At 39.5% G+C, this 72089-nt stretch overlaps 1 protein-coding gene across 1 annotated transcript; it reads left to right on the top strand.

Annotated features, from left to right (window-relative positions):
• The first annotated feature begins 15966 nt into the window (after positions 1-15966).
• LOC132491692 (serine/threonine-protein kinase MRCK alpha-like) lies at positions 15967-57295 on the top strand. The gene is given in 13 exon segments (XM_060100524.1): positions 15967-16037; positions 19171-19264; positions 27964-28069; positions 29655-29791; positions 30427-30546; positions 30548-30567; positions 39963-40044; positions 41660-41876; positions 42991-43053; positions 45835-46431; positions 53524-53621; positions 54987-55086; positions 57165-57295. Coding segments are annotated over 13 exon segments (1836 nt in total).
• Positions 57296-72089: the final 14794 nt, after the last annotated feature.

Below are 72089 nucleotides of genomic sequence, written 5' to 3'. Positions count from 1 at the left end.
TCAATGGATAAGTGGATAAAGAAGATGTGGCACATATATACAGTGGAATATTACTCAGCCATAAAAAGAAACGAAACTGAGTTATTTGTAGTGAGGTGGATGGACCTAGAGACTGTCATACAGAGTGAAGTAAGTCAGAAAGAGAAAAACAAATGCCATATGCTAACACATATATATGGAATCTAAAAAAAAAAAACTGGTTCTGAAGAACCTAGGGGCAGGACAGGAATAAAGACGCAGACACAGAGAATGGGCCTGAGGACACGGGGAGGGGAAAGGGTAAACTGGGACAAAGTGAGAGAGTGACATGGGCATATATACACTACCAACCATAAAATAGATAGCTAGTGGGAAGCAGCTTCATAGAACAGGGAGATCAGCTCGGTGTTTTGTGTCCACCTAGAGGGGTAGGGTAGGGAGGTGGGAGGGAGACGCAAGAGGGAGGAGATATGGGGATATATGTATATGTATGGCTGATTCACTTTGTTATACAGCAGAAGCTAACACACCACTGTAAAGCAATTATACTTCAATAAAGATGTTAAAAAAATACATTACAAAAAACCCCCCAAACAATTAGAGCACAGATCCCCCCATATTTGGAGGATAGAGTCCTTTTTCCTCATCCCATCTCCTACAAGCTCTATTCAAGTTGCTCATAGAACACGTGCACAGCTGCCTGCCACATGGCTGTAGTTGGGGGATGGGTAGCTGCTACTGTGGTAAGAGCTGAAATTGCCCCAAATTGACTGCAATTTACCATCCAAGACTTCCCTGGAAGTTGCAAGCCTTCAATAGGCTCCAGATTTCCAATATAGTTACATCAGACAGATTCTGTCAGTGCAATTTTTGTCTAGATGGAGAGACAGACTCCTGGCACATCCTACTTCACATGTTCCGTGAATTCCCTCCTGACAGACTTTATTCTCTAACAATTGCACCATTGCATATTCCCACCAGCATTGTATGAGGGTTCCAATTTCTTCACATCCTTGCAAAAACTTTTTATTATCTCTCTCAAATAGTGTCTTTTGATCAATGACCAAGTGACCGGGAGGGACTAGAGAAACAGAAAAGAACTGTTGAGAAGAAAAGGGATTGAGTGAAAATCCTGAAATAAGTGAGCAGGGGGGATGGGGAGAAGTGGTAGGGACTGGGTAGGAAAAGGCTGGAGGAAACAAGGGTATGAACAAGGGCAAATATGAAGTCAGGGGAAAGACAGAAGCAAATGTGTGGGCTGGGAAAAGGCCACAAAAGTGGTAACAATTAGACAGATGTGAGGGTCTGGGGTACCTGCTGGATGCTGGGGGACTATGAGGGCAGAGGCCAAAGCTGTAGCTGAGTTTGGCTGTAGCTGCACTGACAATAGTTTGGGACTTTATTAAGGAAACTCAAGCCTGCCTGGTGTTCAGTGGACCCTTGGAAAATACCACTTTGCAGGACAAGATTTTTGGCCATTTGTGCTGTAACAATTATTTTTCATTTCAGGAAAGATAGATATGCCAAGCTGTCACTTGAGAATACCATGAGGCGGGACCATTGTCTTCCCAAAAGACCATTTAAATAAGTTACAAGAGAGGAAATAAAAGCATGAGAGACCTGGTGAAGTCTGTGTGTCTGTTCTTTGCCAAGGGAAATTTTTGTTGTTGTTGTTTGTTTTTTTGTTTTGCGGCACGTGGGCCCCTCACTGCTGTGGCCTCTCCCGCCATGGAGCACAGGCTCCGGACGCACAGGCTCAGCGGCCATGGCTCATGGGTCCAGCCGCTCTGCGGCACATGGGATCATCTGGGACCGGGGCACGAACCCGTGTCCCCTGCATCGGCAGGCGGACTCTCAACCACTGTGCCACCAGGGAAGCCCGCCAAGGGAACTTTTATATGCTTCCTACTTGCTTATGTTTCTCTTAAAGGTGGCCCACTTCCCTGAGTCCCAAATGAGAAAGGAGTTAGAATCAGATATCATTGCTGTCAGTCATCTCAGACATGAGTGAGTGAGGAAGGGGTCTGACCTCCATGTCATGTTTATGGAGTTGTGTGTACACAAGTCTGTCTCTTTTTCTGCCTGATGGGTGGGTGATGGCTTTTTCCATAAACCACTCAAGGAGGGAAATATCACCCACAGAATATCAGATTATTACTAATGTTGAGTAGAAAATTAAAGAAAGTTTGCTGAAAAATTCTTCTGGCCGTACCTGTCCCTTGCTGTACTTCATCTTTCACTCGCTACTTTACCATGAGAATTAAACCTCTATTACATATAGTCAGTTCACCTCAAACCTTCTGGTGCAGTTGGGCCATAGCAGAAGGCTCTGGGAGACCTTAGCACCTTAGCTGTGGAATTGGCCCTCCTGTAGATTGATGATAGTTGTATAAAATATGCTAATTGCACAGGTTAATATGTTTCTCCTTTCTCCTTTTCCTTTCTTGTATTTAGTAATCTTTTAGTGTAGTCAAAATGTAGGATACTTGGACAAGGCTAAAGGGAAAGCCCAAATGAGAATTTTCCATTCTCAAGTGGCCAATTATGAGATTGGTTCATTGAACCACAAATGAGCCAAATGGGGAATAATTCCTAGCTCACCCACAACTGTAGGGAAATTTTGTTTTGCATTTTATTTTTTTAATACAGCAGCTTCTTATTAGTTATCTATTTTATACATATTAGTGTATACATGTCAATCCCAATCTCCCAATTCATCCCACCACCATCATCACCCCTCCCCTGCTTTCCCACCTTGGTGTCCATATGTTTGTTCTCTACATCTGTGTCTCTATTTCTGCCTGGCAAACTGGTTCATCTGTAGCATTTTTCTAGATTCCACATATATGTGTTAATATACGATATTTGTTTTTCTCTTTCTGACTTACTTCACTCTGTATGACAGACTCTAGGTGCATCCACCTCTCTACAAATGACCCAATTTCTTTCCTTTTATGGCTGAGTAATATTCCATTGTATATATGTACCACATCTTCTTTATCCATTCGTCTGTTGATGGGCATTTAGGTTGCTTCCATGTCCTGGCTATTGTAAATAGTACTGCAGTGAACATTGGAATACATGACTCTTTTTGAATTACGGTTTTCTCAGGGTATATGCCCAGTAGTGGGATTGCTGGGTGATACAGTAATTCTATTTTTAGTTTTTTAAGTAAACTCCATACTGTTCTCCATAGTGGCTGTATCAATTTACATTCCCACCAGCAGTGCAAGAGGGTTGCCTTTTCTCCATACCCTCTCCAGCATTTGCTGTTTGCAGATAGGAAAAATTTTTTTTTAAAGAATTTAGAGAAGCACCAGGACAAAACACACACTATCAACTAAAAAGTCTTTGAGGAATCCTGTGCTTCTTTTTACAACTTCATTTGCATTGTTTATTTATTTATTATTATTATTTTTTGAGGTACGCTGGCCTCTCACCGTTGTGGCCTCTCCTGTTGCAGAGCACAGGCTCTGGACGTGCAGGCTCAGCGGCCATGGCTCACGGGACCAGCCGCTCCGCGGCACGTGGGATCTTCCCGAACCGGGGCACAAACCCATGTCCCCTGCATCGGCAGGCGGACCCTCAACCACTGCACCACCAGGGAAGCCCTGAATTGTTTATTTTAATTTATATTATTTAAAAATTTTACATATGGTAAGTCGGCTTTCTTTTGTGTACAGTTGTATGAGTTTGAACACGTGTATAGAGTACTGTATAAATGGAATCATACAGTATATAATTTTTTGAGGTTGGATTTTTTCACTCAGTGTAATGTCCTTAAGTATTATCAAAGTTGTGTATTGTAATAGTTCAGGGTTTTTTATTGTTCAGTAATATTCCATTGTATGGATGTATCAGAATTTACTGAATAACCTATTTAAAGACATTTCTCTAGTTGGCAGCTTTTGATGATTTATAAAGAGTGCTGTTATAGACATTTGTGTATAGATTTTCTGTCAACATGTTTTTATTTATCAAGAATGAATACATAGGATTAGGATTGTTGGGTCATATAGTGTTTGTATATTTAACTTGAACTTACCAAGCTCTTTTCCACAGTGGTTGTATCATTTTGCATTCTTACTAACAATGTATGAGAATTCAAGTTACCCCGTGTTCTAGCCAGACATGGTATTGACATTTAAAAAAATTTAAGCTATTCTAATATGTGTGAAACTATAACTCATTATGATTTTAATTTGCATTTCCCAAATAGATAATGGCTAATTATACTGAGCATCTTCTGATGAGGCAACAATACATCTTCCCTGGTGAAATGTCTGTTCAAATGTTTTGCCATTTAAAAAAGTTGGTTTGTTTTATTACTGTTGAGATTTGGGAATTTAAAAAAATATATATATATTCTGGATATAAGTTCTTTGTCAGATAAGTGTTTTGTAAATGTTTTCTCCCAGTCTATACCTTGTTTCTTCATTCTCTTAATAATATATTTTACAGAGCAAGAGTTTTTAATTTTGATGAAGTCCAATTTATTATTTTTTTTTCTTTTAAAACATGCCAAGAACACTTTGCTCAACCAAGGTAATTAAAATTGTCTCCTATGTTTTCTTCTAAAAGTTTTATAGTTTTACATTTTACACTTAGATCTGTGATACATTTTTGAGTTACTATTTGTATAAGGTGTGAAGTTTAGTTTGAGGTATTTTTTCTTTTGTATACAAGTAACTAATTGTTCTGGCACCATTTATTTATGAAGATTTATTTCTTCATTAAAGATTTGATAGTATTTTCCAGTGAAACTATTGGGGGCTGTAGTCTTTTGTAAAGGGGTATTTTTAAATTATAAGTTTAATTTCCTTGTTAGATATAGTACTCTTTGGCTTGTCTAGTCTTTCTTGGGTGAGCTTTAGTATAGTTTATGGCTTTCAAGGAACTCATCTATTTTATCTAAGTCTAATTTATGTGCCTAGAATTGTTATATTGCTCTCTTATTATCTCTTATTATTATCTCTTATTATTATTTAATTATTATCTCTTATTACTATTTAATATCTGTGAGGTCTGGGGTGATACCTTTTTTTTTCACTCCTGATATTGATAATTTGTGTCTTCTCTTTCTTTTTCATTGTTATTCTGGCTAGAGGTTTATCAAAGTTATTAATTTTTTAAAAAGAATCAGTTTTAGGTTTTATTCATTTTCATTACTGTTTTTCTGTCTTCAATTTCACTGACCTTAGTTCTTATCTGTACTAATTCTTTTTTTTTCCCACTAGTTTTGCATTTTTCTTTTTCTAGTTTTTAAGTTGGAAATTTAAGATTACTGAGTTGAATTTTTTCTTCTTTTCTAAATAAACAGTTAAATGTATAAATTTCTCTCTAGTGCTTTAGCTACATTCCATGAATTTTGATGAGCTATATTTTCATTTTCATTCAGTTCAAAATATTTTCTAATTTCCCTTGAAACTTCCTCTTTGCACATAGGTTATTTAAAAGTGTGTTTTTTGTTTCTAAATATTTGGAGAATTTTCAGTTATCTTTTTATAATTGATTTCTAGATAGTTTAATTATGGTCAGAGAACACATTCTGTCTGATTGTTGAGGTTTGTTTTATGACCTAGGATATGATTTCTCTTGATGAAAATTCTGCTTCTGTTGGATGTAGTGTTCTATAAATATTAGATCAAGTTGTTAGATGATGTTGTTCAGTTCTTCTATATTCATGCTGATTTTCTCTCTGATTGTTGTGTTGCTTATTGAGAATGGAATATTGAAGTCCTCAACAGTAACTGTAGATCTGCCTATTCTTTCAGTTTTTGCTTCATGTGGTTTAAATCTCTGTTGTTTGATGCATACACATTAGGACTGTTATGTATTCTTTGTTATTTGACACTTTTGTCATTGTTTAATGTTTTTCTTTATTCACGCTGTTTTTCCTTGCTCAGAAATCTACTTTGTCTGATATTAGTGTAACCTCTCCTGCTTTCACCAGTGTTTGCATGGTTTATCCTTTTTACATCCTTTCCCATTTAACCTGTGTGTATCATTTATTTAAACTGCATTTCTTCCAAGCAGCATACAGTCAGTTCTAAATCCATTCTGACAATCTCTGCCTTTTAACTTGTGTGTTTATACCATTAACATATAACAAAATATTGATATGTGTGCATTTAGGTCTACTCTCCTATTACTTGTTTTCTGTTTATTCCCTCTGCTTTCTGTTCCTGGTTACTCTTTCTTGACTTCTTTTGAAGTATTTGAATTGTTTTTAGGTTTCCATTTAAAATTATCTATTGAATTTTAAAAATAATATTTCTCTAATTTCTATTGATTGCTCTAGGTATTAAAATATACATACTTAACATTTCTTATTATACTAAGTATTTTACATTTTACCACTTCAAGTTGAATATAGAAACTTTACCACCACATAAGTCCATTAACTTTCCCCCATTTATGTTGTAGAAATATATTCAAAATCCTATAAGACAATGTTATAATTTCTGATTTTATTTGTCACACATGTTTAAAAGAACTTAAGCAGAGAAAATTTTAAAGTATTTAAATAGATACTTACTATTTCTTTTTCTCTTTTCTTATTCCTGAATTTCTATATTTTCTTTGGGTGTTATTTCAGAAGAACTCTTTTAGCATTTCTTTTTTTTTGCGGTATGTGGGCCTCTCACTGTTGTGGCCTCTCCCATTGCGGAGCACAGGCTCCGGACGCGCAGGCTCAACGGCCATGGCTCACGGGCCCAACCGCTCCACGGCATGTGGGATCTTCCCAGACCGGGGCACGAACCCGTGTCCCCTGCATCGGCAGGCGGACTCTCAACCACTGCACCACCAGGGAAGCCCTTTTATCATTTCTTTTACAGCGGGTTTGCTGGTGACAAATTCTCTTAGTTTTCCTTCATCTGAGAATATCTTTTTATTGCCTTCATTCCTGAATAATATTTTACATGCACATGGATTTTTTTTTCCTCATAGCATAACATGTGTTCCACTGTCTTCTGACCATTATGTTTTTTAACGTCTTTATTGGAGTATAATTGCTTTACAATGGTGTGCTAGTTTCTGCTTCATAACAAAGTAAATCAGCTATACATACACATATCTCTTCATATCTCCTCCCACTTGCGTCTCCCTCCCACCCTCCCTATCCTACCCCTCTAGTTGGCCACAAAGCACCGAGCTGATCTCCATGTGCTATGCAGCTGCTTCCCACTAGCTATGTATTTTACATTTGGTAGTATTTATAAGTCCATGCCACTCTCTCACTTCCTCCTAGCTTACCCTTCCCCCTCCCTGTGTCCTCAAGTCCATTATCTACATCTGCGTCTTTATTCCTGTCCTGCCCCTATGTTCCTCAGAACCTTTTTTTTTTTTTGATTTTTAGATTCCATATATATGTGTTAGCATATGGTATTTGTTTTTCTCTTTCTGACTTACTTCACTCTGTATGACAGACTCTAGGTCCATCCACCTCACTACAAATAACTCAATTTCCTTTCTTTTTATGGCTGAGTAATATTCCATTGTATATATGTGCCACATCTTCTTTATCTATTCATCTGTCAATGGACACTTAGGTTGCTTCCATGTCCTGGCCATTGTAAAGAGCTGCAATGAACATTTTGGTACATGACTCTTTTTGAATTATGCCACTATGCTTTTTGATGAGAAACATGTCATCATTCAAATCACTGTTTGTCTCTGTGTTATGCATTATTTTCCTCTGTGTGTTTGTTTTTTTTTTAGCAGTTTGCTCATGATGTATCTGAGTATAGATTTATTTGGATTCACTGACTTTCTTCAATGTGAAAGTTTATGTCTTTTGCCAATCTTGGGAAGATTTTAGTCATGATTTCTTAAAATATTTTTTCTGCACACTTTCTCTTCTCTTCTAGGACTGCAGTGACACAAATATTAAGCCCTTTGATGTTGTCTAATAAGTCTGAGGCTCTGTTCCTTTTTTGTTTTCCAATCTATTTTTCTCTCTGTCGTTCAGTACATTTCATTCCACTATATTCAGTTTTCTATTGCTGCATAACAAATGGCCTTAAACTTAGTGGTTAAAATAGAACATACATTTATTATCTCAGAGGTTATGTGGGTCAGGAGAGTCCAGATAAAATTTAGATGAGTCTTCTGCTTAGTGTCTCATATGGCTTCAATCAAAGTGTTGGTCAGGCTGTATTCTCATCTGGAGGCTTAACTGGGGAAGCATTTACTTCTGGTTCATTCATATTGTTGGCAGAATGTATTTTCTTGCAGCTATATGACTTTTGCTGGCTATCAGCTGGGGGCTCCCTCAGATCTTATAAGCCATCTGCTTTTGTCATGTGAGCTTCTCCAGCATGGATACTTACTTCATCATGCTCTGAAGGAGAATTTATGCTAGCAAGATAGAATTTTATATAAGGCAATATAGTCACAGGTGTAACATGCTATCACTTTTGACATATTCTATAGGCTACAAGCAGATCACACGGCCCACCCACCTTCAGCAGAATGGAATTATACAAGGGCATGATAGCAGGCATAGGATAGAAGCTTTAGACCTTGTGATTCAAAATGAGATAAAATGGAAGGTAAAAAAGTAGTCACTTTACCATACATGTTCTGAAATCTAGCCAGGTAAATATTGGGGGTTCCTCAATTAGGTTTCAAGGTCTAGAAATAACTCTCCTTGGCCCTTGACTTCACCTCCTGATCTTGATTCTCCCCCACGAGTCACCCTTCTTTATTGTTAAAGGTAGATCAGAAAGAAAAGGCTTCTCTTGGAATTCATTCTCTCTACACCTTGTGTACAATTTCAGATTTCAAGCTGACTTTGAATTCAGGTCAAGAGATACAAAGGGGGTAGGAAATATCTAAGAATCTCACTGCTGGATTGTTCTTACTTGGATTCTGGTTTGTTTCTTCAGTCTACCTTTTATCATTTACATTTCAGAGTCCTCAGATAGCTGTTCCATTTATTCTGCCCTAGGATTTTATTTGCATTCAATAAGGTGGAGTGTGCTTGTTCCATCTTTACCAGCACTGGGAAACTTCCAGTGTTTACTTAAAAAAATTTAATAGACAGAATAGGTAATAAATTTACAAGATACAAAAGAGCATACAGTGAAAAATCTCCCTTATTCTGCTGTTTCCCACTTAATCAATTCCATTCCCTGCTGGCAAACAATATTATTAATTTCTAACATATTTGTTCAAAGAACACTTATGTGTACATTCAGGGAAGATACAAATACTCATATATACGTTTATACTCTCCTTTTCACAAAAGATAGTATACTGTGTGTTCTGTTATATATTTTGCTTTTTTCACTTAAGAATATAGTGGCGATCAATCTATCAATACATGATCATTTCCTTGATATGGCCACTTAGTATTCCATTGAGTCAAAGTATGAAAATTGATTTAACCATTTACCATCCTTAAACAAAAGCCATGGATAATAATGTTATCCATACATTCTTGCAAACATTTGAGGGTTTATTTGTAGTATAAATTCTTATATGTGGAATAGCTGAGTAAAAGAGTATGTGAATTTGTAATTGTTACAGATAGCATCCATCATCTCATATAGCTAAAAAATGTTTTTTTTCCCATGTGATGAGAGCTCTTAAGATTTACTCTCTTAAAAACTTTCAAATATGCCATACAGCCATGTAAACGATACTCATCATGTTGAATATTATATCTCCAGTATAACCACATGCTTTTTTGAAGTATATTCTTTACTGGGTATAGAATTGTAAGTTGGCAGTTATTTTCATTAAGCACTTAAAAAAGGTTGTTCCTTTATTGACTAAATAATGAGAGAGATACTCCCATAATTTTTATGAAAAATGTTATTGTTTTCCATTTGAAAGCAAAATGATTCTTTTCCCCCTCTTTGTCACTGATTATCAGCAATTTTAGTAAGATAGACTTAGATTTGGCTTAATTTTTGTTTGTCAGATTTGAGGTTTGTAGAGCTTTCTGAATTTGTCATTTGATATTAATTTTGGAAAACTCTTGGTCAGTACCTATTCTAATACTACTTTTGTCCAATTCTCCCTCTTCATTATTCTTGTACTATAAATACTTTTGTTATACATTTTCACTGCATTTCATGTACAGTCTTCAAACTTTCTGTATCTTCCTTCTCCCTTCCCATTAGTTTTCTATCGAAAAAAATTTTATTGACCCATTTTCCTGTTCACTAATATCCCATCTGTTGAATCTCTGTTTCAAGTTACATGTTTTGTGTTCTAGAATTACCATTTTTGGTGGCCATGAGAAGGCACCTCTCACCTCCCAAAGTAGGGACCATATTTAATTGGCCATTGGTCTCAGCTGCTGCATTCTAAATTCATCACAGTGTTTGTACTGGGGCTGTGATTCCCACAGGCTGATCCCAGCCAGTGAGCTTTGTAGGAATACCAAGGGCAGGATGGTCCTGAGAGATGGACTCATTTGCCAGGAGAGTTTGCCTTAAGGTGTCCCCGACATCCTTGTCAGGTATATCTTAGAAATGCACTTCAGTATAAGGTCCTTCCACACATGTTCCTTTCTTCTCTCTTTCCTTCTCCTGGGGTCATATCTGGGTTCTCCCAGGGTCCCTCTCCATTTCCTCTCTGTTTTGGTGGGTAGCTTGGATTTGGTTTAATTAGGTATGGTAAGATGATAGATATGGACTGATGACTGCCTTGAAGGAGGAGTTTATTACTTAAAATTCCCAAGGGGAGGGAGCATACTGTGCCCTGCAGGGCCACATAGGGAAGCACCAGGGTCAGTCAGGAGGGAGGAGATGGGAGAGCATGGGCCAGAGAATTTATTGTGGTTTCATGGGGGAGAAAGGTAAGACAGGCTAAGCATCTGAGCAGGTCTAAGATTGGATAGTTTGAATGATTTTGGTGGACTCTGGGCTATAGAAGTCATCCCTAGTTGTCTGATACCTGGCACGGATGTGATGTAGGGCAGGAGGAGTACTGGCTTGGTGTGTGTGAGAATTAGATAAAGGAAGTTGTTGGGGGTATAGGCTCTGGGTTAGTTGGTTTGCATATCAAAGGCATGCTTTCAGGCAAGTTGTTTGCTGTCTCTAGGAGTTAGCTAACCCTGCAAGGGTCAATCTCTCTCTGGGACCATAAGGCATCAAGATATCAAAGCATCATAAAATATAGAAAATAATAAACATGATTAATACACTCTTACAAGTGTTTCTCCTAATAAATATCTTGCACATTGAATCTTGTCTTGGCTTCTGTTTTTTTGTAGGTCCCAATAACAAGACATCTTTTTAAAATCCCAGTTTAGCTTTATCTATCTTTCATCTTTTATATATCCTCTTGAACATGTGATGTGTACCCACATTCCCTCTTCACTGAAACGTTTGTTGGCTCCACTGCTCGGAGTTCTGTCAGCAGACTACTTTCAGCTCTCAGTAACTCCAGGGATTGCCTCAGCTGTAGATGCAGAACCACTTTGCCAAGGTCTTACCACCCTAGGGGAGCCCACATCCATTGACTGATGAGGAACATAAATGCCTGCCTATCTTTGCTCAAGTTGACACAACTCAGAAAGCCCATTCTTGATCTAGAGTTCTCCATGGAGTCAGTTTAGATTATAATTGGGTCTTCATGATGACTCAGCTTCTCTCTCTTCCCTGTCCTGCCCCTGTACCCTCCCTTCCATAATTATTGCTCATGAGTGCATTTCTGAATAAACTCTGACTCACAGTTGGTCTTTGCGGGATTGGAGACATGACAAGATATGGTTTCCCTGTGGGTTTTCTCTATTGTCTGTTTTTACTTTTGTATTTTTGATTACCTGATCATGTTTCCTGAATTCTTAGTGCACTGCATTTTCTTTAAATAACAGAAATTTCATAAGCAATTATAGAGGCTCAGAATGAAGCTGTTTTTCCTTAGAGTGGATTTTCTGCTGGTAGGCAGATAGAGAGTGGTAGTTTACCTGAATCCAGTTCGGATGGTATTTCAGACATTGTTAAAGCTGGCATTTTCTAGGTTGTTCTGACTCCCATGGTGAAGATTTTCTGAGGTCTCAAATGAAAACCTCAAATGTTGACCAGGACTTGTACTCTTTGATAGGCTCTGAACTCCAACTTCCATTTCTCCAGCACTATTAAACAGCTGAAATTCTGCTTTCATTTTATAGTCTCTTAAAACTGCTTTTTTGCTTGTCTTCTTTGATCCATACGTACAGCCTAGAATTTATCAAATGCCCTGTGAAGAAGGAAGTTGCATGCAGAATGTCAAGTCCTCTTTGGTTCCCTTTCTTCTCAAATTTTGGTCATCAGCTCCTTCAGCCCAGTGAGATTGCTGTAAGCTCTGGGCTGCTATTTTTTGTTTTGTGCCTGTGCACAGAATGGCAAACTAACAAATGCTTTGAAGGAAAGGGTTGTGGTGAATATAAGGCCCACTCTATGTATTTCCCTTTACTCTGGTATCTTGGTGGCTTTGGCTGTCCTCAAATGGCTTCAAAGACCTGGATTTTTGTTTTATGCTATTTTAGTCTTATTTTATAGTCATTTTGGGGTAAACTTAGCTGATGGCTGAAGTTTTATCATTTTTCTTTTTGGCTTAAGATGGGGAGAAACTAGAGCTTGTTGGAAGAGGTTAGAGGAGTTTGTATATGATTTCTACACAGTTCCTCTTATCCAGATGTATTACTGAACACAGTATTCTGGAAAGAACCATCATTAAATTTTTTTCAATAATATTGTGTGTGGTTGTGTATGTGTGTAATCCCTCACTAACAAGCAAAACTTCATATCATGGCAGATAATCATTTATCTTCCTTGAATTAATTAATTTTCTTAAACAATTTGATGTATGTAGAACAGTTTCCAATTACGCTTTTCAGACCAACTAGTCCTTATTTACTCTTGTCTTGGAAACCATCATCTGGAGTGTCCCTGAGCTGACCCACACTGGATGGTCTCATTGATAACATACATCATTCAGCAAGCATTGATAAAGCATTCTTTCACACTGCCTTCCAGTCTTCTCTTAGCAGATTTCAGAAAGTCCACTAAAATGCTATGAGTGTATCAATCCTGCCCTCAAAGATTACATTATAAAAGAGATTTATAATATAGAATACTACCTATTAATTTAATATAGCTAAGATCATTGAATGAACTGCATTTAACTCTCATTTAAATGAGAATTTCCTGAGGGTCTAGAGTTGAGATTAAGGGACTAGATTGTGTCCCATGGAGTCTTGCCTTCCATTACTTGCCTCTTTGTGCATCACTCAGTATGAGCCCAACCAAATGAAGGCTCTGCACTAGCAAAGTCCCCAAGGAAAATAGGTATTCATCTCTATGCTTTACAGACTAAGAGTTGTTGTTATATAACCATATTTATTCCAACATTAAAATAAATGTGAATGACCTTTGTAACTATAGGAGTAGAGATTTTGAACACAGAACATTTAAGACTCAAGGTATTGCTAAGAGATACAGCTGCCACTCTGCTTAGCATGCTTCACAGCTGTTTCTCAGGTGAACAGGTGTGGTAAGTGTCAACAACTCCTGATTCTATGAGGTTTGTCCACAATGTTGTCTGGCTCCTATTCCATTTCCTAAGAGATATGTTTCTGTGATAGTGTCAGGTTCAGGAATCAGATTTAAAATGTCTATTTTGTGTTTCATTTTATTATTTTTACAAAGCTTATATACATGCATATATGTCTGTGCCTCTGTGTCTGTGTGTGTATATATAAGTCTGTACATGTATGGTATGTGTACAGGCATGTGTGTGTACATGGGTATGTGTATTTGAGTGGTACGTGTACGTGTATATGTATGTTTGTATACGTATATGTGTGTGCGCATATATGTATATGCATGTGCATATATCTGCATGTTCACCTAGTTCTTTCTGCTGAGAGGACCGAGAGCAGGGATAAGCCAGTAGCAATGAGCAATAAGCCAGTAGCAAACAGCACATATAGTGTGCTGTTTTCTAAATATCACTCCCCATAAAAAGAAACAGGGGTCCTCAGAAAATTCTTGATTCCATATCTAGGACAGTGAAAGAACTAGATGACCTTGGTACATCTTATGCCAGAAAACAATTAAGCCTTCAAATAATATTGGAGCTTGTGCAAAGGACTTGAGAGTCGGCTTGAAGTGTTTCCCTCTGACCAATAGGAGATAATTGTCCAGACGGGATCAATATATTTTCCCCTCCTAAATTCATATGTTGAAGTCCTAACCTCCAATGTGATGGGATTTGGAGGTGGGGGCTTTGGGAAGTGACTAGGTTTGATGAGGTCATGAGAGTGAGGCACTTATAAGAGACATCAAAACCGCTCTCTCTCTCTCCAAGCACACACGAAGAAGAGGCCATATGAGCACACAGTGAGATGGTGGCCACCTACAAGCCAAAATAAGAAGCCTCAGGGTGACACCTACTTTTATGATGCCTTGTTCTTGGGCTTGTAGCCTCCAGAACTGAGAGACAGACATTTCTGTTGTCTAAGCTACCCAGCCTATGGTATTTTGTTATAGTACACTGAGCTGACTAATACGGGAGACAATTGAGCATCAAAATAAATAAGGAATAAGATGAAATCGGAGCCCATTAGTATATTCAGGTATAAATAAATTAAAGAATACATAATAAGTGAGAGAAAAGGAAAAGCTGTTTCTTATAGTGAATGCCAATTAACAAATGTAGAAGGAATGATGACATTGGAAACGTGTCTTCAGAGCATATTAATAACATTCAGGTAAGAATGGTCAGTGGATGAAAGTTTGATGAGGAACAGGATAACTGCTTAGTTTTGAAATATTTTCCTATGGAACAGCTTATTAGTTAGAAATGGAGAACAGAAAATTTACAGTAAAGAAACAATCTGGTTACCCAAAGTTAATATCACCAACAAATGGACATCAAGTGTCCCTGGGGTGCATGGTGTTGGAGTTTGTGCCATCTTATTGGGTGCAATTGGTCAGGACGTCAGTTTTATGGAATTCCTCTCCAAGCTGCTAACATGGATCTAATCATGTGGAAACCAAACTGAAAATAATTGATCTGTACTTGTCAAAGTCTCCAAGTCATAAAAGACAAAGACAAACTGAGGAACGTCTCCAGATTAAAGATGTCACCTAAATGCAGCTAGCAGTCCTGGATTCCATCCTGAACCTGGAGAAAAATAAATACAAAGGACATTATTAGGACAATTAACAAAATTTGAATAGAGGCTATATTTTAGTTAATAGTGTTGTGTTGATGTTGAATTTCCAGTTTTTAATTTTGTACTGTGGTTATGTAAAGAGTGTCCTTATTCTTAAGTATTTCAGGGATAATAAAGCTTAATGTCTGTGACTTAACTTTCAAATGATTCAGAAACAAAACAAAACAAAGAAACAAATGGAGCGAGAGAGTAAGCAAGAGGTAAAGTAAATGGGGCAAAGTGTTTAAAATGGTAAATTTGATAAAGAATTTACAGGAGGTCTTTGTCTATTCTTAAGCTTTTCTGCAAGTTTGAAATTTTATCAAAATTACTGGTTACCAAAAGGAAATGTCTCAACAAAACAAAACAGAATAAAAAAATGATGAAATGACTTATAGCAATTTCTGCTTGTCCTATATATATATATATAAAATCATATATATTTTGTATATATATGTATGTATATGAAAGTTCAGAGTTCAAAGGCTATGTTGAATGATTCAGTATCACAATGTCATCACCAGAATGTCCTTTTGGATTTCCCCCACCCTATGATCCAGGGAAGGATTTCCTCCTTTGCCACAGGATGGGCCATTATATATGGATGCCCATCAAGCCTGTACAGTTATGTCTTCTCATTTAACTGCCACTGAGGCCAGTGCCTTCCTTGGAATCCTGAGGCAGGACCCTTCCAGCCTCAGGGAGCAGCAGTTGGCCTCACACCAGCAGCTCCTTTGGACAGTTGCAGGACTTGGAGCTAGACTTTCAGGCCTCCCTGCTCCACCAAGATCTCCAGGAGGGGAAACCCTGGGACTGTCTGTGTCACTATGAGCAAGGACAGAACTCCCTTATTCTGTAGGGTGAATAATTTTATGCCCCTACAGAATGCCTCGAAAAGGTACTTGAGGCCCACGTCTGCAGTTCTTTTCCTATTAATTTACCAGTAATAACTCAATTACACTTTTTTTTTTTTTTTTTTTGCGGTACGTGGGCTTCTCACTATTGTGGCCTCTCCCGTTGCAGAGCACAGGCTCCGGAAGCACAGGCTCAGCGGCCATGGCTCATGGGCCCAGCCGCTCTGTGGCATGTGGGATCTTCCCAGACCGGGGCACGAACCGGTGTCCCCTGCATCAGCAGGCGGACTCTCAACCACTGCGCCACCAGGGAAGCCCCAATTACACTTTTTAAAAATATATGCTAAATAGTGTTTATACTTTGAGCTGGGTTTCAGGGCTTCTGCTTTCAAAAGAATACTTATTTTTTTAGCTAAATTTTTATTTTTTTTTCTTACAAATTATAATAGGAAATGGTGCTTTGAAATACAGGTAGCACTATATTTAAATACATCATGAAATTAATGAATTAGGAAATTAAATGTGTTTATTACTCAAACATTCTTCAGCTCACTTTCTTGAATTATCAAGTTTTGACTGAGACTAAAAATTAAGACAATTTCTGTAAGCTAACTCTTTTTTGGTGTGTATTTAACAACAACAAAAAAGCTGTGTGTCCACAACGTGCTAATATATATATATACACACACATATATATAAAGAAAATTAATAATATTTAAATATAGGCTATATTTTAGTTAATAGTGTTGTGTTGATGTTGGATTTCCAGGTTTTTATTTTTGTTCTGTGAGTATGTAAGAAGTGTTCTTATACTTAAGTAGTTAAGGGGTAATAAAACGTAGTGTCTGTGACTTATTTTCAAATGATTCAGAAAGAGAAACATATGGAGAAAGAGAGTGAACAAGAGATAAAATAAATGGGGAAAAATGTTTATGTGTACATATGTATATCTATATATCTATATATCTATCTTCTGATGCATGTATACACACACACAATTTTTTGAATGTATATATTTCAGATGCTTTTAACTACTCTGCCAGTTAAATACATATTAACACTCCATTTTGTGTCTTAATTTAGAGATGCTTTTTAAAAATTTTATTTCTTATTTTTATTTATTTTTTGGCTGCGTTTGGTCTTCATTGTTGCATGTGGGCTTTCTCTAATTGTTGTGAGTGGGGGCCACTCCTCTTTGTGGAGTGCAGGCTTCTCACTGCTGTGGCTTCTTTCATTGTGGAGCACGGACTCCAGGTGCTCAACTTCAGTAGTTGCAGCACGTGGGCTCAGTAGTTGTGGCGCACGGGCTTAGCTGCCCCTCAGTATGTGGGATCCTCCTGGACCAGGGATCAAACCCGTGCCCTCTGCATTGGCAGGCGGATTCTTAACCACTGCCACTAGGGAAGTCCCCAGAGATGCTTTTAATATACTTAGGTTCACATAAATCCTAGCAGCTAGAACCAAATTTGTTCCCAGGAATATGTGACCCAATGCCTACACTAGTTTCACTGTTGTTTCTTCCCTGCACATATTTTGGTTTGTGTTTGTCTTGTGTCGTGCCTAAACTCTTTTAATTGTGATTTGTTCGTAGGCAGTTATTTCCTTTTAAATTCCATAAGAATTTGTTCAAGCACTGTGCTCAGTTTGCTTCTTTGATTATTAACATGCAGGAAAGCCACACAAGAAAATATTTTTGTTCTCCTGAAAGCCCTTCATATCATGTATCACATGTGAGATGCAGCTTTATTTCAAAAATTTCCACTATAGGGCTTCCCTGGTGGTGCAGTGGTTGAGAGTCCACCTGCCGATGCAGGGGATACGGGTTCGTGCCCCGGTCCGGGAGGATCTCACATGCTGCGGAGCGGCTGGGCCTGTGAGCCATGGCCGCTGAGCTTGCACGTCTGGAGCCTGTGCTCCACAACGGGAGAGGCCACAACAGTGAGAGGCCCGTGTACCACACACACAAAAAATTTCCACTATAATCACACTTAATACAAAAACATCATAATTGAGCCTAACAAAGTTTCTGGAGATCAGATTCGAAGAAATGTATTTTTCAAGTTCAGTTATATGAGAATCTGTGATATTACCTCTTACTGTAAAGATACAAGATGCTCTAAGTTTTCATTAACAATAAAAATATCCAAAATTGTGTAATTTGTTTCTATAGGGCACGTCTTTTCTAAGGTGCTCAAAGAATTTGCTTATTTACTGGTAGGCGTTGATTGTGATCCAGCAGAGTCATTATCCTATGACGACTGCTGTTCCACGAAGATTGAATGGCCAGTGGAGACAGTGAGAGTAGGGCTCTTGTGTTCTCCCTGTATTTGGCCCAGAACTCTGAGAGTACCACTCCAGATCTAACGCTGATATCATATGGGATTTTAGATCCAGATTATAATTTATTGACAGTATATTAGACTTAATCATAAGTTACAATTATAGTTGTTGTCACTGTTCTTGTATCCTGTTTCCCTCTCTCTTGAATTCGGCTTTTGTTTTGCACTAGAGAACATCCTGGAGGAGTTCTTTCAGAAAAGTCTGTGTGTTGTAAACTATCTACCTCTTTGTATGTCTAAAAGTTTCTTTCGTTCTTTTTTATACTTGAGTTTTCATTTGCCAGCACAGAACTTGCTGGGGAGTGGTGGGACTAACCATCTCATTAACTGAACGATCCTTCTGGGAATGGAGGTTTAAGGCTGTTACAGTAATAAGTGGTATAGACTGTACATAATGCTTACCAGTAAACTATTTTACAGATGGGTGTAGTGTAGATTTTCAATGCTTACATTAATATTTACATTAATCTCTAATTAAAAATAAACAGTTCAGAATAGTGACATTTCCTAATTAAGTCCATAAAACTGTCATTGCCTTGAATTAATGATTTCCCCAACTACATGGTCTGAACCTAGAAATTTGTCTACTCCTGTCCAATGTTTCTTAAATCCAGCCAGCTACTTCACATTTTCTAAGAGCATTGTGAAAATCCAGGGTTATATATTTTGGTAGCATCTCTAGATTTTTACTCTTTTCTGTTGGTCGTAAATTATTTATGACTCCTTAAATAGTCTTATGCTAAGATTTGCTGTCATGTATCTTTCTCATATCCTCATTTAGGTTGATTAATTTTTTTCCATGTTTGCATTTTATATGTCTTTTCTTTCTATATTGCAGCACCAAGGATGAAAAGGATGCCCAGGACTTGAGCTTAGAAAAAACCAAAGAAGTGGAGTCTTTACGAAATTCCAGCTTGGTTATAGGAGCAAGAGTGAGTGTCAGTCACATCCCAGGAAGACTCATAGAATGGAAAAAAGGCAAGCTAAAAATGATGATAATAAACTTGCTGAATAATGTCAATTTGTCTAGATGTCAACCTGAAAAATGTCTTTTCATAAGAGATGAGCCCTTCTTTTTTGGGAGGGGAGGCAGCTATCATAGTTATAAGCAGAAAAATGAGACTGTTCATATGAATCTTTAATAATATCCCCAAATTTAATGAAAATAATACAATTTAACAATCAGTTTTTCTATTTACTATTCAAGAAAACTAATGGTTCCCAGCACCTCCTAAGTTTTTCTAGAAGTGATTTAAAATTTTGTAAGTATAAGATGGAAATCAAAACCTACTTATGTGATTTAGTAGAAAATGCCAGGGGCAATGGAGCGATTTGATAAACTGGGTATGTCAGCTATGCTTAAGTTGGAGTCGGCTTTCGACAGGGAGCGAATTTCCAGAAAGATCCTCCCAGAGGCTGCTCCAGGCACTCTAAACTGGTGAGACCGACTGACACCATTTTTAAAATGACTTATTTACAATCTGGGTGCAAAGTACTTAAAGCATAGTTATGTGTTTAGTTTCTTCCTATGACATAAAGTTTAGTTTAGTTTTTTGTTTTTTGTTTTTTTTTGCGGTACGCGGACCTCTCACTGTTGTGGCCTCTCCCGTTGTGGAGCACAGGCTCCAGACGCGCAGGCTCAGTGGCTGTGGCTCACGGGCCCAGCCGCTCCACGGCATGTGGGATCTTCCTGGACCGGGGCACGAACCCGCGTCCCTTGCATCGGCAGGCGGACTCTCAACCGCTGCACCACCAGGGAAGCCCTAGTTTTTTTTTTAAAGAAAAGTTTTTTTTCTATGAAATGAAAAGTAATAAAAATTTGAAAGCAAATCATTACTTTTAACATATGTACTTTCAACAGGCTTTAGTTGATTCTGGCATCTCTACAAAATGGTCTCAACAATACTGAAAACTGAATCATCTGTGAATGACGTTTCTGTTGTTTTCTCCTTATTTGCAAAATTTCCTTGACTCGCAGGCACCCAAAATCCTCTAGTAAGAAATACCTCGTATATGTAGAAAAAAATTTTTGAATGAAAATAGAATGAGGTAATCTTAAAATGTGGCCTATTTCCCATAGACCTTTAACTTCTAAAGGGTCTACTGAGGTTGGTTTTCTCATATTTTTAATTATAGCTTGTAACTTGTATATTGCAACATGTGTATTTTTTAAAGGGCTCCTCTCTCCATTCTGTTTGCGGGTTAGTGAAGCAGTTTGTTTCATTCTTACCACAAAAATAGAGCAAATTAAACTCCAACACTGTGGAGGATAATATGATAATCATACAAATAGACAATAAACATAGCTAATGAATACATCAGTGTAGGTGAGGTGGTGTAATATTGGACAGTAAAAGGAAGAAAAGAAAGAAAATTCAAACCAGTGTGAAAGAATATATATGACATCCATTTCTTATGTAAACGTGCTCCAAAAGAGTCATTTTAGTGAGATGAGAAGAAACATAAGCCTCTGAGGGCCACTTTCATGCCTAAAGCCTTATTCACTTAACTGTAATCGTTAACATGTGGATCAACTTCAATGCAAGAAGTTGAATTATTTAAAGCCAAAATCTTTATATGCTGCAAATGGTCCAGTTATAAGACCAGTATACTTTATTAAAAATGAAAAGGAAAAGACATTTCTCATCGTGTGAATGATACAGTGTAAAGAGCTATCAAACAACATCCATGTAATTGTCCACAATAAACATGTTATTTCATCTTATGCTTAGGGCATCTCAGTTCACATATTCGCTCAAAAGTAGGCATGTAAATCAGATTGAAAGTTAAATAATACATATACACATTTATTTGCTCCATTGTTTTGGTTCCTTATGGAACAAACCTTAATGCAGTTGCCAAATCTCTTTCAGTGGAACTACTTTTTTTCAGCATCATGATATATTTCCTAAAAACATGTTTGTAATTGGTAAAATTTTTCAATTCATATCAGTCACTTCCCAGTTTTGGAATGCTCCCATGTGTTGCAGCATGAAGCAAACCACTCTGGCGATGCGGAAGTCGGCTATTGTTCAAATTGGACAGAGTCGAGGCAACATGGGTCCGTGTGTTCAGAGCTGTAAGAGGCAGAGTGGGATATGGCAAAGTGCAGCTGTGGAGACGTCATGGGAGACTCCCTCAGACTTACATCAGGATGCTCCTGATCCTCCTCCGCTTTTCTTTCTTTATTTTTTTAACATCTTTATTGGCGGATAATTGCTTTACAATGGTGTGTTAGTTTCTGCTTTATAACAAAGTGAATCAGTTATACATATACATATGTTCCCATATCTCTTCCCTCTTGCATCTCCCTCCCTCCCACCCTCCCTATCCCACCCCTCTAGGTGGTCACAAAGCACCGAGCTGATCTCCCTTTGTTATGCGGCTGCTTCCCACTAGCTATCTATTTTATGTTTGGTAGTGTATATATGTCCATGCCACTCTCTCACTTTGTCCCAGCTTACTCTTCCCCATTCCCATATCCTCAAGTCCATTCTCTAGTAGGTCTATGTCTTTATTCCCATCCTGCCCCTAGGTTCTTCATGACATTTTTTTTCTTAGATTCCATATATATGTGTTAGCATATGGTATTTGTCTTTCTCTTTCTGACTTACTTCACTCTGTATGACAGACTCTAGGTCCATCCACCTCACTACAAATAACTCAATTTCGTTTCTTTTTATGGCTGAGTAATATTCTATTGTATATATGTGCCACATCTTCTTTATCCATTCATCTGATGATGGACACTTAGGTTGCTTCCATCTCCTGGCTACTGTAAATAGAGCTGCAATGAACATTTTGGTACATGACTCTTTTTGTATTATGGTTTTCTCAGGGTCTGCGTGCCCACTTTAAGCCATTTTCAACTATCTGTTAAACTTTTTGCTCTCAACTAAGATTTCCTGACATTTGCCCATGACTCTGGAAGCTAAGAATGTGTCATCCTATTCAATACATGGGTTTCTTAAGTTTTTTTCATTATGAGGGTATTTATAATATGAGAATTTAATGAAAAACAACTGTGGATGTTACCTTTAACTGAAGGGATATTTTATTGTCTTAACAGAAGCCACTTCTTATGCAAATGAGTTAGTGGAACTTCTACCTGTCTGAGTTCCTCTTTCCTTTCATGCCACAGTTTTTTGGCTCACACTGGACTGGATTAGAGTCCAATGACTCTGGGCCTGTGCCAGCTGATGAATAATCTCGAGGGCAGGGAGTAGTCTCACAAGGAATTCAGGATAGGAAAACTCTGGAAGTAAATAAAATTGTCCTATAAATATTTGTGAGTGGACTTTTTTATGGACAATAGAAGAAACAATTAAAGAGAACTTGAGTACCCTTGCAAAGATGAGAACCAAGACAGGTTCTAATTCAAGAGCACTGAATGTAGGGTAAGTGATGTAGTGTGCTCAGGTGGTGGTGGTCACAGGGCTGAGGCTCCAGCAAAGAAGTCAAGGCCAGAATATTGCTCACTACACAGCACCAGCGGATGGGGTACTTTGGATAACAAAACATTGATAGGTGGGAAAGACTATATATATGTGTGTGTGTGTATATATATAATCACAATACTTTATCAAGTTAACATTTTTATCCTGGAATTTTATTTTTACCATTATTTTTTCTCTAAATGCTGCAGAGCAATACAATCCTTGTGCAGTATTATGTGGCATTTCTGAACACCCTTCCTTATTTGACTATTAAGCAATTGTGTTTAGTGATTTATAGCTGGAAAATTGTCAGTTGCTAAAGGTATGCTTGTTAGAGAAAGTCTGAATTCATGCTTTTTCTTCTCTCATATTTAAGTAAAATTATAATCTTACAATAAGACTTCCTTTTGAATATATTTAAAGTTAGTAACATTGCTAAATGATAATGCATGGAATTTCTTTAAAATTCCTTTAAGGAAAAAAACCTTGTAGTTGGCTACTTTATTCTGTCTAAATAAATAAAGCCTTGACAATATGATAAAATTTTAAGTATAATTAATATTTGTTTTATGTCTGCCTGTGTTCTTCTTATAGAAACTTAGGCAAAGAAATGCATACATTTGACTCTCCATATCTGCGGGTTTTGCATCTGTGGATTCAACCAACTCAGATCAAAAACATTAAATTAAAAAATTCCAGAAATTTCCAAAAAGGAAAACTTGAATTTGCCATGCACCAGCAACTATTTACATAGAATTTACGTTGAATGTGCCACCTGCCAGCAACAATTTACATAGCATTTACATTGTATTAGGTACTATGATTAATCTAGAGATGATTTAAAGTATACAGGAGGATATGGGTAGGTTATATGCAAATACTACATCATTTTATATAAAGAACTTGAGCATCAGAGGACTTTTTCCAGGATAAAAATGTTAACTTGATAAAGTATTGTGATCATATATATGTATATATATATATATATATATATATATATATATATATATATATATAGTCTTTCCCACCTATCAGTGTTTTGTTATCGAAAGTACCCCATCCGCTGGTGCTGTGTAGTGAGCAATACTCTGGCCTTGACTTCTTTGCTGGAGCCTCAGCCCTGTGACCACCATCACCTGAGCACACTACATCACTTATCCTACATTCAGTGCTCTTCCAAAATATAGTAGAGGGAGGAACACGCCCAAACTCCTTCTATGAGGCCACCATCACCGGATACCAAAACCAGACAAAGATGTCACAAAGAAAGAAAACTACAGGTCAATATCACTGATGAACATAGATGCAAAAACCCTCAACAAAATACTAGCAAACAGAATCCAACAGCACACTAAAAAGTTCATACACCATGATCAGGTGGGGTTTATTCCAGGAATACAAGGATTCTTCAATATACACAAATCAATCAATGTGATAAACCATATTAACAAATTGAACCAGAAAAACCATATGATCATCTCAATAGATGCAGAAAAGGTTTTTGATAAAATTCAACACCCATTTATGATAAAAACCCTCCAGAAAGTAGGCATACAGGGAATTTACCTCAACATAATTAAGGCCATATATGACATACTCACAGCTAACATCATTCTCAATGGTGAAAACCTGAAACCATTTCCACTAAGATCAGGAAAAAGACAAGGTTGTCCAGTCTCACCACTGTTATTCAACATAGCTTTGCAAGTTTTAGCCACAGCAATCAGAGAAGAAAAAGAAATAAAAGGAATCCAAATCAGAAAAGAAAAAGTAAATCTGTCCCTGTTTGCAGATGACATGATACTATACATAGAGAATCTTAAAGATGCTACCAGAAAACTACTAGAGCTAATCAATGAATGTGGTAAAGTAGCAGGATACAAAATTAATGTACAGAAATCTCTTGCATTCCAATAAACTAATGATGAAAAATCTGAAAGAGAAATTAATGAAACACTCTCATTTACCACTGCAACAAAAAGAATAAAATACCTAGGAATAAAGCTACCTAAGGAGACAAAAGACCTGTACACAGAAAACTATAAGACACTGATGAAAGAAATTAAAGATGATACAAACAGATGGAGAGGTATACCATGCTCTTGGATTGGAAAAATCAACATTGTGATAATGACGATACTACCCAAAGCAATCTACAGATTCAATGCAATCCTTATCAAGCTACCAATGGCATTTTTCACAGAACTAGAGCAAAAAATTCCACAATTTATATGGAAACACAAAAGTCTTCGAATAGGGCCTCCCTGGTGGCGCAGTGGTTGAGAGTCCGCCTGCCGATGCAGGGGATACGGGTTCGTGCCCCGGTCTGGGAGGATCCCATATGCCGCGGAGCGGCTGGGCCCGTGAGCCATGGCCGCTGGGCCTGTGCGTCTGGAGCCTGTGCTCCACAACGGGAGAGGCCACAGCAGTGAGAGGCCCGCGTACCACAAAAAAAAAAAAAAAAGTCTTCGAATAGCCAAAGCAATTTTGAGAAAGGAAAACGGAGCTGGAGGAATCAGGCTCCTTGACTTCAGACTATACTACAAAGCTACAGTAATTAAGACAGTATGGTACTGCCTATTATTTCTTATTCTGCCTGAATAGGAAAAGTGGTAGTGGACATCTTTGCCTTGTTTCCATTCTTAGGGGAAAGCATTTGGGTTTTCATCATTAGTGGTAGTGCTTGCCTTAATTTCTTGTAAATGCCCTTCATCAGGTTAAGGAAGTCTCTTCTATTCCTAGTGTGTTGAGAGTTATCATGAATGGATGTAGAATTTTGTCAAATACCTTTTTTGCATCAACTGATATGATAATTTTTCCACCCTTCAGACTGAAATAGTCTCTTTTTAAATAAAATAAAATTAAATTGGAGCTAAGGCATCAATAAATTGCCTCCTAGAAGGGATTCTTTATTATATTCATTCTATGAATCCATATGAAAAAGTCTATTTATTGGAATGCATAGTAAAGGGGCATTTTTTTCTTCATAACTTTGAAAATTTGGCAAATGTTCTGAATCTCCTGCATTTACTGTCAATTTCTTGTATTTTTTCTCCATGGTATTTGTCATTATTCAAGTCTATATACTTATATGCTCTGCTCAGCTGTGCAGCATCTTCACTTACAATCAAACTTTATTCCCCAGTGACATCTGTAAGCATCCAATTCTTTCCATTACAAAACATATTTTCTACTATTTCCTTGGAAAGAAAAATTTTATATCATATAGACAGCCAAATTTCATATGCTTTTGAAGTCTAATTTAAGAAATGTAATCTAAATTACTTGTACCCATTTTTAGATTATTAGTATTCACAAAATCTTGCTGAACCTTCTATAATTGATTTTAATGTATTTCTACATATTTATGGCCATAAATCCCTTCTACAATTATAAGACAAGTACTTCAAAGAATCTTTTGAAGATTCTAATCATATATCTAGTTAATGAAAGTATCTTTTAAATATGTTTATGATTAATATTCTCCTTTTAATGCAATCTACATGCACATGCTATGACACACATTTAAAAATAGCCAAATTGATATAAAGTATATGAAATATACATATATTTTGTTTGTAGAAATTGAAAGCATAGATTTAAATTATTTAAAATATATTTTCAGCTTTGTGAGAATTTTAGTTTTACTGTGTTTTTGTCTAACAAGTATTATTCTTTTGTCTTACTTAAGAAATAATTTAATTCTTATAATTTTAGTGACATAGGTAACTTGCCTATATTTATTTTTGTCTCTTTGATTCAGATCACAGATTCTGCTCACCTTCCAGTTCACAAACCAATGATAAAGAGAAAGGAATATCATAATAGAATCCTCTTTCCAACTGAGATACTTGATTTAGTTATAAACTTAGCAGGTCCTTGAAAAATGAGAATAAGTTAGTTTTGGTCTCTAACCCCTCCCTCTCTCCCTCTCTCCTTCCCTCCCTCCCTTTCTCCTTTCCTCCTTTCTTTCTTTTCTTCCTTTTTTCTTGGAAACTTCTGGTTAAACATAGCAGATTCAAAAACGCCTACACTTTTGCTTTATAATGAAACTTGTTAAACAGACTAAAGAGAGAGAGTAGACAAATAAGTCAACATAATTATGAAAGATGGAAGAACCCGAGTGAGGGGTTAGGAGAGCTGAGAAATATGATTGTCAGGTGCTTAGAAGTGACTTGCCAAAAAGTCACAAGATAATTAATACTTTGGAAACCTAGAAGGATTCAGGGATTAGGGACACCAAGTCCTTTAGGAGGCAGGGGTGACATGTGGTGCTGAAAAGAGGGGAATAAATTGAAGATCTGAGAAAAATCAGGTAGCCCCTGTACACACTCAGGGCCCATGGCAGGGATTGCAATCTGGCCAAGTCACAAGTCAGGAAACAGAGAAAATGAAGGTGAGAAAATTTCCTAACTAGTATTTGGAGAAACCGGATTTTGTTGTAATTTAGATATTGCTAATTTACGATAACAATAATTTCAGGTCAAAGAGGCATTATACAGAAATGGAAAATCCATAGTGGATTGTCAAATTGTTGATAATTTTGTGAAGACATCTGCAGTTTTATTTGTTGGGGTTTCAGCTAGAAATTTCAGTGTGTCTTCCACCTAGAACATGTAATATGGCTTGCTTAATCAGAGTGTTCCAATTCCTGGAACACATTATTTTTTTATTGATAATAGAAAATGAAACACATAATTTTCTATAGATATAAAATTTTAAATTATTCTTTTTTTCCAAAGAAGGTATAAAAACCATATTATTTTTTGTTACCCCTCCCCAGTAAATATATTTATACATAGGCAATTCTGACTCCATTCATAGTTAAGGAATCATCTGAAGAATTTATCAATCTAGAATTTTTAAATGTTCAGGATATATCAGCTCACATAAAGTCCAGGCTTTATTTATTTGGTTCCAAATAGTAGTAATGAACATTTGATAACCACTTAAATAATTCTCCTTCTTCTTCTCCTCCTCCCTTCTCTTCTTGGTAATTTCTGGATCCTTTAATCAGTATTTTCCAACTATGAAGTAATTAGGAGCAAGAATCTTAAATGCTGGTAAGAAAAGGTGGAGCTGCTTATCTTGCATATAAAATGATACTTTGGGCAGGGTGGGTTGAAGGAATCACCAGAATCACCTTTTCATAGTTATTTAACCATCGATATGTGTTTGGTCTCTTAATTTTGTAGTATAAGACCCACAGGTTTTTCCTCACGTCCTTTACCGTTCCCACCAAGTGTCACCAGTGCACATCTCTGATGGTGGGCTTGATAAGACAAGGCTGCACCTGTGAAGGTAAGACCCGAGGAAGGGACACATGGAGTCAGAGCCATAATACTTGTACCTAAGTGTTTTAGTCAACTCGGTGGTTTAGTCAGCTGCCATAACAAAGCACAGAGACTGGGTGGCTTCTAAACACAGTCATATATTCCTCAGTGGCTGGAAGTCTGAGATCAGGGCACCAGTATGGTCCAGTTCTGCTGAGGACCCTCTTCCAGGTTGCAGACTGTTGACTTCTTGCTGTGTCCTCACGTGGTGGAAGGGGCCAGGGAACTCTGTGGGGTCTCTTTTTTTAAGGGCATTAATCGCATTCATGAGGGCTCCACCCCCATGACCTCCCAAAGTCTCCACCTCCAGATACCCTTACATGGGGATTAGGATTTCAACATGTCAACTTTGAAGGAACACAAACATTCAGTCCACTGCATTTAGTTGGTAAGAAGAAATTTCGTTCTCTTTGAATTGGAGAAGCATGACGGTGAACTGATTACTTTACTAAAAATTCCTCTGAATCTGTTTCATATGAACTGGTGGTCATTGGGCGCATTTGGGGGGGACCTCTGCATTGTGCAGCTCCAAAGAGTCTCATGCCCTCATAGCCTGTGTGAACAGCACCCCAGGGAGGCATGCTGTGTAGCCTGCAGGCAGGGCCACACTTATTAGGAAAATGTGTTTAATGAAATTTTGTTCTCTGTAGCACTAGTAGAGTATGAGGACGACATTCACCAGCTTATGTGACAGGAAAATGGAATATTATCCTTGAGTTGTAATCCTTTTATTTTACTCAATGAATTTATTACAGTAGATACCGTTGAAAGAAAGAAATATATTTTTGGAAATATCAAACAGTGGATCACAGTGCTACACAGGCACCTCATACGTCATCCTAGGGAACAGACTCTGTACTCATTGGTTTCCCCAGCCAGTCCTGTCGAGTGTCCGTCCTCTCAGGGACACACAGCACTGAGCAGGACAACCTTCCTGCCCTCAGCATTGTGAGAGTCAGAGATGCCTTAACCATAAATGTGTCCTAGCATATTAAAGAAAATAGGATTTTAAATGGGGAATTATGTGCCCATACAATTCTCCTAGGGCAGCACAGAGACAGGCTCTGAGCTGAGCTCCCAGGAGCATCTCCTGCTGCCAGCAGTACTCAGTCTCTGCTGAGCCTGGGACGGCTCCACCATTGTCGCAAGAAGATGGTGAATCTGGAAGCTGCCACCACTGCTGCAGCCCTCAGAACCTGCAACTTCTGCCAGAGTCAGGAAAGACGTTGTTGCTGCAGAGTTAAGAGAGCTTCCATCAAATTCAGAAACCACGACTGCAGCTGTGACCTCACACTCCCTCTGTCAAGATCCAAGCCAGTAAAATGGATGTGCTACATCAGGCATCTCTCCCAGCTTGACTCAACTCAAAGTCTCACAGAGAGTTATCTTATTAGTGGAGCTTACATCAGGTCCAAAACTTAGTTCCAAGGGAGTCTGGGAAATGTAGTTTTTAACATTTCACCTCTACAGTAGTAGACAGAATTGCAATGGGGGTTGAGGGAGTCAAACCATCATATCCCTTACAATCAAATCTCTTTATTTCCCTCAAAAAGCATGTGGGTTCTCATGTCACACAACCTGTGTAGAAAAAGCTCCAAAAGCTTGTCCTGTGCCTTTTCATCAGAAGAAAGGTGCCTTCTGTCTAGACCCACAGAAAGGCATGGGAACAGCCTATGAAGGCCATGTCTGGGTAAGTGTCAATATTTTTGTTTCAGATGAAGTCTTAAAGAGTTTATTAATCACTTTTCACAATGTGTGCACAATATTTTTCAGAAATATTTATGATATGTTATTAATTATATGTTATTATATGTTATTAATTATATGCAATTGAAAATCATCTGAAGAATATGATTTCAGAATAAAGTTTAGGTGTCCCTGATAGGATATTTTCAAATTTCCCAAAGTTTTCTGTTTAGACCTTACTTTGCAATGAATAAACGCTAAAATCCCTTCTAATGATGTAACTTTGACTTCCGGTCAGTAATAATAAATTATGAAACTAAAAGTGAAAGAATCTTCTTCAGAAATATTTAAAATCTGAGTTGAATTTGAGGCTACCAAAATTGAATTTAATCTTATGTAGAGGCAACGCTGTGACTAGTGTTAATGGAAATGGTATTGATCTTATTTTCACAACCCAAGAATTGTTTAGTCCTCAAAGGAATTATGTTATATAGTTCTGTTCCAATCTTTAACAAGTGGTAGATTTGTAACACATTTTTTTCATTTTTATTATTTTAATTTTATATGTAATAACTGGGTAGTATGTGATGTTTCAGCTTGGATTGCTTTTATTTGTCTTTTGAAAAATAAAAACTAAAGATTCCAAAGAAAGCAGAGATGAAAAAAGGATGGCAGAGGGCATTGGCTGTAGTGTGTGACTTCAAACTCTTCCTGCATGATATGGAAGAAGAAGAAGACTCAAAACCCAATGTTGTAGTTAAGTCAAGTGATTGACATTAGGTAAGCTTCAAAAGGGAGAGTATTTTTAATCAAAAAATCTGGGAATAAAAATGGTTTCTGAAATTTTTAAAAATAGTGTTGTCATTTAACTTATGATAAATTTCTAATTTTCTCCATTGCCATGTGAACTTTAAAATAGAAGATTTCTGACTAAAGTTTGCATCATTACCTCTTAGTTATGGATTACAATTGTGTAATATTTGTAAGAGTTTATTTATTTATTCTTTTTAGTCAGAAGTTTATATTCTTATTGTGTGTGTGTGTGTATGTATGTGTGTAGCAGAAAAGGAAATACAACCTTAAAACCAGATGCTCTTTATATTGAGATATAATTCATATATTATAAAATTCACCATTTAGGGCCTCCCTGGTGGCGCAGTGGTTAAGAGTCCGCCTGCCGATGCAGGGGATACGGGTTCGTGCCCCGGTCTAGGAGGATCCCATATGCCGCGGAGCGGCTGGGCCCGTGAGCCATGGCCGTTGGGCCTGCGCATCCGGAGCCTGTGCTCCGCAACGGGAGAGGCCACAACAGTGAGAGGCCCACATACCGCAAAAAGAAAAAAAAAAAAAAAAAAAAATTCACCATTTAAAAATGGGCAACCCAGTGGTTTTTAGTATATTCACAAGGTTGTAAAACCATCACCACAATCTATTACCCCCCCCCCCCCCCCCCCCCCCTAATTTTAGAAACATTTCACACACAAAAAGAACCTTTCATAAAAAGAAACATTTAACTTAATAGCAGTCCTCACACCCCTGCCAGCCCCCCCCCCCCCCCCCCCCCCCCCCCCCCCCCCCCCCAGCAACAATTAATCTGTTTCTGTACCTATGGATTTGCCTATTCTGAATTTTTATATAAATGGAATCATACAACATGTGGAGTTTTGTAACTGGCTTCTTTCACTAAGCAGAATGTTTCAAGACTCACCCATGTAGCATGTACCAATACTTCATTATTTTTCATGGCTGATGCCGTTTATCAGTTTGAGAAAACGGCCTTCTCTTCCTGGTTTGTTGAGTGTTTTTATCTGTAAGTGGTGTTGGATTTTGACAAATGCTTTTTTTGTGTGTATTGAGAAGATCACATGATTGTTTTCCCCTTAATTCTCATGATGTATTACATTAATTGATATTTGTATATAGAACCAATCATACATTCTGGGGATAAATCCCACTTGGTCATGGTATCTAATCTTTTTTATAATATGTAGGATTGGGTTCAATAGAATTTTTGAAGATATTTGCATCAATATTAACACAGGATATTGGTCTATAGTTTTGTTGCCTTGTGATTTTTTTTTTTTTTTTTTTTTTTTTTTTGTGGTATGCAGGCCTCCCACTGCTGTGGCCTCTCCCGTTGCGGAGCACAGGCTCCAGACACGCAGACTCAGCGGCCATGGCTCACGAGCCTAGCCGCTCCGTGGCATGTGGGATCTTCCCAGACCGGGGCACGAACCCGTGTCCCCTGCATCGGCAGGTGGACTCTCAACCACTGCGCCACCAGGGAAGCCCAGCCTTGTGATATTTTTGCCTGGTTTTGGTATTAGGATAATACTGACCTCAGATTAATTGGAAAGTACTCTCTTCTTTTTTATTTTTGAAAGAGTTTGTGAAGGATTGGTATTAAATATGTTTGGTAGAATTCACTAGTGAAGTCATCTGGTCCTGGGGTTTCCTTTATGGGATATTTTTTGATTGCTAGTTCAATCTCTTTACTTGTTATAAGTCTATTGAGATTTTCTACATCTTCTTGAGTCGGCTTTAGTACCTTGTGTTTTTCTAGGAATGTTTCCATTTTCTTTAGATTATCTAATTTTGGGGGCATACACTTGTTCATAGTATTCCCTTACACTTCTTTTATTTTCTGAAAGGTCAGAAGTAATGTTCCCACTTTACTTCTGACTTTAGTAATTTGAGGTTTCTTTCATTTTTTCTTGGTCAGTTTAGCTAAAAGTTTATCAATTTTTGGTGATCTTTTCAGAAAAAACAACTTTTGGTTTTCTTGATTTTCTCTTATTTTTCTATTCTCTGTTTTATTAATTTCCACTCTAAACTTTATTATTTCCTTCCTTCTGCTTGTTCTGAGTTTAGTTTGCTCTTCTTTTCCTAGTTTCTCAAGATGGAAAGTTAGGTTATATATTGATTTGAGATTTTCATTCAATTATCCTTTCTGACCCCTTTTCTCTCTCCTTTCCTTCTGGGACTCCCATTATATATATTTTAGTATTCTTCATGGTGTCCCAAGGGACTCTGAGATTCTATTAATTTTTCTTCATTCTTTTTTCTTTCTTTTCTTCAGATTGGATAATGTTAATTGACCTATCTTCAAGTTCAGTGATTCTGCTTTCTGCCTGCTCAGTTCTGTTGTTGACCCCTTCTGGTGAATTCTTCATTTCAGTTATTGTACTCATCAACCTCTGAATTTCTGTTTGGGTTTTTTTTTGGTATTTTCTATTTCTTTATTTATATTTCCTACTTGGTGAGACATCATTCTCATACTTTCATTTAGTTCTTTAAGCATGATTTCCTTTAGGTCTTCAAACATATTTAAAATAGCTGATTTAAATATTTGTCTGGTAAATCCAACATCTGGGTTTCCTCAGAGATAGTTTCTATTGATTGCTTTTTTCCTGTGTATTGGTCATACTTTTATGCTTCCTTGCAAGTCATACAGTGTATATTTTTTTAAACTGGACATTTCATATAATACTATTGTCAGCTCTAGTTATCAAATTCTACTTCTCCTCCAGGATTTGTTATTGTTGTTTGTTGTAGTTGTTTGTTTGTTCAGTGAATTTTTCAAACTAATCTATAAAGTCTTTATTCTTAGTCATGTGTAGTTATTTGATGTCTCTACTTTGTTAGCTTAGTAGTTAGCTAATGATTTTGCAGAGATTTCTTTAAACATCTGGAACCAGTGAATCTCCCACACTTTGCTGAAGAGCTCTGTGCGCAAGTGGGGTCACTTCTTCAACACTCAGGCAGGCAGTTAACAACACATTATACTTGTGCAAAGCCTCAAGAATATTGGAAGAAATAATGGCAGAAAACCTCCCAAATTTGATGAAAAACATTTATCTATGCATCCAATGTCAGCCAGAGGTGAGAACTTATGTCCTTCTCTGGTCTTTCCTGAGCATATGCATAGCCCTAGGTATGTTCACAGTTCTATGCATGTGCATGATGCTCCAGATTCTTAGCAATATGTCAGACCTTTTCAAAACCCCTATGGATATCTCATTTTCTAGCTCTTCCTTTTAAGAGTTTTGGTTAATTTATTATTTTGTCCAGGTGTTAAGCACTGCATAGGCAGCTATGCAGTTAAAATCCTTGTATGAAATAGTTTTTTATAAGTTCCCCTTGGAGAATAGACTTTTCCCTGGGAGACATCTGAATCAAGCCTAATACTCCAGCTCCTTTCTCCTTCCTCCTCCTTCTCTCCAGCTCCCTCAGGTGTCCAGTGGCTTCTAGGATGCACTGTGAATGCAGGCTGCCATTTTTCAAGGCTTCTGAGGAGCTGAAAATGGAGCATGGGCCTAGGGCGAGTTAAACTACCACAAAGCTCATACTTCTTACCAAGATTCGTTTTTTTTAATTTTATTTTAAATAAATCCTCCTCAGATTGCCACAAACCTTGGTTAATTTATAGAGTTCTAAAAAAGTTGTTTCTGATGAATTTTGCTAGTTTTCTCATTTCTTTTATGAAGGAGAGAATCTTCAGAGATCCTTACTCTGCCATTGTTGTAAATGTCACTCCAGACACTCTTTAAGTGCTTAATAAAGAATATTGAATCGGTGAACTTATAGAAAGTGTATCCTTCGGGGAAATGCAATATGTTCTCTGCTCCCCCTGATTCTTCTGCATCTTTTCGGCTCCTCTACACTTTTCTCTTAGTGTCTCTGAGCATCTGTCCTTGGCCTTCTTTTCTTCCTTCTCTGCTCACTCCCTGGGTGGTCTCTTCACTTTCTGTGGCTCCAGGTAGTGAGACATTTATTCATAGTATTCCCTTATGCTTCTTTTCCAGGTGTAACCTGCACTGTGATGGCTGTGTGCTTTCTCAGCCTGAACTTTCTCCCTATCACAGATTCTGTGGGTCTCTACATTCATCCTGTCTTATTTTGATTCCTTACTCACAAACTTTGTTTTGTATTCTTCACCTCAGCTAATGTCATCTTTGTCAGAAATTTGGTATTACCTTGAATAACTGATACAGGAAACTAGATAATCTTGAAGGTGACCTTAGAAAGTTACTCTTGATGTAGATTTTCAATAAGTTGGTTTGGGAGTGTGTGTGTGTGTGTGTGTGTGTGTGTGTGTGTGTGTGTGTGTGTGTGTTTGTTTCATTTTGGGGACAGGGAAAATTAAAGTGGTGCTGGAGCCAAGAAGTCCAGCTTACAATTGTCCATCCTTCAGATCAAATGAGTGTCTGCATTAAAGTGGTGGCTGCAGGAATTACAGAAGAAGAGACAGGTGCAGGAAATATTGCTAAAGTGACCTCATGGGACATGGTGAGTGGCAGAAAAAGGAAGATGAAGAAAAGATTAGCAATACCAGGTGGTACTGAGGTTTTAAGTCATCAAGACTGAAAAACTGAGGGTCACATTGACAGCTGTAGGGATATAATGTAGAATGATAGCATTGGGGTAAAGAAATGAGTTTGTTCTAAGTGTTGGAGAAGCCAAAAATTATCAAGTGAGCTGAATCAAACAGACTTCTACTTTCAACCAAGATGGAGTAACAGGGGCCATATTTATATTTAACCTTCCCCGTGAAATAACAAAAGAACTGATTTAAGGTTCTGGATATCAGACAATGAAGGGAAATAAATGCGGTGAGCTCTATACTTGCCCCAGGTTACTGCCTTGTGAGAGTTTCCAGTATATAACACAGAAAGTGGAATCCCAGGCAGACCCAGGTGAACTTCCTGAACTGAAGAGATGAAGCTGAGAGTCCAGAGAGACCCGGTAGCCAGAGTTCACAGGACAAAGTACAGAACTAGAGAGAAGAGAGTGAGGGAGAGAGAGAGAGAGAGAGAGAGAGGGGGGGAGGGAGAGATTGAGAGCATGCACTAGCTCTGCATGGATCTACAGAGGATCTAGCTTGAGTATTCAGCAGATTACTGATCAGCACATGCATGTGAGGCAAACTACAAAATGTTAGCAAAACGAATCCAATATTATGTAAAAATTACATTGCATTTTGAGCAAGGGCAGTGTATCTCAGGATAGCTGGTTTATATTGAAAAATCAATGTATTTTACCATATCAACAAATGAAAAAGATCATGTCAGTAGATACAGTAAACACATTTGACAAAATCATATATTCTTGATGAACACTTAGAAAGGAGCATCTTCATCCTGATAAAGGGCATCTATGAAAATCCCACAGCTGACATAATTAGTGGCAAAAGACTCAATGCTTTCTCCCTAAGATCAGGAATAAGACAAAGATGTTCGGTCTCAACACACTTATTTAACATTGTATTGGAAATCCAGGCCAGGGAAGAAAAAGAAATAAAATACATCCATGTTGGAAAGAAGGAAGCAAAATTATTCATAGACAAAATGAATATCTATGGAGAAAATTCAATATAATCTACAAAGAAGCTATTAGAACTAATAAATGAATTTAGCAAGTTTGCAGGATGCTTGATCAATATATAAAATAAATTGCATTTCTTTATACTAGCAACAAATAATCAGAAATCAAAATTAAATAAGTAATGCCATTTGCCATAGCATCAAAACATAGGGACTTCCCTGGTGGTCCAGTGGTATAGAATCTGCCTTCCTATGCAGGGGACACGGGTTCAATCTCTGGTTGGGGAACTAAGATCCCACATGTTCTGGGGCAACTAAGTCTGCGAGCCCCAACTATTGAGCTTGTGCACCTCAATGAGAGAGCCTGCCTTCTGCAAACTACAGAGCCCATGTGCTCTGGAGCCCTTATGCCACAACTAGAGAGAATCCCGCACACCGCAACTAGAGAAGCCCAAGCACCATAAGGAAGATACCGTGTGCTGTAACAAAAAGATCCCACAGGCCTCAAGGACGATCCCATGTGCTGCAACTAAGACCTGATGTAGCCAAAAATAATTTAAAAATAAATAAGGAAAATAAATAAAATAAATATTAAAAAAATACTTAGAAATAAATCTGACAAAAGATGTGCAAGACTTGTACACTGACAACTATAAAATATTGATGAAAGAAATTAACAAAGATCTAAATAAATAGAGAGAGACTGTGGTCATGCATTGCAGAACTCAGTATTTTAAAAATGTGATTGTTCTCAAAATTGATCGATAGTTTTAACACAATCTTAATCAAAATCCTAGTAGGCTTCTCAATTCTTTTTGTAGAAATTGACAAGCTGATTCTAAAAGTCATAGGAAAATGCAAAAGAGTTAGAAGAGCCAAAACAACTTTGAAAAACAAAAACAAACCTAGAAATATATATAATATTTCTAATATACATATAAATATATTTATATATATACTTTTAACATGCACATAAAATATACTTTCATATATAAAACATTTGTAACTATGTTTCTGAATTTTATGTTACTTTAATATATACAATATTTTCAACAAGTTGCAAAAGCTAGCAACAAATGAAATTGGAATTTTAGATATCTATGTGTAAAAAAATCAACTTTGATTTATACTTTATACAAAATTTAACTCAAAATAGACCATAGAACTAAATGTAAAGCCTAAAACTATAAAGCACCTAGAAGTAAACATGGGAGAAAACTTTTCTGATCTTGGATAAGGCAAATAGTTCTTAGATACAACACAAAGCACAACAGGTAAAATTTAAAAATTGATAAATTGAACTTCATCAAAATTCAAAACTTCTGCTCCTTGAAATACATTGTCAAGAGAAGTAATAAAAGCTGCAGACTGGGGGCAAATCAAATATCTGACAAAGGATTTATATCTAGAATATATAAAAATTCTTAAAACTTCATATTGGGTTGGCCAAAAGGTTCATTTGTTTTTTTCTCTAAGATGGCTCTAGTAGCACTAAGTTGCCTTTGACTTCATTTGAAACAATTTTGTTAGATTGTATGTGACAGCTGTCATATCAGTGTGCATTAAAAAAAAACATCAAAATTGGTGAATTTTTGTGTAGCCATTTTAATATTGAAGATGGAAGGAAAAAAGCAACATTCTCGGCCTATTATGCTTTATTTTTCCAGAAAGGTAAAAACACAACTGAAATGCAAAAAAGATTTGTGCAGTGTATGGAGATGGTTCTGTGACAGATCAAACATGTCAAAAGTAGTTTGCGAAGTTTCGTGCTGGAGATTTCTTGCTGGATGATGCTCCACGGTCGTGTAGACAAGATGAAGTTCATAGCAATCAAATCGAGACATAAAATGAGAACAATCAACGTTATGATTATGTGGGAGATAGCCGACATACTCAAAATATCCAAATCAAGTGTTGAAAATCATTTGCACCAGCTAGGTTATGTTAATATCTTTGATGTTTGGGTTCCACATAAGTTAAGTGGAAAAAACCTTCTTGACCATATTTCCGTGTGCGATTCTCTACTTAAACGTAATGAAAAAGTTCCACTTTTACAACAAATTGTGACGGGCAATGAAAAGTGGATACTGTACAACAATGTGGAATGGAAGAGATCATGGGGCAAGTGAAATGAACCACCACCAAACCACACCAAAGGTTGGTCTTCATCCAAAGAAGGTAATGTTGTGTATATGGTGGGATTGGAAGATAGTCCTCTATTATCAGCTCCTTCGGAAAACCAAACGATTAATTCCAAGTGCTGCTCCCAGTTAGACCAACTGAAAGCAGCACTCAATGAAAAGCGTCCAGAATTATTCAACAGAAAACACATAATCCTCTATCAGGATAACGCAAGACAGCATGTTTCTTTGATGAGCAGGCAGAAACTGTTACAGCTTAGCTGGGAAGTTCTGATTCATCCTCCGTATTCATCACACATTGCACCTTCGGATTTCCATTTATTTCGGTCTTTACAAAATTCTCTTAATGGAAAAAAATTCAATTCCCTGGAAGACTGTAAAAGGCACCTGGAACAGTTCTTTGTTCAAAAAGATAAAAAGTTTTGGGAAGATGGAATTATGGAGTTGCCTGAAAAATGGCAGAAGGAAAAAAAGGGTGAATACAATGTACAATAAAGTTCTTGGTGAAAATGTGTCTTTTATTTTTATTTAAAAACCGAAGGCACCTTTTGGCCACCCCAATAATAAGAAAATAGCCCAATTTTTAAAAAATGGGCAAGGGATTTGAAAAGATACTTCAATAGAGAAGATACATATGTCAAATAAGCACATAACAGATACTTACATGCTCAACAACATTAATTATTAGGTAAATTCAAATAAAATAGCCATGAGGTACCACTTCACGTCATAAGAAAGACTAAAATTAAAAAGATTATTTCAAGTATTGGGAGGATGTGGAGGACCTAGATCTCTCATATATTGCTTTGTAAATCATATAACCACTGTTAAAAAGAGTTTGGCAGTTTCATAAAAAGCTAAACACACACCTAATATATGATCTAGTCATTCTCCTCCTAGGTATTTCTACAAGAGAAAGCATAGCATGAACATTCATAGCAGCTTTATTTAAAAGAGTCCCAAACTTGAAACAAACTGAATGCCCATTAATGGGTGAACGGATATGTTGTGGCATATCCATACAATGAAATATTACTCAACAATAAATAGAAATGAAGTATTCATCCATGTGGCAACAAGAATGCATCACAAAATTGTTATGCTGAGAAAAAGCCAGACAAAAAGACCACATATTGTATATTTCATTTCTATAAAATGTTAGAAAATGCAAATTAATCTAGAGTGGCAGGAAGCAGATCAGTGGAGGAGGAGGGAGGAGTGCTAAGGAGGCGGGGTAGGGGTTGCAAAGCTGTACAAAGAAACTTTTGGGGGTGATGGTCATGTTCATTATCTACAGTGTGGTGATTGTCTCACAGGTGTACACATAAATCAAAACTTACCTAATTGTTCACTTTAAAAACGTGCAGTTTATTATATGTCAAGTCTCTCTTGGTAACATTTTAAAAATATACAGATGAGCTGATCTGAGGGCACATGGCCCATATTCTAGGGACCATGGCTTTGGAGTCAGACAGGTGCTCCTTCCTATTTCCCTGTGAACGGTGAATCAGGGACAGCTCAGAGTTAACTTGCGTTTTCTGATAATATGCGACAGGCCAGGTACTGCTGATACAGTACTTTGACCACTGTCAGTTACCACAAAAAAGAATGTTAAAAATCAGGGAAATTAAAATTGAGGATTATGGTTGTGTCTTGTATTATTCACTTTCAGGTGATTCTACTCACTCCCAGTGTCTTGCTTTTCCTTCAGGCACGGAGCACTTTCTGTTAGTTCAGTCTGGCCCTCTGATTTTATTCCTGCAAGGAGAAAGGAAATGCCTCGTATGTTTAAGGTAAGTGTGCATACTGCCATTGGATCCCTTGTATGTTTTGTTTCATCCCTTTTTCGCCTGTTCCTAGGGGTCAGGGCTCCTTGAGTTACTGAAGGTACCTGGAGGTTGAGATTTTAGAAGTGATGTGAGATAGTTTCCCTCCCTCTCCCACTTGCCACAAGAAATCTAGCCCTTTATTCTTATTGAAAAATACTATAAATAGCTTTTTGCAGGTGTCACATCTTTCATTCTACAGTTAAATCTGAGACTTAAAATACAAATATTCCTGAGGGTGTCCATTCCACACTAAGGTAACAGGACAGATATAATTCATAGCTGAGAACAGGGGAAGCTTACAAAGCAGAATGGTACTGGGGTGGGGGGTGTGAAAGAAGAAGGAAAAAACAGTAATGGAGGAAGAGAGACCATATACTTCCGGATCAGACATAGAGGAAGGTCGTCGATTCATGGACCTGCAGTAGCATGAATATGCAACTTCTAAAACTAGAGGTACTTTGTAAAATAAGTCTCCTCTGAGGCAACATTTTGAAGTCATAATTCAGATTCAAACCAAGAGTACAAAATGGAAAAATTGGGGAAAGATGTTGTTTTACAAACTCTAAAAAATAGACACTCTGCTCTTTAAAATTCATGTAAAAAATAAAAGTGATTCTGGAATGGATTAAATAAAGTGACAGAGAAAGCAAAGGACGGTTATCCCCTCGAGACCCATGTGGTTAGAGTCAACCTAGGAATCTTGGTTTAACACAGGCCAGACAGGAGTATTCTTAGTTCCTTAGTGCAAAGATAGACATCTGTTTAGACTGTACCCAACCACCAAGAGACTACAAAGACCTGGCCATTTGGAATTGACTTACAGTGGGAATTTATGATGTCAGTGCTGCTAACTTCATGCTCACAAAAGAAAGTTTTATATATAAATTTAGAGTTCTACTAGCTTAATTATATATCTTAACATTTAAATCTGATTTGCCATTTACTAGTATAATGTAAGTTATAGGCATGTAGCCAACCAGGAAAACATAAGTGTTTTTGAATATTTCTAACTTAACAACAAAAAACTCCTGAACATTCTGTAATATTACAATTGATTATGATGATTGCCATTGCAAAACACATTGCCGTTTCAGAGATAATCTAAAGATGCAAAGCTGTGTGCTAGAATTAAAGAAATAGACTCAGAGTGGAGGTTCTGGCATCAGACTGCCTGCATTCTACCCTGCTGTGTTCCTGTCCTCTCACTGATAAAATGGAGAGAATACCAGTAACTACCCACTGAGGTTTCTGTGAGGATTCAATCAATTAACACATGTCAATTTCTTAGAGCAGTTCCTGGTACAGTCAGCATTCAATAAATGGTAGCTATTTTCATTTGATGAAGTACAAGATTTTAGGTGGTCAGAGAACACCGGTGGTTTTATGAGGATCAAAATAGAAGTGATTCTGACACTTTGCTTTTGGCCTGCTTCTGATACTCACTGTCATCTATTTCACTATTAGGAAGAGGGTAATGTTATTACAAGTGTCGTTTAACAATGGTGAGTTTTATGAAAAATGCTAGACAGTCTGGCATGTTTGCTTTCTTATAACCTAGATATTCCTTAAATCATTCTAGGTCACAGCTTCCCAGCTCTCAGCACCTAGTAATAGATATTCAATCCCAATCTTAGCAGATAGCGAGAATGAGAAGAGTGAGTGGGTGGGTGTGCTGAGTGAATTGCACAAAATATTGAGAAAAAGTCATTCCAGAGACCGCTCAGTCTATGTTCTGAAAGAGGTTTATGACAGCAATCTACCCCTGATCAAAACCACCCAGACAGCTGCAATCATAGGTATGGATTTACAACATTTATCCCACTAGGTTCCTACCCTTCACCACAGCCCCAATGTTGAAATCTGAAAACCTTAACTTTATCCACAATTCATTTGTCAGCAAAACCTGAGTGAATGAGGCTTACCTGGGGGTGGAGGGTTGTCTTTCCACTTCTATCCCACAGCTACTCATCAGATTCTCTGCAAAAATATATTTGATTAGGCGATGGCTCCCCAGGCCCTGCCTAGAAGGGTGTTTCTTTAATCTACCTTTCAAATCTTTTCAATCTACCTTTTCAAGTCTGAAAAATTATGAGTTCCCAAACACATCTGGCCCCAAACACATAAGAAGTGTGACCCTGTGTGTAACTGTGAACTACCTACCTTAAGGGCAGAGACTGTCTTTCAAATCCCAATGCCCAATACTCAATAAATAAGTGAAAATCAAGTGAATCAATGAATGAATTGCTAAGATCAATCCTGAAAGTTTTATCAATAGACAAGAAAACTTGCATTTCTTAAACAGCATTTCTTCTGCATTAGATACTGGTGACAGTAGAGCCACTTAACTATTTCCTCCTGGGGGTCACGGAGCTAGTTACTAAAGTTCATGTGTTAAATGCAGATAATTCCAGTTTTTCAGTTATGGAGAGGATTAAATGAGCTTATATATGTAAAGTCTGTGCTTTGTATTTAAAGCTTTCACTTAATGTGCTATCTTTGCACTTTTTTAGTTCTCACTATGTTGTGACATACCTCCCCATGCCAAGGTCACCAAATTATTTTATAAAATTTTTTCATTCATGAAACATCACTTATTTATAGCAAATTTGACAGTTTATCATACTTGAATATTATACTTTCTCCAAGTATTCATAAAGATTACTTTGCAAAATGATCTTTCTGTTGAGAAAAGTAATGTTTTATTATGCTTATTTCTGTAATGTGAAAGAAAAATCATAGTGCCAATTATTTATTCTTATGTTTCTTTTCACTGTAGTATTGTTAAATATATATTTAATTTGACTTAGAAACTTTTTCAACATTGATAAACTTGTCCAGTTTATCTTATTAGCTTCACTTAATGTTTACCCCCCAAAATACTTGATATTTTAATTTATGTGTCAAATATAGATCACAAAAGAATCGCTCTGGGAAATGAAGAAGGGTGATTTGTTGTCCACGTTACCATAGATGGTAAGGAGAGTATTTACTGTTCTGGAATAACTTTAAACTCTAATAACAATAATATCAGGTTGTTCTCTTCTTTTCTGTAACAGAAATTTTCCACATCTGGTTCGATGTGTTTTCAAGTCAAATGATGACTTTTCTACTTTCAGAGATCCATAATCTTCCAGAGCCCAAATATCTTAAAAAAATTTTTTTTTATTGAAGTATAGTTGATTTGCAATGTTGTGTTAGTTTCAGGTGTACAGCAAAGTGATTCAGTTATACATATACATGTATTCATTCTTTTTCAGATTCTTTACCCATATAGGTTATTACAGAAGATTGAGTAGAGCTCCCTGTGCTATACAGTAGATCCTTCTTGGTTATCTATTTTATATATAGTAGTGTGTCCAAATATCTTCACAAGTGATTTTATCTAATAAGTGCGCTGTAAGAACTTAGTTTACCATCTTCAAGTTGGTTCATGAAAGGAAACACTTCTGCTTGAATCCCCCTCCCCCACTAGTACATTGACACCACAAAGAGTAACAACATAAAGTGAATACTTCCCAGATAAGCAGAGTTCTCTGTTTCTGTTTTTGTTTTGTTTGTTTTTGTTTGGCTCTAATGGTTGTTTGAGGGAGAAATGAGGGAGTAGGTGAAAGAAGGGGAGTCATTGTAATATAGATGTTCTCTTGAATGTCTTGCACTCTAATGATAAGTTAGTTAAAGGAGAACCTGCATTTGAAGGGCATTAGCTATTCTCCATTGAAGGCTTCCCATGCTGTGTGGGTGAATCAGTCCTGGTGAGGAGACCCATGAAAGGTCCACCAGATGCCAGCATAAGAGCAGGGACTTGTCTCTTTTTGTTCAGCACTGTATCCTATGCACTTAAACAGTGCCTGGCACATAGTAATCAATCAACAAATATTTGTGTAATAAAGGAATCAATTTAGTGCCAGAAAAAAAAGGACAGTTTTTTTCCCTAAAGAAGCAGTATATTGGGAGTTCCCTGGTGGTCCATTGGTTAGGACACGGCACTTTCATTGCCGGGGCCCTGGGTTTGATCTCTGGTCGGATCTAGAACCTGCAAACTGCTCGGCAAGGCCAAAAAAAAAAAAAAAAGAAAGAAAGAAAAAGCAGTATATTTCCACTTTTCAGACATTGAGGGTGTTCGCCTTGCTGTGTGGAATCTCAGGACTGAGTTTAGTGCTTTGCTAATATTATGTTTAAGGTAATTATGTTATCTATGGAATAATTACCTTTTTTTTTAACCTATATAATTTTTGATCTCTTATCCTCTTCCTATCCCTTTTTGGTCCTTCTCAAACCTACCCTTTGAGTTTATGTCTGTGATTTTATTAGAACCTGATTTAAACCCATTGGAGTAATAATTGGAAAGAATTTTGAAATAGGAAAACATTCTTCTGCACAGCAAAGGAAATCATCAACAAAAGGAAAAGGCAACTTAACAAATGGGAAAAAATATTTGCAAATCATAGCTGATAAGGGGTTAATATCCAAAATATATAAAAACTCATAAAACTCAATAGCAAAAAACCTAAGCAATCTGATTAAAAGATGGACAGAGGATCTGACTAGACATTTTCCCAAAGAAGACATACAGATGGCCAACAGATACATTAAAGGTGCTCAAGATCACTAAGGGAATGCAAATCAAAGCCACAATAAGATATCACCTCATACCTGTTAGAACAGCTATTATTAAAAAGCCAAGAAATAATAAGTGTTGGTGAGGATGTGGAGAAAAGAGAACCCTTGTTCACTGTTGATGAGAATGTATATTGTTGCGGCCATATGGAAAACAGTATTGAAGTTCCTCAAAAATTAAAAATAGAGCTACCATATGATCCAGCAATTCCACTTCTGGATATTTATTCAAATAAAACAAAAATACTAACTTGAAAAGATATCACACCTCCATGTTCCTTGCAGCATTATTTGTAATAGTCAAGATATGGAAACAACCTAAGTGTCTACCAATGGATGGATGGATAAAGATGTGAGATATATATACATACATACATATATGTATGTATGTATATATATCATATATTATATATATATATATATATATCATTCAGCCATAAAAAAGAAAGAAATCTTCCCATTTACGACAACATGAATGGACCTCAAGGTTGTTATTCTAAGTGAAAGAAGTCAGACAGAAAGACAAATACCATATGATCTCACTTGTATGTGGAATCTAAACAAACACGTTCATAGATACAGAAAACAATCTGTGGTTGCCAGAGGTGGGGGTAACAGGCAAGATGGGTGAAGGGGTTTTAAAGGTATAAACTTCCAATCATAAAATAAATAAGTCCTTGGTATGTCATGTACAGCAACATGATCATAGTTAATAATACTATATTGTGTATTTGAAAGTTGCTTAGAGAGTAGATCTTAAAAATTTTTATTACAAGAAAAAATTGTAATTATCTACAATGTTGGATGTTAACTAGATTTATTGTGGTGACCATTTCTCAATACACACAAATATTGAATCATTATGTTGTACACCTGAAACTAATATAATGCTATATGTCAAATATACATCAATGAAGAAAATAAAAAAATAAGAAAACATTGCTATTTGAAGGTGATTTGCTGTTTTATTTGTAGAGAAATTACTCAAGTTAATGACACTAAGAAGATTTATCAGAGCATTTTTATTGGGAAGAATGTCTTAATTGCTTATGAGTAAAATTTGGAGAACAATAGAAATAAGTAAACAGAAGTTATTTTGAATTTTAAAATAACTTACAAATATGCTTACTTGTGTAGAAATTATTCGCATTGGCTACATGAAGAAGATTCACCAGATTGAGCTTATCCTCCATGGCCAGATGGTTGCAGTGATCTCGGGACGAAGTCATCATGTGCAGCTGTTTTCCATGTCAGCTTTGGATGGACGAAAGACTGATATTCACAAGCTGACAGAAACCAAAGGGTGCAAGACGGTGACTTCTGGAACAGTGTGCCAAAGGGCCCATACATGCCTCTGTGTGGCTAGGAAAAGCCAAATCTTCTGTTACGAGCTGTTTCAGAGCAAGAAAATTTCTCACAGAAAATTTAAAGAGCTCCAAATCCCAACCAATGTCCAGTGGATGGGCATCTTCAGCGAACAGCTCTGTGTAGGATTCCAATCAGGATTCCTGAGATACCCCTTGAGGAGAGAAGGAATTCCATACAGGATGCTGCACTCCCATGAACCTACACTGTCATTTATTGCACATCAAACAGCGGATGCTCTCTGTGCAACTGAGATCTCTAGTACTGAGTATCTGTTATGTTTTAAGAGCATTGGAATTTACACTGACAGCAGGGGCCTCAGATCTAGGCTAGTTGAACTGATGTGGCCAGCAACTCCAAGTTATTGCCGTAAGGCTATCTTACAATTTATTTCCTTGTCTCTCTGTACCTTTCCAACCTTGTTATTACAATTCTATATCATATGACTAAATATTGTTAATGACGGTTTTAATTTTGAAAACTACATCACTGAAGAATTTTCCTAAGTTGTCTATGTCTTTTTAAGTAGAATAGCTCTAAAGAAGTTATATCTAAGTCATTCATGTGAAATAACTTAGCCTTTAATTTATACTATATTCATAGGATAACTTACCTTGAATATATTCTTAATCCAGGTTGTCGCTTTTTGTAAGGTCCTAAGTAGATATCTTCATGGTCACTGAAAATCACATAAGCATTAATTAACCATAAGAACTATTTACTAAGTAGATTACATTTTGCCTTTTAGATTTAGCTTATATAAAGTCTACATAGAATGTTCCTAAATAATTTTAGCCTATTTGATATTTCATTTTTGCAGGCCCTGATTTTATACATTTAATATAGCATTTTTTATTCACTTAGAGAATGGTAATTGAGCACTTAATATGAACTTACTATGCTAAAAGTTAAGGTCACAGTATTAAACATGGTGAAGTAGTCTGTATCTTTATTGAGATTATAATCATGATATGAGATCAATAATTAAGCAAGTGCTGTGATAGGGGAGTACAGTATTCTACAGGAGCATGTAGGAGGGACACAATCTAAACTGGTGAGTCTGGGAAGGCCAGCTAAGAAAACGAGAAGTGTTTTTTTCTTTCAGCCCTTAAAAAATGTCATTCTATTTTCTTCTGGTATCCATTGTTTCCAGTGAGAAATCAATCATTTTTATTGTTGTTCCCTCTGTCTTTTCTATTTGGCAGACTTTAAGATTTTCTCATTATCTTTGGTTTTCAGCAATTTGACTGCGATGTGCTTACATGTGAGTTTCTTTGTTTATATTCTGCTGGGAATTTTCAGGACTTTTTGGATTTGAAGATTGATATCTTTCATTAATTTTGGAAAAATTTTAGGCATTATATTTTCTAAAATTTTTTTAACCTATTTTCTCTTTTCTGGAGATCCAATTACATGTATATTAGACCTCTTGACTTTGTTCCACAACTTGTTGAGGCTCTGTTTTTTAAAAATCTTTTTTTCCTCCTCTACTTCAGTTTAGATAATTTATATTGATTGTATCTTCAGTTTCACTGACCTTTAACCCCTGGTTTGTCCAGGGATTTTTAAGCATTTCAGGTATTATATTCCTCTGTTCTATAATTTCAAGTATTTTTTTGAAATTTCCATTTCTTTGCTGGATTTCTCCTCTCTGCCAATTTGTTTATATTTTTTCACAAAGTCTTAAACTATTTATACAATTATTTATAATTATTCCAACATATGGCTTCTATGGGTCTGCTTCTACTGAATTTTTTTTTATTAAAGCTGTTATTTTCCTGCTTTTTAACAGATCTTTTTTTTTTTTTAATCTTTGATGGACATTATGAATGCTATGATACAGGGACTCTGGGTTATATTATGTAATTCTCTAGAGAGTGTTGTGTGTTTTGTTCTGACAGACAATTAACCTACTGATGAATCACTTTAGTTTTGCTGAGGCTTGGAATTAGACTTTGTTAGGGTGGGCCTATTTTGGCTTTTCTTCTAGTCCTCATGCTCAAAGAATAGCCTTTCTGGGTCTCAACTGAATGCCTAGGGTTTTCACCAATGTCTCTCTACTCTGTCTGGTTCAGAAATCTAATGTCTTTCCAGCACTGTACTACCTATGAAATTTCTTTTCACTCTCAATGTTCTGCGTTGAGTCTTGTGGAATCTTGCTCTGTCTGTGTGCAGTTTTGGATTTGGCCAGTAACTTCAAGGGCACAGCTGTGCAGATTTCTGGGACACCTTTCTTTGTGGCTCTTTCCTCTGTGTACTCTGCCTTGCAACTTCCAGACACATTAGAATCTGTTTCCTCTGCCTGGCAAAACTTCAACTCTCTGCTTGGGAGAGTTTTCCTGCATAGCAGTTTTGAAGATTTCCATTAGGCAGAGAAACAGGGGAATGTGAGACCCACCTTATATATTTATCTTCTTTTAGGAATGGCAGTCCTGTGCTTCCTACTAACTAATGCCTAAAAACAGTTATTTTATATGACTTGTCCATTTTTATAATTATTGATGGTGGGAGGGTAATTCCAATGGCAGATAACTCTGTCATAACTGGAAAAGGCCATTGATACTGCATTTTGTGAGGAACTATAATAAGTTCACTGTTTCAGGCATGGAGTTCAAGATAAGAGTTCGAGAGATGGGACTGGAGGAGTTCTCATGAGCCAGATCACAGACGCAATGACATGGTTAGAGATGCACTTCAGAAAAATCCCTAGGCTCTAGTGGTGAGGTAAACGATAAATGAGAGGTGAGACTGGAGCCCAAGAGACCAACTAGGAAGTCACTGTAGAAATTGTGGATTAAAATTATGTATGGTAGAGACAGTTGGGATGGAGAGGAGACAAGTTGAGGGATATTGAGGAGATATAATTGACAAAACTTTGCTTTACAAAGTTTGATTAGAAGTGGAAGCTCAGGGACCAGAGAATCAGGATTTCCTAGATGAGCAAATGAGTGACATCACTGATATTACTGAGATAATAAAACACAAGGTGGGACAGATTCAGATGGGCAGAGGAGGAAGGGATATGATAACTTAAATTTTTTCTTTTTTGTTGAGTTGTTGAAGTATTTGAAATAAAATCCCAAACATTATTTTCATTCCACCTCTACACACCTTAACATACATCTCTAAAAATATGGTCATTTTCTCATAAAACCACATCACTATTATCACCTCTGAAGAAACTACCAATGATTCTTTTTTACCATCCAATAGTCCATATTCAAATATTGCTGATTATCATAAAGACATCTCTTTTGACAGTGTTTTTCTTGGAATCAGAATCCAAAAATGGTCCACACATGTCATGTTATGGTTATCTCTTAAATATCTTCTAATCCTGAGTGGTTTTCCACACCATTGATTTGCTCTCCTGTAGGATGTTCTACTATCTGGATCTGTCTGTTTCCTCGTGGTGCTTTCTAACTTCTTCCTCTACATCCTGAATTTCCTACAACTGAAAATGAGCATTAACAGCTTCTAATAAGAATAATTTCTTACTAGTTTTGTATGTCACACTGAACACATCAGAGCACACAATGTCTGGCCATCCCATTTGTGGTAAAGCTAAAATCAATGACTAGTTTCTGGTATTATCAGCCTGGTTCCTTGGACACGCTGAGTTTGTACTTCCAGTGCGAGAGTAAACAGTGAGAGAGAATAGGACATAGGCCAGAGGACCAAGAAACATAAATATTAGAGAGATGGTCAGAGGGCAAGAAGCCTACAAAGGAAACTGAGAGGGAGAATTGTAGGAGGCAAGTATTGCTGAGCTTTCAAGTAAGAAAAAGACTGAAACGTGTCTGTTGGTTTTAGGAATAATTGACGGTTAATGGCTTGTAGTAAGAGCAGTTTTAATGGATGGGTTAAGACACAAGTCAGATTGCCATGGACTTGGTGTCAGTAGGGCTGGGAAATGGAGGATGTGAAATGTAAATGACACTTTCAAGAGTTGACCACAGGAAAAAGGAAAAAGACGGCACAACATGAGTGTAGGAAGTGTTGTTAATTATATTGCTGTTGCTTTAATGGGGAGACATCATGTTGAGGTGAGTATTTAGGAGCCATAAGATATTATTAATAAAGTGGAAAGTTCCAAAAATGTTACTGGCTGGAAGTTCTTTCTGCTTTGTTCATTTATTTCACTCCCCAGATATACTTTTCTAATCTTACACTATATTCTTTTTGGGAGTTGACCTGGTTTAGGAGCCACAGATTTTGAAATGTTATGAATTTTCATAATAAAGCTGCTGTTAGATGTAGGTGTTAGAAAGATTTTTGTCAGATTTTACATACGTGTTGTACTATATAATTTGACACATGTGCATCATTTATGTGCCATTTTAATTTATGTTAACCCTATGTATCAAAAAAAAAAAGATTTTGAGGCAGCTATTATATGATAATTATAATATTATTATGGGATTCTCTTTGGATTCCACTCCGAAGGTTTTTTTTTATAATGTATTTGGGCTTAGCAGATATAATTAATCATGAATACCATATGATTCCATTTATTTATTTAACGACTTTATTGGAGTAAAATTGCTTTACAATGGTGTGTTAGTTTCTGGTTTATAACAAGGTGAATCAGCTATACATATACATATATCCCGATATCTCCTCTCTCTTGCGTCTGCCTTCCACCCTCCCTATCCCACCCCTTTAGGTGGTCACAAAGCACTGAGCTGATCTCCCTGTGCTATGTGGCTGCTTCCCACTAGCTATCTATTTTACATTTGGTAGTATATATACGTCCAGGCCACTCTCACTTCGTCCCAGCTTATCCTTCCCCCTCCCCGTGTCCTCAAGTCCAGTCTCTACTTCTGCGTCTTTATTCCTGTCCTGCCCCTAGGTTCTTCAGAACCATTTTTTTTTCTTTTAGATTCCATATATGTGTGTTAGCATACAGTATTTCTTTTTCCCTTTCTGACTTACTTCACTCTGTATGACAAATCTAAGTCTATCCACCTTAATACAAATAACTCAATGTCGTTTCTTTTTATGGCTGATTAATATTCCATTGTATATATGTGACACATCTTCTTTATCCATTCATCTGTCGATGGACACTTAGGTTGCTTCCATGTCCTGGCCATTGTAAATAGAGCTGCAATGAACATTGTGGTACATGACGTTTTGAATTATGGTTTTCTCCGGGTATATGCCCAGTAGTGGGATTGCTGGGTCGTATGGTAGCTCTAGTTTTAGTTTTTTAAGGAACCTCCATACTGTTCTCCATAGTGGCTGTATCAATTTACATTTCCATGAACAGTGCAACAGGGCTCCCTTATCTCCACACCCTCTCTAGCATTTATTGTTTCTAGATTTTTTGATGATGGCCATTCTGACCGGTGTGAGGTGATACCTCACTGAAGTTTTGATTTGCATTTCTCTAATGATTAGTGATGTTGAGTATCCTTTCATGTGTTTGTTGGCAATTTGTATATCTTCTTTGGAGAAATGCCTATTTAGGGCTTCTGCCCATTTCTGGATTGGGTTGTTTGTTTTTTTTGATATTGAGCTGCACGAGCTGCTTGTAAATTTTGGAGATTAATCTTTCATCAGTTGCTTCATTTGCAAATATTTTCTCCCATTCTGAGTGTTGTCTTTTCGTCTTGTTTATGTTTTCCTTTGCTGTGCAAAAGCTTTGAAGTTTCATTAGGTCCCATTTGTTTATTTTTATTTCCATTTCTCTAGTAGGTGGGTCAAAAGGGATCCTGCTGTGATTTATGTCATAGAGTGTTCTGCCTATATTTTCCTCTAAGAGTTTTATAGTGTCTGGCCTGAAATTTAAGTCCTTTAATCCACTTTGAGGTTATTTTTGTGTATGGTGTTAGGGAATGTTCTAATTTCATTCTTTTACATGTAGCTGTCCAGTTTTCCCATCACCACTTATTGAAGAGGCCATCTTTTCTCCATTGTATATTCTTGCCTCTTTTATCAAAAATAAGGTGACCAGGGCTTCCCAGGTGGCGCAGTGGTTGAGAGTCTGCCTGCAGACACAGGGGACATGGGTTCATGCCCTGGTCCAGGAGGATCCTACATGCCGAGGAGCAACTGAGCCTGTGAGCCATTGCCTCTGAGCTTGTGCGTCTGGAGCCTGTGCTCCACAATGGGAGGGGCCTCAGCAGTGAGAGGCCCACGTACCACAAAAAAAATAATAATAATAAATTAATAAATAAGGTGACCATATGTGCGTGGGTTTATCTCTGGGCTTTCTATCCTCTTCCATTGATCTATATTTCTGTTTTTGTACCAGTACCATACTGTCCTGAGTACTGTAGCCTTGTAGTATAATCTGAAGTCAGGGAGCCTGATTCCTCCAGCTTCGTTTTTCTTTCTCAAGATTGCTTTGGCTATTTGGGGTCTTTTGTGTCTCCATACAAATTGTGAAATTTTGGGTTCTAGTTCCGTGAAAAATGCCATTGGTAGTTTGGTAGGGATTGCATTGAATCTGTAGATTGCTTTGGGTAGTATCATTATATTCACAATGTTGATTCTTCCAATCCAAGAACATGGTAATTCTCTCCATCTGTTTGTATCATCTTTAATTTCTTTCATCAGTGTCTTACAGTTTTCTGCATACAGGTCTTTTGTCTCCTTAGGTAGGTTTATTCCTAGGTATTTTATTCTTTTTCTTGCAGTGGTAAATGGGAGTGTTTCATTAATTTCTCTTTCAGATTTTTCATCATTAGTGTATAGGAATGCAAGAGATTTCTGTGCATTAATTTTGTACCCTGCTACTTTACCAAATTCGTTGATTAGCTCTAGTAGTTTCCTGGTAGCATCTTTAAGATTCTCTATGTATAGTATCATGTCATCTGTAAATAGGGACAGCTTTACTTCTTCTTTTCTGGTTTGGATTCCTTTTATTTCTTTTTCTTCTCTGGTTGCTGTAGCTAAAACTTCCAAAATATGTTGAATAAGAGTGGTGAGAGTGGACAACCTTGTTCTGTTCCTGATCTTAGAGGAAGTTGATTCCTTTCATATAACATTTTTGAAATGACAAAATTTTTGAAATGGAGTACAGATTATACTGATTCCCAGGGATTAAGGAAGGGGGGGAAGATGGAAAGGAGGTGAGTGAGATTATAAAAAGGCATGATAAGGGATCCTTGGAGTTATTTTGTATCTCGACTGTGGCTGTGGACACCTGAACCTACACAGGTGATATAATTGTATATACCTTCACACACACAAACACACACACACAGACATCCACACACACGAGTGCTAGTAAAACTGGGGAAATCTGTCTGAGATGGATAGGTCAGCTCTATCAATGTGAGTATGCTAGCTTTTCAAAATGTTACATTGGGGAAAACTGAGCAGAGCATGCAAGAGATCTTTCTGTGTTATTCTTACAACTGCACGTGAATCTATAATTATCCTAATAAAAATTCCAGTTAAAAAATGAATCATGAAGCTCATGCTTGCTGTCACCTCCTCCACATTTCCCAGGTTACAATGCCCCATATCTTTCGGTATACAGTGGAAATGAAGTGGATATCATTGATATGAACTCCATGGAATGGATACAAACCATCCTGCTCAAGAAGGTGATTTGATGTGGAGATCATGTGGCTGATGAATTACTGACTGAAAATGGAAACTCAGTTGTGCCTTTGCTGTACTTACTAATGTGCACTTGGTGATTTGAAGGCTTAGCTAAGAGTGAAAATAACCACCAAAGCCCAAATTGGTTAATTTTTTTACTAGTGCAAGAGCTGTTTTGTTATATTTAGTTGCACTATATAAGGTAGGATTGTCATGATATAAATAAATGTACTATTTATTTATATAGATAATATAATATGAATATTTATATCATACATTATAGATGTTACTTCCCACATTCAGTTTAGTTACTTGTGTTTATTACTAATTTTCACTTAGTATAGTTTTGCATACTGTGAAGGAAAATTTTACTGACAAAAAAAAAAAAAAAAGGAAAAGTATATAGCCAAAGCTGTGTTTTAGGATTCTCAATTAGATTCTCACAGATTCATAATAAAATAAAAATTTTGTATCTTTACTACAAATAATTTAAAATTTACATAAAATTTATAAGTAAAAACCTCTATTTTGTTAAAAAAGCATGGAAGATTTAAGAATGATTAAATTCTGGCATATGTGGAGTATACATAGCAGGAGCCATCAAAAAGGAGTTTATACAGGAAAGGATGAAGGAGGTATTTACAATTATATGTGAGATTTTGCCTCACTTTAAATGATATAAGCAATGGGAAAAACTTTTCTAAGGATGGTCCCACAAAATAAATATTAAAATACACTTTTCCAGCGTTCTAAACGTGAAAAAGTCACATTTACTGTTTGATAAAATGAATTCACAAGGCAGATGAATCTTCTCAGGATAATTTTTTATTTACTAATAACGTTTTAAAAGTTAATATAAAAATTATATATATTGCTATTTATGTTAGTAATGTTCAGATTTCTTTAATCTATGATATTCATGTTTCTGAAATTTTATCAATATGAGTTTGTTAACAACATTTATTTTCTTTAATTGGTGTTTTTGGGGTCTTTTTTTTGAGAGTACATTATTCTGAGGGGGGAAGTTCAGTAGAATATATTTATTCTTAATTCTTTATATGTAAGAAAATAGTGTTATAACTTAATTTTTAAAAAGTATTCATTGCGGGGCTTCCCTGGTGGCGCAGTGGTTGAGAGTCCGCCTGCCGATGCAGGGAACGTGGGTTCGTGCCCCGGTCCGGGAAGATCCGACATGCCGCGGAGCACCTGGGCCCGTGAGCCATGGCCGCTGAGCCTGCACGTCTGGAGCCTGTGCTCTGCAACGCGAGAGGCCACAATAGTGAGAGGCCCGTGTACCGCAAAAAAAAAAAAAAAAAAAAAAAAAAAGTATTAATTGAAATGGTAATCTTGTTTATTAATTATTTTAGGTTCAACCCTTGAATACTTAAGGATCCCTAAACATTTTGCTTTTGGAGACAATTAGATTAATATATTTCAAAAATAAAGGGCTTCCCTGGTGGCGCAGTGGTTGAGAGTCCGCCTGCCAATGCAGGGGACACGGGTTCGTGCCCCGATCCCGGAAGATCCCACATGCCGCAGAGCGGCTGGGCCCGCGAGCCATGGCCGCGGAGCCTGTGTGTCCGGAGCCTGTGCTCCGCAACGGGAGAGGCCACAGCAATGAGAGGCCCGCGTACAACAACAACAACAAAAAAAAAAAAAAAAATAAGAAGACAAGTAAGAAATGACTTCTTAGTAGAAGTACTTCTAAGAGATCATGTCTCTAACTGACTGCCCAAGATCAGAGAGCTAGTGAGTGGAGAGGGTCTGATATGGACACCTGTGCCCTTTACACACAGTCCTGGGATGCACTCCTGGCAAAGTTGTTCTCCTTCATCCTCGCATAGCAGTAGAGATAAAAGCATTTACTTGTGGCACACTCCAGCTGTTTTTAAGCAGGACTGATGGTTGGACATAAGCACCTGGAAACACTAATATACCATTTGAATGCTCACTGTGAAAATCCATTCACTTCCCAGCAGGCTCTGCATCCAGGTGTGCTCCAAGCTGCAGTGCACACAGGGGAAGCAGATGCGGCCCACCCCACCACCCTGCTCCAACTTCTTCTACATTTTAGACTCTAGCAGATTTGGAGTGTGAGAAAAGCCACAGAGATTCATTTATCTTTCTTTCTTTCTTATTTTATTTATAGCATGGAATAGTTAATGTAGCAGAGAATTAGTTTGCTGGGACTGCTAAAAAGTGCCACAGGGCTGGACAGCTTAAACCACAGAAATGTATTGTCTCACAGTCCTAGAGGCCAGAAGTCCGAGATCAGGATGTCAGCAGGGTTGGTTCCTTTTGAGGGCTGTGAGAGAAATTCTTTTCCCAGACTCTCTCCTAACTTCTGGTGACTTGCTGGCAATCTGTGTGTTCCTTGGCTTTTACATACATCGCCCCTGATCTCGGCTTTCATCTTCATGTGGCATATTCCCTGTGCATGTCTGTGTCCAAATTTCCTCTTTTTATAAGGACACAATCAGATTAGGGCCACCCCCCCACCCAATGATTTCATCTTAACTTGATCATCTGCGAAGATCTTAATTCCAAATAAGGTCACATTCACATGCTCTGGGGGGGTTAGTATGACATCTTCTGGGGGGACACTATTTAACCTATAAGAAGCTCTCTTATTTTCTTTTTGTAGTCTAAGACAGGTTTGAGTGTTTCTGGGTGACATTTTGTTGACTTCTAGATATTAAGAACTTAAACAGAGTAAGTCTTGAGTCTAAAGAGGGGTGCATCTTTCCCCAAGATCAGAAGAGGCAGCAAGTAGAGAATGACTCTTACCTCCAGGAGAGAAGAAGCAGAGAATGACTCTTACCTCAGCACCTCTTCCTCCAGCAGTGGACCTCAGAAATGCTTTGCTCAGTTACAATTATTGTAATTGTTTTCATTTACAGAATGACTGGCCCTTTATGCTTGCCCCTGAAGCATAACAGACCATTTCGATACCCTTTAGCCACAGAAATCTGATAGGAGAAAAACATAGCATAGAAATGTGAGGGCAAATCAAAGTGGAAAGACACCAACATGATTGCCCTCTCCTTCCAGTGAAATGATGTCATTTTATAGATAAGAGTCACAATAAATTCATTTTTAAGTGTGGCTTACATTGAACATTAAATTCTGTTCATTAATACTCTGTTTTTATTCTTGAGAAATTTGCCATATTTATCCATTTTTAACTTTAAAAAATCAGAGCAGGGGGCTTCCCTGGTGGTGCAGTGGTTGAGAGTCCGCCTGCCGATGCAGGGGACACGGGTTCGTGCCCCCGTCTGGGAGGATGCCACATGCCGTGGAGCGACTGGGCCCATGAGCCATGGCCGCTGAGCCTGCGCGTCCGGATCCTGTGCTCCGCAACGGGAGAGGCCACAACAGTGAGAGGCCCGCGTACCGCAAAAAAAAAAAAAAAAAAAAAAAAAAAAATCAGAGCGGTATGATACTTGTGCAGTTAATTAACAGTTGTGAAATTAACATGAGAAACTGGATGGGAGGCCTCTTAACAGTTTAAAGAATGACATTGTTTTTTTTTTAAATACATATAGATGGAGATGAGCTGGTATTTCCTGAAACATCAGATAATCAACAGAAGAAAATGGCCCGACACCACAGCAGCAAGCATCGTTATTCCTTCTGGGTTCCCAGAGGAAAAGGGATGCTACTGAAGGGGCTATGATGACCACCCTCTCACGTGTGGTCCAGAGGGACCACTTGAGGACCATGTGATATTTGAAGTAATTTGGAAGAAAAAGAAATAAATCTGTGAGACTCGGGTGGAGATATCTGTTTGCAGCAGTGTTATGTTTATTTTTCTGTGCAACTTTAAAGAAAACACTTATGTAGTGAGTATGAACGGAAGTGTAATACGTGGATACATTTCTCTGTGAATGTGGAATAATTGAAATTCGGTACTTAAGCCTCCACATAATGCAAATATAGAACACATGTGTATACACACCATAATGTATGTCACTGAAGCATTTTGTGAAGGAATAAATAGTACTGAGCTGCATGTGGATTGATTACTCTCTGACTCTGGAGATGCCTTCCTTTGACTTTAAAAGAACTTTCATTCTCTTATTGCCTATTACTTGGTGATAATTTCTATAACTGAATAAGTGGAAAAATAAGCTGCTCTTCTTTGGATTACAAATAAAAACTTCTCTAGAGCAGTGCTTTTTCTTTTAAAAGAGCCGTAATTATATGAAAAATATATAATAGGGCAGAGCCTCTTTGATGTCTGTGGCTGTTAAATGCCATGTGATTTGTACCAAAAACCTTAAGATACTTAATTTTTAAAAGTATCTGGGAAGCAGAGAATAACTGAATATTCTCTCCATTCACCTAATTTGTAATTGGATATACCTATCAGTTGCCCTTGAAAAAGTCACCAGTACAATTTTGTCTTTTAAAGTTGATTGCTGTAGCATCTCTGTTGATTAATATCTAATGTAATAATTTTTAATAAAGTAGTACTTTTGAAAATGAGGTTGAAGATCTTCTGATTTCAAACATGAGAATTCATGAAGCATTCATCTAAATTGACTGTTTCCTTTAAAAAAATTTTTTTTCATCTTTATTGGAGTTTAATTGCTTTACAATGTTGCATTAGTTTCTGCTGCACAACAAAGTGAATCAGTTATATGTATACATATATTCCACCATATTATCTTGATTACTGTAGCTTTGTAGTATAGTCTGAAGTCAGGGAGTCTGATTCCTCCAGCTCCATTTTTTCCCCTCAAGACTGCTTTGGCTATTCAGAGTCTTTTGTGTCTCCATACAAATTTTATGATTTTTTAAAGTCATAATTTACCAAAAGCCCTGTTAAGGACTGGTTTCTGTCCCCCCAAATCCATATGTTGAAGCCCCAGCCCCCAACGTGACTGTATTTGGACATGAGGCCTTTAAAGGGGTAATTAAGGTTAAATGAGGTCAAGGGTGGGGTCCTCGTAGATAAGATTAGTGTGCTTATAAGAAGAGGAAGAGATGCTAGGGATGCACACACAGAGGAGAGGCTATGTGAGGACACAGGGAGAAGGTGCCATCTGCAAGACAAGGAGAGAGGCCTCAGAACAAACTCCACAGACACCTTCATCTTGGGTTTCCAGCCTTCTGAACCATGAGGCAATAAATGTCCATTGTTTAAGTCCCCAGAACGTGGTATTTTGTTACGGCAGCCCTAGCAAACTAATATAGGCCTAAAAGTTTACATTGTATGCTTTAATCTCACCCCAGTCATCTTGTATTCAACTTTCATTACTTGTATGATTCTTAAACCCTGGTGTCTCCTCTTGGTGATCACTTTCTTTGAGGTGACCTTTGATTTCTTCACAGGCTGACGGGAACCACAGGGTCATGGCTTCATTCCACCTTTGGGTTACTGCAGCTCGTGACAGCAGGCACCAGCAAAGGACTACTAAGTTGTTTCTTCCAAATATGTGGCATAGCACCTGGCCTTGGAAACGCTGAGGACTTTCCCTATGCTCTCATTAACTCACTAAACTTATTCACGTATTGGTAATGAGGTTTTTTTTTTTGATATATTGGGTACGATTTATATGGAGGAAGATACAATAAGTTCTAGCAAGACAAAGAAAAATCATGAAAAACATATTACATAACAAAGAAGAAATACATAGATATTAATGAAAACTGGGGTACGTGGCAAGCATCAAAGCATAATGAATGTACTAACAAAAGATATCTGTATCATACATGCAATATTATGAAAGTGAATTTTGCCCAGTAACGAGGTTTTGATGAAGATCTGAGATGACAACAACACGGCTCTCAGGCCCGAGGCCCTGGGGTGGGATGGGCCCACCCCACCCCCACCCCCCACCCCTTCCCTGGAAGGACAGCCAGTTCCTCAGAGGGCTGTCCTGGAAATGGGCACAGCCTTCTCTCAGGAAGTGATCCAATGTTCTCATGACATAAACCTCAGCTAAGGGGAGTTGTACAGACTCAAATTTAATTATAGAATAAAGGTCATGTGTAGAACATTGGCCATAATCACATAGTAAGCCTAGTAATAATAATCACACAGTAATCAGATAGCAATACATACTGATGTGTCTCTCATACACACACACCCCCACACACAATTGTATACACCAACCTTTTTTCAAAAAAACCCTTATACACAACAAGATGTAGAAAATAAAAATCACTTGAAATCTGAATGATTTTCTGTACATAGCTACATATAATTGGACACACACACATACACCTGTGTCAGTGTACTTAAAGAAATGAAGTCATATAGGATGTGCTCTACTGTACTTCATTCTTTCAGTTATCTTGAACATCTTCCATACCATTACATTTTATTTTGCTGCATTTTAACGGATGGATAGCATTTCATTATATGAACTATCCTAGTCTATTTAGCCAGTTCCCTGTTGGTTGGATAATTGTTTGTACGTTCCATTTAAAAAATCTTTTCAATATTATAAGCTGTGTGGCAATAAACATTTTGTAGTTACATCCTTGAAATATTTCTATAATTTCTATAATTATCTCTATATTTAAAGTTACAGAAGTGGTATAGTATTTCAATAAATTAATAGGAGTGGAACTTCTGGGAGGAAGGGAATGCAAAATTTGGAAGTTTTGGATATAGGTTTCACCTAGAAAAGTGTTTTTTTTCTTAATTAATTTATTTTTGGCTGCATTGGGTCTGTTACGGCACGCAGGCTTTCTCTAGTTGCGGCGAGCGGGGGCTACTCTTCATTGCGGTGTGCGGGCTTCTCATTGCGGTGGCTTCTCTTGTTGCAGAGCAGGGGCTCTAGGCACGTGGGCTTCAGTAGTTGTGGCTCATTAGTAGTTGTGGTGCACAGGCTTAGTTACTCTGTCACATGTGGGATCTTCCCGGACCAGGGCTCGAACCCATGTCCCCTGAATTGGCAGGCAGATTCTTAACCACTGTGTCACCAGGGAAGTCCTACAAAGGTGTTTTTAAAATCAATTTGCAGTTTCATATGAGTGCTTGCTTTCTTAAACTGTACCATAAAGTTTTATGATATTTAAAAATGTCATTTCTTGGATTAATAGGGAAGTTGATTATTATTTACATACCTTAACTTGCTGACTCCCCTTCCATTGAGAATTGCTTTCTTCCTGTTCCTTTGCCACTCTTTCTATTGTTCCCTTGCAGAGGCAAGATGTATTTGTGTTTGTTGTGTGTGTAGACAACAGTTTCCTCACTCAGCTTTTAAGTTCTAATTTGTTTATGTTAAGAGAATTTTGATATCAAAATTTAGATTTCATGTATGATTACTTAATTTCCCCCTCTTTTTGGCTTGTCTACTTTTTTTTTTTTTTTTTTTTTTGGCCGCACTGCATGGCTTGTGGGATCTTAATTCCCTGACCAGGGACTGAACCCAGGCCCTCGGCAGTGAAAGTGCAGAGTCCTAACCACTGGACCTCCAGGGAATTCCCTTGGCTTGTTTATTTGACATACTCTGCTTAAAAAACATTCCCCATATTCACAGACATTTTTGTCCTGGTATTTTCATGCATACATGTGTATATGTGTAAATCTTGAAGGAAGACAGTATTTGATGGACAGCAAGGACTTTCTTGGATGTATGAACATAAACGTGTTTTCCCAGGTGAAATGTAGCCATAACCTGGTGCCCCTCCCAGATGTCCTCTGATCTCCCTCTCCAGCCCTGTGTGTGCTCCAGCTTCCGCATGCATGGCTGGCCCACGGGGTCCTCAGGGGACTCACTTCCTTCATAAATCACTCACACCTGAGCCTTCATCTCAGACCTGCTTCTGGGTAACTTGCTGGAGACACTGTCATTCGTGATCTAGCTGAGCCTCTGCCTTTACATTGTGCTTTCCTAGGACAGAGTCAACTGGACATGAAAGTGCCCTAGAAACTGTTATGTCCTTAAAATATGTGAGTTGTTTCATAGATCAGAATCCTTTGTTGGGGGCTTCTGGTGTGCTTGGCGTCGTGTGCACAGCCCTGCCCTCCAGCAGCCCATAGCCTGGCATGGGGTCCAAGAGATGAGCATTCGCACTTGGGGGATGAGTTCCTGGTCAGTGGCTGACACAGGGCATCATGCGGAGACATAGCAGTGACCCAGCCTGGGAGGGATAGTAACGCCTTCATGGAGGAAGTGACATTGAGCCTGAAGAAGAGAGGTCTCCTTCTCTCTCTGTTCTATCCCCCGTCGATTCCCATCAGAACCCCTGTCAATTCCCAGCACTATATTGTTTGTTCTATGTTGTGATCTGTCTCCCCACTGGAACGTAAACTCACTGAGGGCCTTGACTGTCTTGGTCATCATTGTATCACCTGTGCCTCCCAGGAAGGACCTGGTTCATGTGCATGATCCACAGATAACCGCTGGGTCAGCAAATGGATGAGTCACATCAGCAACATTTGATGTCATGACCTGCATTATCTTCTCCTCCTCCTCCCCCTCCTCTATCATCACCATCGTCATCATCACCATCATCATCATCACCACATAAGTCTTCCCCAGGCCCCTGCACACAGCAGGGTGTGTAGGTTCATTCCTGGGGCTCTGGCCTCCTTGGCCTCAACCACGGACCATTCAAAACAGAATCAGACCTGATTAGAAATACGCTTGTTTTCAAAGTACTTTTTGGAGGATATGCCACTGGGGTCTCTCCTATTTTAGTTGCATTATAATGAGGATATATGTAAACACTTTGATGAAAGATCTTCTGGATCCACCTTAAACTGGTGACAAATACTATTCTCTGGGAAAACGTTAAAGGTAGACATTTCATCCTGAAAAATTCAAAATCAAAAGACAGATTTGTGTGTACAGAAATGATGACAGGAAGGAAGTGATGTACTTTTACAAAATGGGATAGGATGCTATCCAAAAATTAATTTGGAGTAATATTTACATTTAACTGATGATATGGGTAGGATGAAGTGGCACTAAAAGTGATGTAGTATTTAATTTTCATTATTCTGTAGATTTCCTTCTACTTGGTATGATGGGAGAACTGTCTCTGAGAATCCGACTTCTTTTTCTCAAAAAACCTCTTCACTTATCTTCTTTGTGCAGGTCTTGGGTTTATGGTCAAGGATGTGTGCATTGAAAAGGCACAATAAAGAGATAAATATACCTCAAGTTGGGACGCATTACCACAACCGGGTCTGCTCTTCCCTTTAAGTTGAGTGAGGTAAATATAGAATATCTTAGAATTTCTTTTGTGTGCCTCAACACAACACAGGTTTATTTCTGCTGATACTGTATGTCCAATGTGGGTGAGATGGAGGCTCCCTCTTGGCAGATGCGTCCACAGTCATGGTGGCAGAGAGAGAAGTGGCAATTTGTACTTGGGCTCTTTTCTTAATATTTTAATTTTATTGGAGTATAGTTGATTTACACTGTTGTGTTAGTTTCAGGTGTACAGCAAAGTGATTCAGTTATACATATACATATATTCAGAATATCTTAGAATTGAGGTGTTTGAGCTGTGTTTCAGTAACAGTTTGGGGATGTTAGGAAAATGAGCACCAACGAGAAACACTTTGCAGTTCATTCTCTTGTGGGTTGCCTCCCAAGCTGTTATCTCAAACAAGCAATAGAAACTATCTTTCTATTTTATTCCTGCACATTCAGGATTCCAACAGGCTGAAATGACAGTGTTTCCTCCAAATTCACTCTGTTATTAGACTCACTGACCTGACAGTGAATAACATGGGTGAGAACAGTGAACTTCCTGTGATGAGCTCTTGAATGAAGATGCCCTGTGGGCAGGACTACAGTCCCGACTGCACACCTGTCTAAATCAGGAAAGCCTGTGAGCTGTACTGATTCTTCTCAGCTTTGTCACTGGGCCTGCCATCCCTCCCCCTACACTTCAGGCCAGGGTTTCAGAACCAGTGCACGTGTGTGATAACCAGCCCCCTTGGCTTTCAGCCCCTGCTCTGGGCTTGGCCTGTGGGTTGTTGGCACAGATGTGTCCAGTGACTGGAGCCATGTGACAACTGTCACAGTCTAGCATCCAGAAAGAGAGAGGTGTTTGCTCCATCTCTACCCTCTGCTGTTAGGATCTGAAAACTGCAGGAGCCTGGAGGCCAGCTCATGACCAACTCTCTCAGTAGGAGGAAGGGGCTTCAGAGTGGGCCAGCACAGGCCATGACGGGGGCTAAGCAGACTGCAGGGGTGGGCAGTTCGGGGAGACAGCAAGGGTCTGCGCCCTGCCCCTCTTTGTTTGCTCGTCTCACCCTTATGAGAGGGTCATTTCCCCTGCTCTGATGATTCGAAGTCTCTGCCGGCACCCACAGGACGGTGACTGAGGCCTCCACACTCCTCAGCATGGATCCCAGCTCCCACCCAGATCTGGGGCCACAGACACCCCTCCCCCACCCCTGCCGCCCCTGTGAGCAAGCCGTTCTTGTGAAACGTGGTCATAGTTTGTTAGGAGGAACTGTTTTATATGGGGATACAAACCAGTGTTGATACCAATACACACACACATGTCCAGCCATGGGTGGAAAGGGAAGGGACAGTAGTTCTGGGGTGTCTTTGCAGACCCGTAGGCCCCTAAGGCCAGTCCCCACAGCCACAGCCAGATGGGTCCTCCTCCCTCAGTTGAATGAGATGCTCCTGCAAAGAAATCCCACAAGTTCCACAAAGGGGCCCAACTCTCATTTCCCTTACACACACCTTTAGCAGGTGCCCCATGAATTTCCCTGCACCCATTCCCCTTGCTCCATCCTCAGTGGGATTAAGAGGTAGCTGCCTCCACCACTCTCCACATTGCAATAATCCCAGTGGGACTAGAGGATGCTCCCGCTACGATGAGGCAGACAGTCCTGTCCCCATGGCAGGCCCTGCGTGCACTGCATCCACTGCAACTGCTGAATCTGCATCTCCTCCTCTGCCTCAAATTCCATGAACCTAGGGTGTGACGGAGGCACAGCCACCCTGAGAAAATGGCCTGGGTTCTGGAGCCCAACAAAGGGAGCCAAGGATGAGGGATTGGGAGAGGATGTGCCTTGGGGCTGTCAAGGCCCTGTGAGGTGCTGTCCACAGCAGAGAGCTGCTCCTGGAACTGATACAAGATCTGGGACCCTTCCTGCCTCACCAGCACTGGAGAGCATTCAACAGCATAGACCCAGTTCGCTGCATTGAACCAGGTCAACGGGACACGTGGCTGAACCAGGGGGCACCCTCCTCAGGCCCCCCATCCAGAGCCACATGAAGGGCTGACAGCCAGAGGATGGAACAGGCATGTGTTCCCCACAGGGGTCCTTGCCCGAATCCAGGACCCTGGGTTGGGACTGAGAGTTCTGGAACGTAGACCTGGAGACAGGGCTCAGGAGAGGCTGGACGATGTGGATGCTGAGCTTAGAGGACAGGCCTTCCTTTCCTCTGAGAGGCGCTTGTTTGTTTGGTTTTGTTTCTTAAACCAAGGGGATTAGCGTGGAGCAAACACTGGAAGGGCCAGAGACCCTTGGGCTGATGACAGCTGGCCTCCCCAGCCTCTTCAGGGATGCCAGGGTACCCACTCAGGCCACTTTTCATGAGGAGAGGGGGTCCCAAATCTATGTCAGTGGCCGCCAGCCAGCCACCACTAAGGAAGCAGCAGGCTGGTGGGTGGAGCTCTTTCCCCGGCCCAGCCCATATGTCCGGAGCTGGACCCCTACTGGACTCACAGCTTCACCCTGCCCCGTCCTGAGACCTTCATGTCAGGGCAAGGGTAGGTCAAAATCAGGGGAGGGCAGAGCTCCTGGTGGAGGAAGGACAGAAGACCCAAACTCTCAAGGTGAGGGAGGGGTTTCTGGAGGACTGTAGGGCCTCTGGGCTGCGGGGCACCTGTTCCGAGTGACAGCCCTTCTCCTTTGTCCTCTCTGATGAGCACCCGCACGGCCAGACCCTGCCCTCACCCACTCGCCTCACCCTCCACGCAGCCCCTGGGCCCAGGACGCTGACTCACTTTTGCGCCATCTCGTAGTAGATCATCTGGTCAGAGTTGCTAATGTGCTGCCATTCCTGCACGGCCCTGCACAGTCCCTCCTCCAGTGTCATGGTGGGCTTCAGGCGGGCCAGGGATCGAAGCACTGGGCTGTAAGCACTCGGGGTCAGTCTCCGTGCCCAGCCCAGCCCCCACCTGCCTGACCCCACCCGCCAATGTGGACCACACATCACTCAACACAGCATGACTGAGCAACAGGAGGGTGAGAGGCAGGTGTCTGGGAGAGCAGAGACAAGCCTTCCCGGCTACGGCTGTCACCACCTCACACTCCCTCGAGGATGACCATCCACTCCCAGGCTACAGCTGGGACACTGTGCCCTGGGGAGCTCTTTTCCTCTTCAAGGCTGCCTTTTCATAATAAAAATCACCATCATCAATGAGGCGTGGCATGTGCCAGGCAATCTGCTGACACTTCATAGATTAGCCCAAGGAGTCTTCTGCACGGTCCTCTGAGTGAAGTGTGATTGTCCCCTTTTTACGAGGGACCGGAGGTTTAGGATGGAAATGCCTGCCAGGCTCACAACTCTAGCGGGAGAGAGCCCACGCCCTTAGGAGAGCTCTACCATCACCCTGTTCCTACTGGAATTCTCCACATCAACGAAGTCGAGGCGTGCATTAAGCACTCTCCTGGGCCCCGCGCTCATCCCCCTCCTCCGGAGTGACCTCCCCCGGCCATGTACACTCAAGTGCTGTATGAAAGGAGACGGCAGCAGAGGAGAGTGTGGCATCCACTCCTTGGCTCCTCAACTTACACCACGACCCTCTCTGACTGCAAGTCTTCAGGCCATATTACCAGGAGAATCATGGAAGAGCAAGCTGGCTACACTCACAGGGGGGTGGGGTCCGTTGAGATAAGGCACATTTCAGTCATGATGTCATGCACTGGCAGGCTCGCCCGTATGACCGACAATGTGCCTTCTCATGGCATGGACATCACCCTCACACCTTGCTTCTAGTATCCCTAGAAAACTAACCTGCGAGTCCATCCCCAGTTCCTCTTTATCTAAGAGCTCCGATAAGCTCATGACCCCCTGAGCGTTCACTCACATGGGAAAGCAGGAAAGAGCTTCTGCATCAGGACTCTGGGGAAGGTGTCTCCGGGCCAGTGGCTTGAGGCGCTGCCACCGTCAGAAGTTATTGTCCACGCTCTGGTGGTTAGAGCAGTCCTCCTGCGAGGCGTAGGGCTGGTTGGTGTCCAGGCTGCCCTCCCTGTAAGTGCCATGTGGCCATGGCCCAGAGTTCACTGGGCGAATGATAGGGACCATCTGGGCAGCTGCTGGTGGAGCTTGAGGAGGAAAGCCTGGGGTCCAGCCTCCCCTGCCAGCCTGAGTAACTCCAACAGCTGGAGCAGTCACAATGGTCTCCATCGCAGGGGTTGCTAAGAACATGGGTGCAGGACATGCAGCACTCACTCTGAGGGCCCCTGGAGCGCTCCAGTTGAGGGGCCCGTGAGGAACGATAAATGTCTGAGTCTGGGGGGCCTCCACTGGCCACCATTGTGACCTGACTTGGAAAGTGAGGTTGCATGTCCCAGGGGCACTGGGGCCACGGCCACCATTAGCCACCAAAGGCATCCTGGGGAAAGCTGGCTGCTGCAGGCTGCTGCCAGGAGGGAATGCGGGGGTGATGAGAGGTGGCAGGTGCTGCTCCCAGGGTGGCCGGTGCTGGGCACCAGGAATGGGTGGAGGAAAGGACACTGTCATGAAAGTAGACAAGGAGGCACCGGGGTTCATGGGGACATCCGTTCCCAGCACTGCAGATGCTGTTGAGGCAAAGGAAAGGAGTGTGAATGGAGGAGAATAGGCAAGTGGGACTCAGGCTTTCTGCGGCATCAGAGTGTAAATCTCCACAGATGAGAGACACTTGGACAAGGGAAACTGCAGCGTGCAAATGTCTTCAAGTGATTTTCATGCCCTGACCTCCAGTTGAGAATTATTCCACTGGTGACCCCACGCCCATCCACCAAGGTCCCTGACCCCTGCCTGCCGAGAAGAAATTGCCTCAGCAAGCACTCACTTGGAGAGCCTCCCTAAGGCACACCCTGGCACCTAAGCCTCACAGGCTGTCTCCCAAGACCTGGAGCTGTGTGGACATCCGCTCTGTGAGAAATGCCCCTCAGCCGGCGTACTAGCAGGTAGGGGCCTTCTGCAAGGTAAGTTCTAGGCACCCAAAGGCCCTTTGTGGACAGGCACTGTGTAAAATATTAGGGCCCCACCTCCTCCTCAGTCCTCCTTTTCCTGATGCTCAGTATAAATCCCCTCTTGCTTTCCTAGCCTCACAAAACAAAACAAAATGCTGGAAAATATCTCTAATGGAATCCTGGTACAAACCCATAACACTGGCCCAGAAAGCACCTGCATCTCAGAACAACCCACAGCAGATACATAACATGGGCCAGGTCCTGACACCCCCTCCCCAGTGCCCAGAGTCACTGTCATCACTCAGGAGTTCTGTTCCTAGGGGCTTGGGGTGGTCTGAGAAGTAGGCATGTGTCCCTTAGATTCTGTCATTTCACAGCCAGTGATGGCTGCAGAGGATTAAACAAGGGCCAGGGAATTGTCATGTTACATTGGTCGTGGGAGTATAGACTGCCTGTGGTCCTTTCCCTTCCAGCTCCCAATAACGGAGAGAGAATCCGAGATGCAGGCATAAGCCAGATGCCATGGCGATCAAGTTGTCTGAAACACATCCCCGTTCAGGAGAACAAGGTACATACCACGGTGCACCTAACTAACCAGAACAGATGTCATAGGACGTTTAATAGTAACACAGAAGATCATCTTCCTGATCCTGGGCTACACTTCTTCCCCCTTTAAAAGAGGAAGCAGCCTTCATAGACATTCCACCCGAAACAACCCCACTCCACATCTGTTTCCTGTCCATGAAGGAGTGACATGAAATAGGAACAAACTCTTCCTCTCAAGGCAGCCTGAGGGGCCACCATGAGATACTGGACAAGATGAAGTAGGTCTGAAGTACTACAATTCCACAAATGGAAGAACAATTCAGAGCAACTCAGGACCCTGAGTCCTCTCTTGGCTGAAGTTACACGGTTGCCCATCCCCTGTTGAATCCAAGGCAACAGTTACCTGAACTGACAAGTGACCTCTGGGCTGGGAGGAGTGGACGAGGTGTGGGCTGCGGCAGTTAGAGTAACCTGCCTAGCTCTCGGAGAGGACACTTCACTGCAGGTGTGGCCACACACAGCCCCACTGAATAGTTTTCTCACCAAGACCATCTCTCCCCACGGCCCCCTGAGATACAGTATGCTCCTGTTTAAATCCCTTTGAAAGATATGGTGAGGCAAGCTTCACGTACCTCAGGAACACAATACAGGTCTACGCTTTCCTCATGACCCTCCCTGTGTCACCACCAGGACATCACACACATCCTTACACACACGTTTCAAAGTGGCTTGTCTCCCTTCTAGAAAGAATCAAACTGTCTGCTGCCATCCTTTCTCCATAGCCAGGGCAATTCCTCTTGATCCACCTCCAACGACCCCTCCTCCCCAGGGCAGTCTCAGGTTTCTTCAGGCTCCCCAGTCTCCCCAGGTGAAATGTCCTTGTGCGTCCAGTGCTCTCTTCTCCCTCTACTTCAGTCCAACTATGTGCCCACAGTTAAGTGTCACGTGTGAACCCGAAGGATGTGAGGATGGCAGGGTCTCTGAGAACACACCCCCAGCCTATAGGCTTACCTCCTATTGAAGCCATCCTGCAGGCTTGGGCACGGACTACTGCTGCCTGGTAGCCTCAATGAGAAAAGTCAAGACCAGGAGCCAGAGAGCGACCTGCTTCAGCAAACGCTCGGGATCCAAGTCAACGAGGGACCCAAGTCAACGAGGGACACGTTTGAAAGTAAACAGGAAAATGCGGGCTGAACCGTTCTGCGGTGGGGGAGGGGCAGAGGGCACGTGGGTCGGGGTGCGTGCGCTGGGGGGAAATTCCACGAGGGCTCTGGCAGGTAGGCAAGAACCGGAAGTTCCTTCCACCTCCCACAGTGGCAACACAATTGGCGTGTGCCTCTTTAGGCAGTTTATAAACTGTTGTTTTGATTCACGGCACCGAGGTTGAACATGACAGTCCTTTCCTTTCACGTCTTTATCCATCAACCTAGTTTTTTTTTTTTTTTTTTTTTTTTTTTTTTTTTTTGCGGTACGCGGGCCTCTCACTGTTGTGGCCTCTCCCGTTGCGGAGCGCAGGCTCCGGACGCGCAGGCTCAGCGGCCATGGCTCACGGGCACAGCCGCTCCGTGGCATGTGGGATCTTCCCAGACCGGGGCACGAACCCGTGTCCCCTGCATCGGCAGGCGGACTCTCAACCACTGCGCCACCAGGGAAGCCCTGGAGCTTTTATAATGAAGGAAAACTTAAATGATTTGCAAACAGTAACTTCATACTAGAGGAATGGTGAGGCAAAATATTGTACCCAGGCACTCGAGAAAGGCAGGCTTCCTTGTTGCTTCCTCTCTTTGTTCAGTCATTCAACCAATTATTTACAAGATTCTCACTCATAATTCTGATACAGTATTTGAAGGACTCTTCTCAAGGCCACTGATACAAAAATTGCACTGTGCAAAAATTAGCCAGTCCCAATTCTGCAATCACTTTTGTAATACTTCAAAATCCTACACCCCACAGACAGAGATAATCAAATTAGCCCAAATCTAATTTGGGAAGACCAGTCACAGAAGGGAGTATCTAAAAGTCCTTTGGATCATGATCTCTGACTATTCCTGCACAGAGGCTGGGGGCAGGAATTGACTACTGAGAAAAAACATCTCCGGACATGCATCACAAGCCTCAGAAGACAGTTCATCTTCCACTCAATCACGAAACATTAAAGAAACGAAGAGATACCATGTTTGTGTCTTGTGGAGTTTTCAAGTCTGTGCACTTGGAGGCGCTTAGTGCTGTTACATGTGAGGAGTCTTCAGAGGCATCCTGTTGAGTGAGAAATGCTCTAATCTTGCATTTGACCAGAAAGCGGATCTGATGATTGAAGTTTCTTTGGGAAGTATTACAAAGTCAGGTCAGTAAGTTGATCCCGCTACTATTTTTGTTGTTGTTGTTTTTATTGTCAACTGAAATTCTGCAAGATATTATAAAAAAGGAGGGAGGGAAAGTCAAATTGTTCCCATACTGCCTGTTGAAATTGGCCCAGATTGTCATCGCTTTCTCAAAATTATTTTTTTAAAAACCCCAAAACCGTACAAAGGAAACACCTGTGAACACTGAGAAAAAATATTCTAGTAGAGTAAATGTGCTGGAAAAACTCTAGGAACGGAGTCAGGAGACAGTATCTTAAGAGTGTTTCCCAGGTCTGAAATTCTTTGCTAGCATTGTTCTTTAACGGAAACTTCAGGTGTGCTAGGAAAAAGGACCTCCTGTTTTTTGAAAGGCATTAACAAGAACCAAGGAACTGCAGTCCAAAGGGCATGAAAGTACTTGCCCCAATCTGAGGCTACTGTGCTTACAGCGGAGCTCTCCAGAACTCTTTGTAGCTAAGTGCATGGGTTTCACGAGTGCAATATAAAACTCACGAGTGCACATCTCACAAGAGCTGGTTTTAAGAAGAGACCGTCACGAAGGTTCCCAGCGAGGAGCGTCGCCAGAGAAGTTCCGCAGCGTGCCCGACCCTCCATTTCTCTCCTCTCCGGCAGAGACCCCCTAGGCCTGCGCACCCCGCGCCTGCAAGCCCGCGCACGCCTGCGCACGCCCACTGGGGCGGGGCTCTCGGGCACGCGGACCGCCGTCCTCCAAGGGCTCCCGGCGTCTGCTGGGGCAGTTTACTCCGGAAGACAGGAGCGCATGTGCAAGCGCAGAGGGTGGGGCCCCAATGGCCGTCCAGCGGGGGAGGGGCCTGTCATGGCGGCCTCTAGAGTCAATTATAGGAATCCTGAGGTAAGGGGTACGGGGACTTTTCACCCCTCAGGTGTCACCGCTCTGCACTGTTGTTCACCCTGTGGGTTATTTGTGCCCTTGTCCGTGTAAGGAGACGCCCCACAATGTGGATTCACGCCCCCATAGAGCTCGAGTCCCTTGAGGTGTTTACCCCAGGGTTATTGGCACCACTGGGGAGCCGGCTGCATGAAGGGTTCAGTGATTGCGGGGCCTACAGTGGGGGCTAAATAGTGTGTGCGAGCTATTAAACAGGTGCCGTTCTAGTCTGTGCGTTGTGAAGAGTACAAAAGCTAGAGGGACGTTCTTGCGAGTTGAAAACCCTCATCTGGTTCCGAAGGTGTAGCTCAGGTGATTGGAACATCAGTGAAGATGGAAGGAACACACTCACCGTTTCACTAGTGTCTTCCTTCTTATCATAAAAGCATCAGTCAACACATGTTCAAACTGCATTCTTTTGTCAGTGATGCGAGCAACTTTGCCGAATGTGGTAATAAACATGTATTTGTAGTCTGGTGTCAAATCATGATTGATTTGCAAGCATAGATGGGGTCTGTACATATTTAATTGGTTGGTGGGAATCTGATAT

Source organism: Mesoplodon densirostris, chromosome 6, assembly GCF_025265405.1.
Source record: "Mesoplodon densirostris isolate mMesDen1 chromosome 6, mMesDen1 primary haplotype, whole genome shotgun sequence".
Taxonomy (NCBI): Eukaryota; Metazoa; Chordata; class Mammalia; order Artiodactyla; family Ziphiidae; genus Mesoplodon; species Mesoplodon densirostris.
Note: the sequence above shows the minus strand (reverse complement) of the source record. Positions and strands in the feature narration are given on the sequence as shown.